The 72,089-nt window shown below is 45.5% G+C and overlaps 2 long non-coding RNA genes across 3 annotated transcripts; both read right to left on the bottom strand.

Annotated features, from left to right (window-relative positions):
- Positions 1 to 14,422: 14,422 nt before the first annotated feature.
- Positions 14,423 to 55,847, bottom strand: LOC144375909 (uncharacterized). Its single transcript, XR_013435759.1, has 4 exons — positions 55,684 to 55,847; positions 52,184 to 52,280; positions 51,370 to 51,536; positions 14,423 to 16,117 (listed from the first exon to the last, which is right to left on the bottom strand). It is a non-coding gene; the product is annotated as an uncharacterized LOC144375909 (long non-coding RNA).
- Positions 55,848 to 58,025: 2,178 nt separating this feature from the next.
- On the bottom strand, positions 58,026 to 68,909 carry LOC120890378 (uncharacterized). 2 transcript variants are annotated; one of them, XR_013437008.1, is made up of 4 exons: positions 68,758 to 68,909; positions 68,537 to 68,606; positions 65,744 to 67,402; positions 58,026 to 65,488 (listed from the first exon to the last, which is right to left on the bottom strand). It is a non-coding gene; the product is annotated as an uncharacterized LOC120890378 (long non-coding RNA). The 2 variants fall into 2 exon arrangements; XR_013437007.1 differs by having other exon boundaries at positions 65,744 to 68,606.
- Between the last annotated feature and the right edge of the window lie 3,180 nt (positions 68,910 to 72,089).

Here is a 72,089-nt window from a genome sequence, read left to right as displayed (position 1 = left end):
TGGACTTCCCAGATTCCGGAACCATGAACCAAGTATGTTTCTGTTTCTTACAAATCACCCGTCTGTGGTATTCTGCTACAGAAGCATGAAATGAGCTGAGACACCAAGCAACTCCTCTCCACCCTGACCACAGACTCTCCCAGTTTCCCGTCCTACAGGGTTGGGGGGCGTATTCTCTCCTGATCTGGAGCTAATTCTCCCCCCTTGGCTCATGATTTCTATCCTTTCATCTTCTTCAAGATCTAGACCTTGATCCTGAGACGCGCTCAAAGCAGAAAAGGCGCCCCGCTTAGGTCTGCAGAGTGAGGACTGACCGTCGCTTTATTGCTGGTGCCTCCTGCCGCAGCTTGTGGGTGGCCGTGCCCGGGCCTGCCTGCCATCAGACGGCCAGGTCACTAGCACTGAGGGCCTCTGTGTCCAGGGGGAGAAGGACCAACCTCCAGCCCAGGCGGGCCCTGTCGGAGCAGGACTGGAAGCAGAGATGTGGGGGCTCAAGGGGCTGTGAGGGGAGGGAGAGGGGACTTCCCGGAGCCCAGGGAAAACGAATTTTCCTGAACAAAACTGAAACTAAACTGAAAAGAAGGTGACCACGATGGAGCAGGGAGTTAGAAATCCAGAAGATCCAGGGAAAGAGCTCATGACAGAAAACGAGAGGCCAGAAACCAGGAGGAAAGAAGAGGAGCCCGTGAGATGGGAGAGACGCCTGCAAATAATAAGAGTTCCAGAGCCCGGGTGGGGGGAGGCAGAGAGAGAGGGGGAGGGAGAGACGGGGAAGGAGGGAGGGGGAGGGAGGGGGAGGGAGACAGAGACAGACACAGACAAAGGGAGAACAGATGGAAGCAAGTGATATTCAAACAAATAACCAAAGGAAATTTCCATGACCTAACACAAATTTGCAAGACTGTGGATTGAAAGTCCCAAGTCCCAGACAGCATTATTTTGTTAATCCCACACACCTAGACATAACTTGGTGAAGTCTCGCAATTGTAAGCATCAAGAAAATTGTTGATAATAGAGGGAGAGAGCAAAAGGACTCTGAGGGAGGTCCGACTTCTTCAGTTACCCCTGCACTTGGTGAAAAGGAGGACTAGTTACTTTTATGCACATGGAGTAAATACTGGAATGGTTTCTCATGATTCTTGTTTGTCTGCGGACCCTCTTCGCCTATCCTCTACGAACACACAGTGCCCCGCGGCCCCTCACGCCCACCCTGACCACCCTGGGCTCCTTCAGACCAGCAAGTGGTTCTTGTGCGTCTTCCTTGGGCTTGGGCCTGTGCCTACGCTGAAATGCAAGATGGACCAGGCAGAGCGCCTCCTTCACGGGAAGAGCCAGGGGGCAGCCTCGGGCCTTTGCTCTTCTGGCTGTGGATTCTCAGAAGGGAGGAGTCGGGAAAAGACCATGCACCTTTCTTCCATCAGCCTCCCTGGAGCCCATAATTCCTTGGGTGGCCTGATACCAAAGACTGATCTCCATGACAACCCCCAGAGGGTATTTCCCATGATTGAGCGGGGGGGTTGCTCAGAGAGGGGTCCCTTGGCTTCCCTGTGCCCACCTGTCCCTGGCTCATCTCCAGACTCTCTTCTAAGTGGAGATTCCCTTATTTTGAGGAGCATGGCCTATATTTGAGTCTTTTTTTTTTTCTAGGGTAGGTACTGGGGATTGAACTCTGGGCACTTGACCATTGAGCCCCATCCCCAGCCCTATTTTGTGTTTTATTGAGAGACAGGGTTTCACTGAGCTGCTAAGCGCCTCGCTTTTGCTGAGGCTGGCTTTGAACTCTCTACCCTCCTGCCTCCGCCTCCCGAGCCGCTGGGATTACAGGCCTGTGCCACTGCATCCATCTATATTTGAATCTTAACTCATCTCTTCATCTTGCTGTGAAAGACCATGGGAAACAGGCCCTAAAGGCAGACCACCTTAGAGCAGAGCCACCCAGGAGGGACAAGGGTGGGTTAAGATGAAGAACCAAAGCGAATTAAAAGCGAAGGCTCCGACTAAGAGTGCTCCCCCTTCTTCTCTGGTGTCCTTCTGGTAAGGGGAGAGATCAGGACAGGGAAAAGTTTAAGACAGTCCAGCTGGAAGAGTGTGGACAGGACAGGAGGCAGCCCCACAGGAAGGGCTGTGGAGGGCTGCCGCCCAGGACATGGCATGCAGTGCTAGAGGCTGAAATTCCACCCTATTGGACAAAGCAGGGTTCTGACCACCACATGTGTCTGAGAGCTGGTGCATGGGCATGTCTGGGGGCACCTGCCTGGGCATGAAGGTGCCTTTCCCAGGTGTCAATAGCTCCCAGCCACAGCAGACACAAGGTAACCAACACACTCCCCGCTGGCTTGCTGTCTCCCCTCTACCTGTCTGATCAGAAACTGGCCTGGGGCTTGGGATTCTTCCCAATCCCAAAGCCTCTTCCCGATTCCAGAGGCAGAGAAATAAGACCACAGGTCACCCCTCCTTCCTGCCCCCTGAGCTATGCAGCTGAGCTGCAGCAAAGACCCCAGAGGCCCAAATGAGGAAATGTCACGGCACCCCAGGCAGCTCAAGGCCACTTTGCCAACTTTTGCCAAGGTCTGAGCCAAGGGACATAAAGAAGCAGGCTTTCTGTGGAGAGTGTCTTCAAGGACTTGCACTCCTGCCCAGTTGACAAAGCCCCAAAGTCCCGGCTTGAGGGTGGGGGGTGCCAGCTTGCTGTTTAGTCTGGCACTGACCTAACAGGCCTGCAGGGATCAGCAAGTGGCCGAGTGTGGATTTCAAGGCCCCTGAGTACTCGTGTTTATCTTTAGGCTCGATTCCAAGAGCTCAGCAATGTGTCCGTTTCAAAATAATAATTACAACAACAGCCCGTCTTTGGTAAGATGCAGACTTTGGAATCCATGTCAAAGTACAGTAGAACAAAACGCCCGGAAAGAAAACAAGTTTGCCTAATGACTGGTGCATGAAGAATGGAATTTATCCTAAGAATTCTCAGAATGCACGAGGGCTTCGAACACCTCAATGAGAACAGGGTTTGAAGACATTATCATTGGAAGAGAGAAATGACCAGAGCCTAATGTTTTGCACAATTGTGTGTTTCAGCTGGTTCTGGTCATCAGACAATGAAAGGGCCAGCATTTGGATATTCAATTAGCTCCTGATGTGAAGGACTACTTGAATTTATTTGGTTCCGGAAATGTCCCAATGAAGCAAGAGGAAAAAAAAAATGGGACAAAAGACTTTGGCAGAAGCCAAGGCATCCTCACAGCTGCAGAGTGGGAGACGGATCCCAGAACTCCCCTGTCCCATGGTGGCCTGAGGAAAGGACCAAAGCAGGACCTAGCGGCCACCTGGCTGGTGAGTGTGACACTGACCCCCCCGGGAAGACTCCCCAGCCCTGAGGCACACCATCTCCGTCTCACTGAGAGGACACTGGGCACCCAGGCACCTAATGACCCGCTTCCCTGCCTGCTCTTAGAAAAATGCCAACTTCCCAACCCCACGCTGACATTCCTGGCAGAAACTGCCTTATTATTCCACCTGAGCCAAGGAGAAACAAAGCCAGGCGAGAAATGTGCCTACTGGGACTGCAGAGCTCCGAGTGCCACCGGTCATGTGGAAAGCGTTGAGCCAGCCTGGCAGAGTCCGCGGAAGCGTCGTGAAAACAACCAAAGGCTGCCCAGAGCATCAAGCCCACGTGAAGGAGGGACTGCTCATCCCCAAGCCAGACGCTGGCCCCCTCTGATGGCCCTAATGCGCACCAGGTGACCATGGATGCATGTGACCGTGCTGTGTCTGTCCAGTCTGAGATTACCGCAAAACCTGGAATGGCTGGTCCACAACCAGGCAGGGCTGACGGCCAGGAGCTGGGCAGACTGGGATGTGGAGAAGGCCCGGGGCAGGTGGCCATCAATTACTTGTGGTTCTCAGACAGCCAATCATTATGCTTGGAAGGCCAACTTCTGAGCATCTGGAGAAGTCTTTGGTCAGCAACCCGAGTCTTCTAGATTAATCAGAGTCGCTCTGACCAGCCAAGCCAGGCCAGATGGAGGGGACACTGCACAGGACGCAAGCTTGTCTTTGGCTGCGCTCTGCTCCCCAGCCTCTTGCCCATCTCCTGGCTGGTTCCCCTCCACCCCCCACACACCAAGAACAGCTTAGGTCTCCTTTTTCCCTCCACCAAAATCTGTCCCTAGGAAATGATCTGACACAACAACCCTTGTCCTGATCATCCTCAACTATGGATGCTCATATTTACAGGTTAATGGAAATAAATACTGCCAGATATTAAGGTTCCAGTTCTCTGTGGAATCTGAGGAGTTAGCTGGGAGCAGGAGGAGGAAAGACTGTATCCTAGGATGCTCTGGAGGAGAAAGACCCTCCCAGCTCTGTCCCAGCTTCCCGGGGGGCCTTGACCTCCCTACCTTGGTCTCCGTTTCTTCATCTGTAGAAGGAGGGGCGTGACTTAGGCGACTCTAATAGTCAGTCTCCACCAGTCCATGGGCAGCAGGTTGGGGGAGCATCTCCCTAACTCCTGAGGAGGACCTGGGCATGTAAGGAGCTGCAGAGACTCCATAGCTAGCCAATTCTTAGGTCCCAAGCAACTGTGGGGACCTGTTGGGCCCTGGACAGGGTGCTGCTCACAGGCTACTGCTCTTACAGTGCCCTTGGGATCATTCTGGAGTCACAGTCATGGCCTGTAGTACACATGCTGGGGACTTTCCCATGTCCCTAAAGAGGCTACTACGGGGTATGTGTGTGGGGGGGGGACCGCCCTGAGGTCACTCATTGAGTCTACCTTCCCGACTCCACAAGAGGCATCCCCAGTCCCCTCTGCCCAGCTGCCTCTTCTTCTAGCCCAGGCCCAAGCCCAGGCGCAAGCCCAGGTCCACTGGGGTGGACATACCATATCATATCCCCTGGGAGGGGATATCATTCACACTGCAGCTGAGATAAATAATGGCTGAGCTTTCTCAGGGTGAAGGATCCGCTAGGATGGTCAACGCAGGCAGGGACCTGGGCTTCTCAAACCTTCTCAAGCCATCACCACGGCAGCAGGAAGCTCCCACTTTGATCTACAACGTCTCTCTCCAAGCCTCCAAGGGTCTCCACACCTAATGGTGTTCCTTAAAACCCGCTGACCAGATTAGAAGTCTGGTCACAAATGACCATTCCTTGTTACTCACAAGTATTATGGATTTGAGGGTTTGTTTTTTTTTTCATGTGAAAGATGTTTGGGAAAGAGTTTTTAAAATAACTTTTTATAGCAAATGAAGAATTTAAAAATATCACTTAAGAACAAAAGGCCTCTTTGAAGCCCAGTCCACAGAACATGGCCACAATGGAAACCCTGTTGACTTGCTACAAATTGTTTACTTTGCTTCAAATTGAATGCAGAGAGAGGGCATTTGGGGCCTAGGATTGCATAGGGCTCAGCCTCCCAAAGAATTTGAGTAACCTCAGCCCCATTCCACATTCTCCACCTCAACTATGCGCTGGGCAATGATGTTGTGTTTGGACCGGTTCCGCACCAACTCCGCTTTGGCCCCTGCGTGGGGTAGGCAGCGCCCGGGTCGCTCATTATGACTATTTGAAATCCTAGGGTAAAGAAATGAAGAGAACAGCACGATACTTTAGACCTATAGAGGAGATTTAGGATTTCACTTGTGGGTGGAAGGGAGGGTGTGTAGGGAGGAAGGAGAGAGAAGTTCCCTCTGCTTATGGCTAATTCCAGATGTCCTCCACCTTTAAACAGCCCCCTCCCACACACCCCCAGGCCCCAGTGAGAATATAGACCTTTCCTGCTCCCAAGGGGGAGTCTACCCAGACTTGAGGCCCAATTTCCCCCCTAATTCATCTACTTGCTGAATTGCAACCCCCCTCCATTTATATACGGTCCATTAGAATGTGACTATAAAGCGGTGAAGAAATTTAAATAAAGCTGTTAAATAATGATACATTTAAATGGGCTCCGATCCAATGTGGCTGGTGTCCTTTTAAAAGCTGGACACACAGAGAGATAGCAGGGATGTACATGCATAGAGAGAGCACGGTGCAGGGACACAAGGAGAAGACGGCCACTTGCAGGCCAAGGAGAGAAGCCTTGGGAAAAGCCAACCCTGCAGACCCTTGATCTCGGGCTCCAGCCTCCAGGGCCCTGAGGTGCCTGTTACGGAAGCCACCAAGTCTGGGAGACTTCAATATGGAGGCCACAACAGACGAAGACACTGTCATGAGGTATGAGATTCTGGAGTGCTCTCAAGCTTCAGGGTCTTTGCCCTTGAAATAGAAGTATTCCCATCTAATTTTCAGGTCTAGTAAGGGTTAGGGTTACCAAACATGAGGCCCTGGCACGGGGTCTGGCCCAGAGCAAACTCTGGCATTTCGTGACTGTTGTAATTGCCCTTAGTGTTATTAGCAAGCAATCAGCGTTTATATGTTGCCTAGGGATTTTTATGTCATTTCAAGAATCTCTTTCCGTGATTTAATGCAGTACCAAAGAAGGCAGTGTTTTGGGCCACCCCAGAGATTTTCTCTACCCCTGCCACCATGTTGCACGACTTTAGGGGCATATTCCCAGGACTGCAGTCCCTGGATCAATGCCTTCCTTCTGTGTGACTTTATGACCTCCTTGTTATAGTTAGATGTAAGGCGCCCCCCAAAAGCTCGTGGGTGAGACAAAGCAAAACGGTTTAGAGGCGAATGAGTGGGTTATGACAGCCTTAACCTAATCAGCACAGTAATCCACTGAGATGAGGAACTGGGTGGCGACTGGAGGCAGGCAGGGTGTGGCTGGAGGAGGGGGTTATTGGGGGTGTGCTTTGGGGGTATATATTTTGTCCCTGGTGAGTGGAGCGCTCTCTCTCTCTCTCTCTCTCTCTCTCTCTCTCTCTCTCTCTCTCTCTCTCTCTCTGCCGTGTCTTGAGCTGCTTTCCTCCATCAAGCCCTTTTACCATGATGTCTGCCTCACCTTGGGCACAGAGCAAGGGAGCCTGGCATCTATGGACTGAGACTTCTATAATCGTGAGCACCAAATAAACTTTTCCTCCTCTAGAATTGTTCTTGTCGTGTCTATTGGTCACAACAACAACAACAAACAACTGGAACACCGTATTTATAGAAAGTCAGGGTCTCATAGCGGCCATTGACAAGATGAAGCTTCGTTGGAAGCCCATAAATCACATCCACGAGGCTCTTCACCTTCATGCAAGCCCTAATAAATTGCTCAGGCATGTTCCTGACCTTGTATAATCTTTTTCCTTTCCCCCAGAGAAATCATTTCTATTTAAGAATCGGCGATCATGTCCTCTCTCCTGCCCCGCCCTGGAATGGGCTGTGGAAGTGAGGCTCACACACTAAGCTTCTCTTGGGCAGAAAGGCTTCCAGGGACAGTGTGACCACATGTTAATGACGGGTTACACCCTCCTCTAACAGTCCTGGCCATTGATCTACATTTAGTGTCAGAAAATACTGGACACTGACCACCTTTGAGTTTGAACCTCCAATCTGATAAATTAGAATCTCCCTGAACGTTCTCCTAGCCTGCGACGGCACTGGTCCTGCCAAATTCCCTTTCTCTACCTGAATATCACTAGGCAGAAGGATCCCTCTTAGCCCTCTGTCTTTGATGGCCACAGATGCTCTGCCTGGGTTTCTTGTTTTGGACGGAACTTTCTGTAAACTCTTAGGCCTGGCCTTGACGGCTCCTGCTTCAGATTTCCTCTCCCTGTTTAAATGACATGGGCTCAACAAACACTCAGGAAAAGCTGATGTCGCCATACCTGCATGGTATCATGCATCTGACATCACAGGGTCGCCTCCCCTGAGCCCACAGCCATGCATCCAGCGCCCGCCAAGCAAAACTCTCAACCCGAAGGCCAAAGCGCGGGGAGCCCCCTCCAAGAAGGGGAGCAAAAGAAGCACAGGGTTGAGCACAGCATCAGAAGCCAGGCCTGGCTGACACACTCAGCCTTAGGGGAAATGATGAAGCCACACTCAGCAAAGTGCCAGGCAGCCAGATGCACCCAGGAGCCCATCACCAGCAGGCCGCAGGCGTCCCCTCCCTGTGTCTCTGTGACCCATGATTCCTACCACCCGAATCACCTCCCCCAAAGCTGTATCCTGCCCCACTCTTTTCCATCTCCTCCAAGAACTCTTCCCCCGAGCCCCAGGCTGAGGGAGCCCAGGATCCACCTGTCAGAGTCTCCGTCGCCTGCTCTGCTGGTGAGCATCAGCGTGTACTTCAGGCAGGCCAGGCCATCTCCTGTCCCCACAACCACCCTGCAGAACAGGGAGTGTGCCATCCTTGTTCCCATTTCACAGTGGAGGACACTGAGTCCACCGAGATTAGACTACACTTCCCTTTTGAAAATCAACAGAGCCAAATCTCGGTCACATGGAGTCCAGCTCCGCCTTGGGTCCTTATCTGTCCCCTTTTGCTATCTATGTCAGCTGGACTGCAGGGTCCCTGAGCAAGGGAGGCTCCTCCTGCCTGGGCAGCCCTGGCCCACAAGGACATGCCCCAGCGGTTCTGAAGAAGACCTGGCCTTCATCGCTGAGGCCCCATGTCCCCTCCCCTCCCTCTGGATTCTGCGCCTCCCTATGCCCTCCCCCTCCCCCAAGCCAGCTGTGCTGCATGCCACTGCCCCTGTTGAAAGGAAGCCACTTTGTCTCCAGGCCGTAGAAAAAGGAGCAATCGAGTCATGAACTCCAAAGTGTACTGCCCGGGTTCAATCCTAGTCCACCCCTCTCTTCACTGTGGCTTTGGGCAAGTTACTGAGCCTCTCTGTGCCTCAGACTTGGCTTCTATAAAACGGACCTGCAGAGTGGGGTCTCCTGAGCACCAAAGCAGCACTTCTCTGTTTATTTGTGCTGGTGTGGCCCTCAGAAAATATTCCTCTCCCAGAGGGAGCGCTTTAATATGAGGCTCTCAAAGGCAGAAAACACTTGAAAAGCCAAAGAAATAGATCTACAGTAGACCTCCAGGCCTCGTGGAAGGCCAAGGTCCCTTCCTTGCACCCTCCACGTCACGTGGTGAAGGCAGCCGAGCCAAGTCCTGCCATGCTGCAGAGCCGGCCGAACAGCCCTACAAGCTTTGCTGTTCATGAAGCAGCCGATCACCTCTCAGCAGCACAGAGTCCAGGTTTTAATTGGTCGGATGGGTGCAGTGGTGGTTCAATGCTGTTTAAATTAGCCTGGTGGAAGCGTCACAGTGATGCCACTACCTAGGAAGACAGCGGGGGAGGGGCAGCGTGCCAGCCCAGGCCACGAGGTCCAGGGACAGCTCCGGGGTTTCTACCACGCTCATGGGAACCGTTGCTGCCAGATCGCGATGCCCTGTTTATGGATTTCCCAGGCCCGCGGACCAGAACATGATGGATATCACTTCTCCATCGGAGTGAAAGTCCCACGGCCAAAGAGTGAGGCAAACATCCAGAAAACAAAGTTGTTTTTGTCTGAAGATGCCCTTGAAGACGTCTGAGAAACAGTCTCCTCCGGGAATCACAGAAAAAGCACAGCCGGGCCCCTGCGTGGGTCATCTTCACGCTTGTCTTAGTCCTCCGTTGGCCCACCAAGGTGTGACCTCGGCAAGTCACCTACTCACCTGATGAACACGTTTAAAATCAAGAGGGTCAGCAATGTTGGTGTCGATTTAAAGAAGAGCGAGGCTTTGTTGAGCATGAGGCTGTGGCAACTGGCATCCAAGGGCTTCTTTGGACAAGAAGTCTGATGCACAGTTGCTTGTGTCCCTGGGTGTCCACAACAGTCCTGGAAGGTGTTAGTCCCATGTTGAGGACCATGCTGGTCTCTGAATCAAGCCCTGTGTCTTGGACGTCTTTCCCCATCCTGGGAGGACCCCTGTATCCTCACTTGTGGGAGCTCTGTTCCTGAGTTCAGCCCTCTGGATTGTAATCGACCCAACTGGACACTGTTGCAAAGCCAGTGTGCTTGTCCTGAGACATCCTTCCTGTCCCTGCCCCTTTCTGGCCAGGCAGTTGATCCCCTTGGGCATCCAGAGCACCCAAGTTCATCCCTGACTCTACCAAAGCCCTTGCCAGCTGGATCCCCAAAGGAAGCAGGGGCATGGTAGAAAAGGATCACTCTAGAGGGGAATGACTGCAAAGACGGGACTAGGTCCAGCAGACCCATAAAGGTGGGACTGGACCCCAGGGATAGCAACGCTGGTGCTGCCATAGATACTCCATCCTGACAAGATGAAGGGCAGGAGAGTCCCCGAACATGGACTGTGAGGGTCGCTGGGAGTGGACTGCCTTTAGAGACACACCCCTTCACAGGGAGTGCCCAGGGGAGTCAGACCATGGTGCTACTCGCTGCCTGTCTCCGATCTAGGACGGGGATCCACTAACTGCCACCAATAGGTAGGCAGAGACCTCAGACTCCCAGGACAGGGAACAAACAGACACGGTACAGAGTGGACATAAGGGGAGGGAAAGGCACTAGCAACAAGTGTAGAAAAGAATATTAAAAAAAAAAAAAGCAAGCATTTAAAGCTCCTCCAGGTCTTTTGTTGCTTGATAGTTGATAGCTGGGTCTTTTTTCATCACTGAATAGCACTGTATCCCAGTGTATGGATGTATCCCAGTTTGTTTATCCACTCACCAACTAAGTCATTTTGATTGCTTCCATTATTTGCAATTGTGAATAAAGCTGCTATAAATACTAAAATCATCATCATAGTCGTCATCATCATCATCATCATCATCATCATCATCATCCAGCTATGAGAAGCAATCCATCTGGGAAGTTCAGAATTGAATTTCCTTGTACGTTGATCCTTGCATCCAAGCAAGAGCCAATTGGTGTAGAACCTAGAGCTCTCTGCCTTGATTAGGCTGAGATGCTACTTTTACTGTAGGTCTGATACATTATCTTTGGCCCTGGAAATGTATAGAAATTACTATCTTATATAGTCATCATGACCTCAGGAACAAACAAGAACAAAAATTAATAAAAGGATGCTAAAGAAAAATCAGGTCCCCAATTCTCAGACTTTTTAAATCGATTCAAGCTTAATCGCAATAAAGTTTCATTACCACTGTGATCCTAGTTAAGTGGTTTGGAGCATGTAAAAGAATCCAATATGTTAGATTTGTGAGTTTAATTACATTAAGAAAATTTGATTAAAGAAGTTTGTTAACAATGTTTAAATATTGGAAGTTTTAACTTGTAAATTTGTAAGTTTTATTTCATTAGTTGGGTAAGTGGCATTTGAAATTTTAAAAGAGCCGTATTTAATAAGATTATGAAATTAATAAGTTGTGCAATAAATTAAGTCTACCTAGCACTGAGCTCAGCTCTCTGCGCTCAAAGCCCTCCGGCATTCCCAACGGCATGCTCGTGTTCCCAGGAACCAATGCCACCTCATTTTGTCTCGGAAGATTTCCCTGATCCTTCCAGGGATTTCTCCTCTCTAAATTCCTCAGTTGCTAGACGCTTTTCCTGGGGTTCTCTACTGCAGAGCCTAATTTTCTTCTATTGTTATTTGGAATATATGTGACTAGGCTGTAAAACCTTTGGGGAAACAGCTCTTCTCCTTAAATAGTCTTCATTTCCTTTCCATTTTCCATTTCTTTGCCAAGCCCAGTGCTAGACATAGACTCAGCACATGCTCATTACTTGGTTGTTTGAATTTAGCCATGTATTATGCTACTGATCTCCGAATACATTAACTCAGAATTCTGTCAAGAGGCGTTAATATGGAGAACCCAGGTAGGTCCCACTGAGAATTTAGGAATGAGCATGTTTTATTGGGATTTCCATGGTTTCATGCTCCCTCAACCCAGGGTGACCCCTTTCTTCTCCTCTCACTCCCTTGTCACCATTAGGCACAAAGGGACTTTTTAACACCAGGGAGTTTCTAGGCTCTGGAGTTCTCCAAAGTGTAAGATACAATCTTCTTTGGGGCGGCCCTCAAATTGGTTAACAGGATTCGTCCATGAAAAAAACTGTCTGGTGAGTTTCTAGTATGTTCCGTGGCAGACCCTGGGGACAGAGCAGTGGAGGTGGAGTCCCTGCCCCTCAGGAGGTCACGATCCAGGCAGTACGTCACAAAAGAATACCAAGCAGCACGTGCTTAGTGATGTGCCACCACACCTGGGAAGCCACCGGTTGCCAAGGGACAAAGTGGCCAGAGAAAGCTCCATGAATGAAGGGTCCGGTAGAACTCTGGGGGCTGGGATCTGCAGTCGTATTCCAGAGGGGGAACAACAGAAGAGAGATAGGAAGTGGTTTCTGTCCTGGCCATGTTACCTAGGCCCTCACACTACTGAAGATGCGGTGGAGAGAACATAAGGAGAACAGTCCAGAAAGAATTTCAGAGTGTCCGGGTTCAGGATAGTTCCCTGAGTCGCACTAAGAGGGTGACGTATCTAAAGTACTGTTTTTAGGGGCTGGGGATATGCCCAGTGGTAGAGCCCTTGCCCTCCGTGAGGGAGGTCCTAGGTTCCATCTCAGCACCATGGAAAACAAGAGCAGCAAAACTGGTGTTTTCCGTTCTAAATGTAGCTTTCTATTTCCCAGCCGCTTCTCCCATGCTCTTCGTTGCTTTCCCAAAGTTAGGATTTTTAGGTTTGATACAGCCAAGATGGCAGTGATCTGGAACAGGGATAGGAAAGACAGAAACACCCAAGGGGCATGAAGAATCCAAGAATAAGGTACTGCTCTTCCTTAGGAAGAACTAGTCATCCCTTAGTATCTAAGTGGAGGGGGGCCCTAGCACCCACTATGGGTGCCAAACTCAGAGGATGCTCAAGTCACTCTCATGAGATCTCTGCATGTTATCTATGCACATCCTCCTGTCCTCACTTTGAATACTTAACGCAATGATGAGCAAAACGTCTGTACGTGCTCAGTATAGATGCGATTTTTTTTTCTCCAAATATTTTCGGTGCATGATTGGTGGAATCCCTGGGTGCAGAGCTTGAGGCTACGATGAACCAACCCTACCTCTCCCAAGGATTCCTAAAAGGGGGCCAGTCTTGGTGGATGCCACCATGTCTGGCATGAGTACTGGAGAAGCAAAAGCCAAGAGGCATGTCCAGGCAGATGTCACAACTTCTCTGTGCCCCAATCAGGGCTGAGAGCAGCCAGATGTTCCCCAGGTTCCCTAGAGCTATACAGAAGCAATAGCGAGGCCAGTTCTGACAGGAGCTCAGGGGCTCAGGAGGACACTGCCGTGACATACATTGCTGAGGACAGGGATCTGACAGGAGTGACAGAGGCCTGGGGGTGTGCCAGTGTGCGTGGAAGATGGATGGTCACCAGATGCACGTCTCCTTCCCCCCTGAGAAGGTCCGGGCATCCCAGGGGAGGCGGGGGACAGGGCAGTGGGGAAGGATTGGAGTCCACTGCCATTTTAGTTCCCACCACCTGGAAAACTAAGGACTTGAAACCGAATCTAAAATCGGTTATTTTAAAAATTAAAATAATGAACACATCTGAGTTCATGATCTGAGATTTTTGCTCGTACTGAAGACTAAAAGGAAAAACTGCAGACACTGAAATAGACACGAGAAGGTAGGAGAAAAACCAGGAGAGAGAGAGGATGTCAGAGAAGCCGGGGAGCAAAGAAATCCATGGCGGTGGTGTGGGGCCAGCCACCTCTAGAAAAGTCCGTTGTGGTGGACGAGGCACGACCTTGAAGGGTCAGAGGCCACGCACACTGACAGCCCATGCTCCTCCCCACTTGGCCCTGCCCGGTGTCTGCAGGCCTCCTGCATCTTGAACCCGGGAGATGCTGAAGGCGCTCTCCTCTTCCTCGGCAGGGCTGCCCCTCTCGCTCTCAGACCATGGACCACTGTCTGCAAGTTTGAGCAGACTCAGAAAATGTGTTTAAAAGCAAAGAGCATTTTGCTTTTCTGATCCTAAAGAACTTCTAGACTTTGGGATCTACCAAGACCAGTCTGAGAAGTTGCCTATTTTGGGGAAGTCTAAGTCTGGGAAGTTGTCCATTTTTAAGATAATTAAAAAGCAGTATTTCTACATTTCATGTAGTGGGACTAGTTCTCCTCTGCAGTTTATGCTCTAAGATGCTTTAAGAGGGGAAGACAAAGCGGCGGTCAGGTAAGCTGAGGGCAACTGAGGATGATTGATCCGACACTGAGACCAGATGTGGTTGTCGCGTTGCCCGGCCAATGACGACACCCAGGCCCAACGTGAGACACCCACGGGAAAGCCCTTATTTCCCTGGGCACCCTCTACCTTATCAGATATTTCCTCTGCTCTCTCAGCCACCTTCAGGGCTGTGGAGTTTCCCACTGGTGTGTGGTGAGTGTTGAATCCAAGGTCTGCCAAACCACACGGAAGGGTTTTCCACTTGGTGTGGGTCTGGGGAAACATGCATTCCTATTCGCCACTGGTGGGAATGGGATTCTGGGGCACAATTTGGCCCAATAAGTATCAAAAACCTTGAAAAGATCACACCTTTGATTCAGCATCTCCAGTTCTATGAGTTTATCCAGGAAATAATCATAGACATGTAAAAAAGATGAGCAAGGATGGATGTGGGTTGCTGTGTTATGGACAGGAAGGGAAAACTGGAGAGCAGTCTAAGTGTCAGACAATGGGAGATGATTACATGAATTATGTTACATTCACACAGCAGAACACAATGCATAAAATTATGCTGCAGATGAATATTTCATGACGTGAGGAAATTTGTGCAATATGATGATGCGGGACAGGAGGTTACAATGAGATCTGATCCTTGGGACATCATTTGTTTTACTTATATGAATAAAAATAAAGAAGGATGTGGCCTAAGTGTTAACAATGCTATTCTCTAGGAATTGAGGGTAGAGGGCATTTAAATTTTCTTCTCTGTGCTTCTTTATGTTTTTTTTTTCCTGCAATGAATGTGAACTATGTTTAGAATCAGGGTTTTAAATATATATATTTTTATAGAGGGTGTTTTGTACACAGTCCTTCTTCATATTCTGTTGCCAATTAAACTCTGGAAATATCTCAGTAAACATTTCCATCAACAAAGGTTCTTTTTCCTGCCTGGCTCTGGATCTTTCAGAGCATGGCTTTGATGGATGTTGGAGAACTTTCAGTGGGTTTTATCCAGATGGTTGGCATGTCTTGGGTGGGAAAGGGGTGAGAATTGCTGGAGGTAGTTGTCCTTGATTGAAGGGCAGAGGAAACAGAGGGCAGTGGTAGCTCCTTCTCCCCTCTCCACCTGCAAGGCAAACAGCTTCCCAAGTCTAGCACATAAATTTCCAGCTGTTCAAATAAGGACCAGAGCGGGTATCTGTGCATGAGTGATATGTGGTTGGCAATGTCTTCGCAAACAAACAAAATTTTAAAAATTAATTAAAAAGCAGTATTTCTAGGGGCTGGGTTGTGGCTCAGGGGTAGAGTACTTGCCTCGAATGTGTGAGGCACTGGGTTCAATTCTCAGCACTGCATATGAATAAAAGGTTCATCAACAACTAAAATTAATAAAAGAAAGGATTTTTTTAAAAAAAAGTATTTCAGGGCTGGGGCTGGGGCTCAGCGGTAGAGCGCTCGCCTTGTAAGTGCAAGGCTCTGGGTTCGATCCTCAGCACCATATAAAAATAAATAAATAAAGTCATTTTTTTTAAAGTAGTATTTCTACATTCCAACTATGGGAATAGTTCTCCTCTGTAGTGGATTGTCAGTTTTTCACATTCCTGGAGGTTAAAATGTGATTGTTTAATAATAATAATGATAATAAAAGAGGTGAACACTTTAAGTGACTTCTCTACTCACTAAGATCCAATAAATTAAAAATAATGAGTAACCACTCTGCTGACAACCCCATGCTAAATATTAGGAGACCATGAAAGTCCAGTTCTATCTATACAACAACCCCCATCCTCCAGCAAAATTCAATGGTTAACAACAATAATTTCATTATACTCTGGATTCTGAGCATAAGAAATTCCAGACAGGGCTCAGCAGTGGTGGTTTGCCTGATCCATGATGGTCTTGAGGTTCAGCCGGGAGAGGGGAGGCTGGAATCCACTGCAGGCATCTTGAACCTGCACTGGACTGACTCAAGGGCTGAGCTCAGCTGGACTGGCGACAAGAGCACCCACATGTCCTTTCTCCGTGGCTTGGGCTTCCTCACATCATGGTGGTCGAGTCCCAGAGGGAGCGCCTAAGAGAGATCATCCAAAAAATGAGTGCTCCAGGGGCATGAGAGGAAAGTGCAAGGTGTTCCCTTTCCTAGCTTCAGAGGTCACCCCCTCCCTCATCTACTGCCTTCTATGGGTTACGAGGAAATCACCAAGGCTAGCCCAGATTCAAGCATGGAGAGATCAGACCCTGTCTCTTGGTGCAGAGTGACAGTCCCATTGCAGAAGAGTGGCAGGATGTGAGAGGCGTCACGTGTGTCTTCCACGCGAGGCCTTATTGAGAGGAGAGCCCGAGCCGCTTGTGGCTGTTGACAATGTCCGTCTGACATCACCAGACCTCCTGATTTTCAGAAGCCTGCAAAAGTCTTAATATTTTTTCTGAAAACTTTTTTATTGTCAGAGACACTAAATCCAAACATTCTAGGAACACTTCCAAGCCATTGCACCATCTTCCCTCGTGTGCCCTACTTCCGTACTGGGGTGCCTGTCCCTACCTGAAGGGATAGAACTTTATCCTGACAAAGACAAGTGCCAGCTTTGGGCAGGACAAGGGGGAAGCCGGTGAGATAGGACCTGTGTCTTTGAGACAATACTGAGGGCAACAGGAAGACGATGTTGACAGTTCTGGAAGGAGAACAGGGAAGGACCAGGGTTCTAGAGGAAAAAGAGTGATGGGGCAGGTGGCGTGATCACTGGGAGGGAGGCCCTGTCTTCTTTTCTGGAAGGAAGGACAGGGGGAGCCAGAGACAGAGCAGAGGGCTTGTCTGATTGGAACAACACTCGGTGCAGCCTATGTCTGGGAGCTGGGGACGTGAGTAAGCCCATCGTGATCCCCATGATGTTACCTTCTAGTAGACTGCCCTGTCTTCTAGGAAGCCCTTGTACCTGCTGAGAGTCAGGTGCAAGGTGGTCAGAACCTGGAGGGCGCAAGAAAGCCCAAAGTAGGAGTAGCTGCCATGGGCATCGCGGGCTGGGAGCTTGACCCTCAGTCCTGCCGAAATTCCAGAACACGCCCTTGCAAACAGACACCTCTATGCAGGGCCTTTCTGAGGCTTGGGAGCAAGAACCTGGTTAACAGTTAGGATGACCCCATGTATGAGTACCAGGGCCAAGGAAGGCCACTGGAGTGAGGTGTGTGGCCTTCGAATAGTGGAGCCTATGGAGAGGACAGACCCTCACAAGAAGCCCGGGGAAACATCTGTGACATAGCCCAGACGCCAGACTCATCTGCCACTTGTACCACAAGCCAACACTGTGCTCTTACCCCTGGCTGGCCGAGGGACAAGTCTACCTCATCATACGGGGGGCTCTGAGAAAAATCTCAACTCCACAAATAGTCAAATCACACTCAGAACGTGGTGGAAAACTGAAGATGTCATCCAACTCTTCATTTAAAAGGAGAAATAAAATATTCATGTGACTTTTATTATTTGGTCCACTTATTAAGGACCTGAAGAAAAATTAACAGCAGCAGCTGGACTGGGCCAAATGTGCACATCTAATATTCAGCAGCCACATAACAAGCCAATTTTTTTTCCCCTCATGGGCACAATTGAAAACGCTAGTTTTTGAAAGAGATGAGCAATGAGGGAAGCAGACCGTCAGAAGCCATGCAAAGATTCACAGGGAAGAACGTTACACCACATTGATAAATGAACAAAAACTAAAACTCAAAATCGAGTAAAAAAATTTTTTTTTTCTGAGCCCACAGATCCTGGGTAATCAAATCAAATTGATTTCTGTTGGATGCCTTATATAAGAAGATCCAGAAACTTATTTAGTTCCTGTGCAATGAGGCATACCTTCCCAAATTTCATTTCCAAACTTAAATTTGAACCTGGAATAAAATTCAATTCCTCACTCACCACGCTATGCATCTGCTGGAAGCAAATACGAAACAAATTTTCTATTGTACAGCAAAATCAATGCCAATTCATCCTGATGTTTCTAATCAACATGACTTATTTTTTTTCCCTCTGTTCCCATAACTTGTAATTATTTGTGTTGCTCTCCAAACAAACCCTTCTGTTCTTCCCCTTAGTGTGTCCTCTGGCTTGTGATTTATATGTGGGAGTCATTTCAGGCTGGAAGTCATTGATCAATTACTCAGTAATTCTTTTGAGTCTTCAAGACCCCTTCCATTTTAAAACATAACTCTGTCTCTGGGACCCCCACAATTCGGGCAGATTCTTTTAAAGAAAAGGTGCATTTCCTGATTAGAAGGTAGACATCAAGCCACACACTTTCTTAATTTGGACTTTGAGAAAACAAGTCATTGTCTTAGTGCCACACAACTCCCCGCTAAAATGATTTCCACAAATGCTGGAGGCCTGAAATATTTGATTCTGGCTCAGAAATCCCATCCAATAACTTGACATTGGCACACTCTCCCCTGGCCCCCTGGCCTTCAGCTCCGGCTGCCTCTTGTCCAACCTGGCCATTCCTCATTCTTGATCCCTTTGGGGTTGTTTAAAATATATGGGCATATTTTCGGTTTCCAAAGTATTGAAAATACTTCCAATACGTTTTTATAATGACTGAGGTTTGCGTTCTGGAGAACCAACCTCCCCAAGTAGGCACCAGGCCGGGGAAAGAAGCCGTCCTCGCACACCTGAAGTGCCAGGGCAGAGTCGGGCCTGGCTCTCAAGGCTGTGTCCTCAGAAACCCCAGCGAACCCTTCGGCTGGCTTCATTTCTCCCTTGAGTAAAACAATGGCAGTTCAAGGGCCAGCAGCCCAAGAACCGAGGAGACGGGTAATCTCCACGGCTCATCAGGCAATGATGCAGTCGCATCCAGAGACAGCATTTGCAGCAAACCACCCACGAGAAGTTAATCCATCACTTCTTAGCGATGCAACCTGGCTGGGGTGGAGCCAGGTGATGGGAGTGGATGACGCTTTCCAGTTACCATTTTTCACGGTGCTAAAGTGGTGAAGTGCAATTCTGTGGTCTCTCAAGCCATCCCTCGCCACTGCTCTTTGGCAAACAGAAGGAAAAAAAAAAAATGCTTCCCTGTAGCCCTCTCTCCCGTCTGGATCCCACTGGACCAGTTTGCACAACTAAGCGGAAAAGCCCCCAGACACGTGCGATGCTGCAGGCCCCTGGCTCCCTGCGGCCTTCCGTTTCTCTCCCTCGGATCTCCAAAAATGTCCGGCAGTGTTGTGAAATCCTCCAAACGAAACTGACTCTAAGTCACAAACACCGCACAGCACTCGGTGGGGCGCAGGGGGGGAAGGTGGGGAAGGGATGGCTCTCCTCACAGGGGGCCCCCACATCCAAATCCAGGTGCGCTGCCTGGAACCCGCCTCTGGAGTGCAAGTCACCATCCCCTGGGGAGATGCCTGGGTGAGGAAGTGAGTCCACAGCTAGAAGGAGGGGCGGAGGGAACCTGGTCAGAGAGGAAGGCCGGGCAGCAGAAGCCAGAGTCGACGTTGTTTGGGGGCAAAACGGTAACAGGTGCGGAATGGGGCGGGACATCCAGGGAGCCAGGGGCAGCACGGAGTGTGGCCACGGAGGCTTTCCTCATCTGGATACCCCTGGACTCCTGAGAAAGAACAGGATTTTTCTGTCACCCCAAAACATAGAAAAATTAAGCCATCCCTTCCCCGCATCCTTTCTTTCTTACTTTCTTCTACATTCAAAGTCCCGTGGAAGTGATCTCCAGCAAAACACTTTAAAAAGCAGTGGCTCTGCTGGGCTTGGTGGTGCATGTGTGTGTAATCCCAGTGACTCAGGAGGCTGAGGCTGGAGGATCACAAGTTCAAAGCCAGCCTCAGCAACTTAGCGAGAGCCTGTCTCAAAATAAAAAATTAAAAGCAGCTGCAGATGTAGCTTGGTGGTAAAACACCCCTGGGTTTAATCCCCAGGACCAAAATAAACAGATAAATAGCGGTGACTTAATGCATAGATCAAAACTGGAGGGAGATTGCTGTGTGGGATATGGTTTGAGTGTGTGCCCCAAGGGTTCATGTGTTGGGAACTTGATCCCAGGGTGGGAGTGTTGGGAAATGGTGAGCAACAGTTAAGGGGTGGGGCCTGATGGGAGGTGCTCATGTCATTGGGGACACTGTCCTCAGAAGGATTGAAGTAGTTCTTGTGGGATCCTGAGTTTCCTCTCAAGAGAGCAAGTTGCCTCCTGCACTCTGGCTTCTGTTCCGTCATGTGATCTCCCTCTCCCAGGTATTCCCACGTGAGGGGCCCACCCAGAGCTGGTGCTGTGCTGTTCGGATTTTCAGCTTCTGAAACTGTGAACCAAATAAACTTCATTTCTTCAAAGGTCCTCAGCCTCAGGCATTTCATCCTAGCAATGGAAAACTGACTAATGCAGAGATCTAAAGAGAAACAAAGCCATTTTATCAAAGAAGACAAGCCATGCAACTAGCTTTACTTTGGCAACACTCTCTCTACTTCACCTTTAAAAGCATCTCTCAGAACCTGGCTGGTTATAGCTGTGGGCAGGACAGGTATCCCACCAAGGTGTACACCCAAACCGCCAGAGTCCATTTTGATCAGTCGACACTATTCATTAAATGCTTAATGACTTTTTAGTATTGCTATTGATGTCTTCGCAATCCCTTTGAGAACTGTGAGGTTTAAAAGGGTCGTTTGCATCCTGGGCAGCTGAGTTTGAATCCCCGTTCTACTACTGGCAGTGGGAATGTGAGCTTCCGTTTCCTCTCCTCCCCTTCCCTTTTACCCACAGTGATTCCTAACATGTCTGGTAACTTGGACCACAGGACCCAATCAACCCACAACTTCTCTAGAACTCGGTGCCAGCAGCCTCTCCTGTCTATGGGCCACTTCCCAGTGGGGGATAAGTCAACTGTAAGTCATACTTAAGGCATTCGGATCCCCTGGTGGGCCCTCCTTGGCATGGGTATTGGCAAGGTATCACTAGTCCCTTATAAAATATACAACATCATCGAGAAGGGGATCGAGTAGCTCCCTCTTAAGTCTGTCCAGGTATCCGATTTTAGCAGGGCATCCGGTTCCCCTTTGGATCTCTGTGTCTTCCAGCCCGATAAGCATTGCTCATCAATTATGGAATCCTCCCTCCCAGGGAAGCCTCCTTCACCTCCAAGCCCAGAGGAAAACGCACCGCCTGGCCCTCTGTGTTCTCAGGTTAGCGCCCTGTATTTTCAAAGAGAAACTTTCCAGGTTGAAATTTACAGCCGTTTGGACATTTCCTGGAGACATCCCCATGTGATCGTCACCTGATAGCCGTTGGGTAAAAAGCCCTCTCTATTTTTAAGTGGAAAATTTTAGAAATACAGGATAGCCGTCTCCAAGTTCTGAAGGACCTTCCTGTTCAAAGAGCACTGGATCGAATCCCTGCTGCTCCAGAAAAACAAACCAACCAACAAACAGAACCAAGGGGTGGAATCTAGGGAATAGATTCCCTCTCCAAAAGAAGGGAGAACTTTTTCCTTAATTGTTTGAGCTGCTGAAAAAATGGAGCCATTTGTTTGAGGACAGTGGGGGCCACTCATGGGAACTGAAAAGAGGTCCAACAGGGTTCTTGAAGAGACCGGGGCCACTCCAAGGAAGTAGCTGGGTGACCGACGCGGGTCCTCCTGTCGCCAACACCCAGGAGCCCCCACTGCGGGTGGCCAGTGGGAGCCCAGCTCTCACAGAACACTCCTGGCCTTCATTTCTTCACGTCTTCCTCTGCCTCCTTTAGAAGGGTTTTAGAGTTTATGGTTTTATTTGTCTGAATATTAGGTTTTTATGTTTGGTTTGGTTTCTGCTTCCTGAAAATTAAAAGTTACAGTGAAATACCAGGAATAACTTGGACATCCGTATTCCCACAATCTGGAATTAATAGGCGTCAACTCTTTGTCATATCTGCTTCTTGTTCATTTTTAGGAAGAAGGAAGGAAAGAAAAGAGGGAGGGAAGACAGGAGAGAGGAGGAGAGGGAAGGCTGGCGGAGGGAGAGTCAAGTTAGGCCAGTGGAGACATTAACTAGTTCTCTGAACCACCAGCCCCCACCTCTTCCTCTCAACTATCCCTAGCAAATACGTGTGCTCTAGAGGGATATGCATCCATTCAAACACTCATGGGGGAGGGGGCAGGAGATGGGGAGGTGCTGACCAATGGGTCTAAGTTACACTTAGACAGGAGCAAGAAGCTCTGAGGTGCTATTGCACAGTAGGGTGATTACAGATAACAAAGTGTACTGCCCATTTCAAAAGCTACAAGAAAGGATTTTGAAAGTTTTTGATAAGTGTTGGAGGGGATAGTTTAATCTCATCAAAACATTATGCAATGTGTACATGTATTGAACATTACCTGGCACAATTAAACTGTACAACTTTTATGTTCTTATATATCAGTAAAATTTTTTATATATTTTAAACACACACACACACACAAATGTATATGCATTGGATGCTTTTGTTTTTAAAACTTGCAAGTACATTATCTGTATAAACGTCATCAATTTGCATCTTGATTTTTATATTTTATCTTGTTTTTAAGATGTACTAATGCTGATATATATCAACTTTAAGTTTTTAAATTGCTATATGATATTTCACCATCGGGAAAACCACATTTTATTTATTCCTATATAAAGGTTTGTTTCTACAAGTGCTGGCGAGGATGTGGGGAAAAGGGTACACTTGTACATTGCTGGTGGGACTGCAAATTGGTGCGGCCAATCTGGAAAGCAGATGGAGATTCCTGGGAAAGCTGGGAATGAAACCACCATTTGACCCAGCTATTGCCCTTCTGGGACTATTCCCTGAAGACCTTAAAAGAGCATACTATAGAGATACTGCTACATCGATGTTCATAGCAGAACAATTCACAATAGCTAGACTGTGGAACCAACCCAGATGCCTTCAATAGATGAATGGATTAAAAAAATGTGGCATTTATACACAATGGAGTATTATGAGGCACTAAAAAATGACAAAATCATGGAATTTGCAGGGAAATGGATGGCATTAGAGCAGATTATGCTAAGTGAAGCTAGCCAGTCCCTAAAAAACAAATGCCAAATGTCTTCTTTGATATAAGGAGAGCAACTAAAAACAGAGCAGGGAGGAAGAGCATGAGAAAAAGATTAACATTAAACAGGGATGAGAGGTGGGAGGGAAAGGGAGAGAGAAGGGAAATTGCATGGAAATGGAAGGAGACCTTCACTGTTATACAAAATTACATATAAGAGGAAGTGAAGGGAAAGGGAAAAAAATCAAGGGAGAGAAATTAATTACAATAGATGGGGTAGAGAGAGAAGATGGGAGGGGAGGGGAGGGGAGGGGGATAGTTGAGGATAGGAAAGGTAGCAGAATACAACAGTCACTAATATGGCATTATGTAAAAATGTGGATGTGTAACCGATGTGATTCTGCAATCTGTATTTGGGGTAAAAATGGGAGTTCATAACCCACTTGAATCAAATGTATGCAATCCGATATGTCAAGAGCTTTGTAATGTTTTGAACAACCAATAAAAAATAATAAAATATATATATATAAAAGGTTTGTTTCTGTTATTCTCTCCTTTTTCCCCCTGTTATTACACATAGTGCTGTAATAGACAGTATTTTGTAGACAATTCTTTTGGAAATAAGCAGGCTTCCAGTGTAGGTCCAAGAACGCATGGTAGGCCCACTTTCCATCTTCCCAAATACAACCAAACGTATCTTCAAGATGTCTTAACCAAGTTCTAGAAACCATCTGTGAGAGTACCATTTCCCTGCAACCTTGAGATCGCTTCACTACTTAATTTTACCAATACAGTTAATAGGAAATGGTTTCTCCTCCCTTCGCCTCACATTTGCTTTTCCTAAACTTATACATCTTTTTTGTTTTTTCTTAGCCACTCATTATTTTCTCTTCTAGAAAATTACTTATTCTTTTCTTCTTCTATTTTTCTTACACATCTTGAACACCAATTCCTATTCTGTTTAATGTGTCTCCCCACTTCAGTTTTTGATCTTTTGCCAAAAAAGTTTTTACATTTTCTGAACAAAATTTTAAAACTTAAAATAGTTCTATATATCTACATTTTTATTATTCTTTGGACCTTATAAGCTCTTCCTTAAAAAATTCTCTAAGATCATGTTGCTAAACTTTTTTTAAAAGTTTTCTCTACTCCAAGATCATGTTGATATCATCCTTTATTTTCTTTAATAGGTTTTGAAGTCAAGTCTAATGGTGTGTGTGTGTGTGTGTGTGTGAGATATGTGGTGTGAGGTAGGGATCTGGTTGCATTTATGGTCCCTTTCCTCCAACTCTCCCTCCACCCTTACCTGTAAAGTATCTTGGAGACTGTTTCTGCCATCACAGAGCTATCCTGTCTTTATCCTAGTTTATATGAAATACATTTTATTTGGCCCAGAATGTAACCAAATGACATCATTCTGATTGATTCACACTGTAGTTCCCCTGAATGTAAACATAAAGTTACAGAAAATAGTCCTGATGTGGCCGTGTAAGTAGCACAGACCTGCCCGCTTGTCTGGCCCATGCTTTTTTTTTTTACTTGAAAAAAAAATGGGCCCCAATAACAATGGGCTCCATTTGTTTCCAATTGTCCCTGTAACTCTCTCCCACATGCACTCCACGTGGGTGAGATGGACTGAAGTGTGTCCCCCCAAATTCATCGGCTGAAACCCTACTCTCCCTGTCTCGGAATGTGGCTGGAGATGGGGCATTTAAGAAGGTAATTAAATTAAAAGATGGTGTTAGGGTGTGTCTTAATCTGATCTAACTGGTGTCTTTATAAGAGGGAATTTTTACATACACAGAGGCCAAAGGAGCTGGGGATGTGTCAGTGGTAGAATGCTTACCTAGGATGCTAAGATCCTAGGTTTAATTCCCATTGAGAGAGACAGACAGACAGACACCAGAGACGTAGGCACAGAAAAAAGACCCTGTGAGGCTCAGCAAGAAGGTGGCCACCTGCCAGCCAAAGAGAGAAAGAAACCCAGCTGACAATTTGACTGATTTCCAGCCTCAGAACTGAGACAATATCTTTCTGTTGCTTCAGCCACCTGCGGACAGAGTTATGGTGACCCTAATGAACTAGTACAGTAGGACTGTCCCCAACAAAGATGGACGAAATGCTTGTAATCAGATACAGTTGGATCTGAACCTCTCGGAGGGGACTTTTCACTTAGCACAGGTAGCAGTAGGTGAGCAATTCACACACAGAAGAGGGCAGCCAAAGAAACCTACAAAGGTGCCCAGGGGGCACTATTTGTCAGAAAATCAGACCTTTTTTTTAGGTAAGACCTTTTTTTTCTTACTTGAACAAAACAATGGGCCCCAATAACAATGGGCTCTCTTTGTTTCCAATCCTCCCTGTAACAGATGACCACAAACTTCCGAGGCTTGAATCAACACAATGTTCTTGCAGTTCTGAAGGTCAGAGATCCTAAAATCAAGGTGTGGTTCGGCTGTTCCTTCTGGAGACTCTAGAAGAGGATCTGGCTTCCTGCCTTCTCCGGGTTCTAGAAGATTACCTCCACTCCTTGGCTTGTGGCCCCTCCTGTCTTCTCAGGGCATCCTTCTGACCTCTCTTCCATGGTATCATGTCCCTCTGGTCCTGCCGCCTCCCTTTTCCATTTTTAATGGCCCTGGTGACGACCCATCACAGGTAACATTCACAGGTTCCAAGGATCCGGTCGTGAACTTCTTTGGATAACCATTATTCTGGGCACCACAGTTGCAAAATAGTTCAGTGAAATAATTTTTAAAGAAAATTATTTTATTATGTTCAAAAGCAGAGCATTTGAAAAGAGGGGAAGTATTGAAAGACTTCCTGCTTTTAAACTCAACAGAAGGGCTTTTAAATTAATTTTTTAAAAGCTGTCTATTAGAACCAGAAGTTTTGCAAAATAGTCTTTAAGTCCTTGTTAAACTTAAAAGGTGTTGTTCTGGTTCATTTTCTGTTTGGTCTGAGCCCGCTGCTGAGCTTTTTTTCCACATTCAGTTGGGTTCCATCTGCCTGTTCCAGCCTCCCCTCTGTGCAGCCTCCAGGCAGAAGTGTCCCAAACTGCTGAAAACCACTTCCTATCCCCATATCCCCAGCGGCTTACGCAACCCTGAGAGACAGGCTCCGAGTCAGAAGGGCAAAGCTGTTGGGGACACAGGGACACCCCTGCTCCTAAGGTCCTGCATGGTTCAGTCCCTTCCCTGCTTCTGTGGAAGACCCTCTCAGGTGGCCGTGGGCAGCACCAAACGTCTCCTAAGTCATGCAGGGGAAGTGTCGTAAACTGACAGCACTAAATTATAACCTGCCTTGGGCAATGAAGATGGCGGGAGGGAAAGGCACCTGCAGGCAGGCCGGGAAGAACACATGGGAACGTTTGCCAAAAACCGTATTGGAATTTCACATAGAGAAGGCGCTCCACCAAGTGCTACTGAGAGATGGAGGAGGGAGGGCTGGCTGTTCTGGAAGGCGCTGCACTCCCAGGGGGCCGTGTTAGAACAATTAACTCCCCAGGCTAGGAGCATGTTTATTGGTAGCTACTGCTTGTGCTTCCAAAATGGCAAGATGCCTCGCTCATCTGCATGTGTATCTATAACAGATATGAATTACAAATTTGCACACACATAATTGTGCGTGTGTGTGTGGTGGGCATGGGTGCACCAATACAGGCCTGTCAACTCTATGTCTATGGGTTTGCTCACATATATGCTACTGTGTCTGCAAAGAAGAAGTCCCTGGGGTGGGGTACTCCAGTTGCCCTTCCAGCCTCTTCCAGCTGTCTTTGAGATTCCCAGAGTTCCGTGTTTCTGGCCAACACCAGCCTTTCCACCAGGCCCATGAATGCTTCTAAAGGCAGGAAATGCCCAACAGTTTGAATTCCTTTCTCACTCCTCAGCAGTGAGGATGCTCCAGGCATGAGGGAGAAGGTCCTCACTTTATACCATGCTCCAAAATTCAAGAGGATATCTCTCCTATCTCCATCCCAGGACCTAGGAGCATGTCCCTGGACGGGCAGGGACACGCAGAAGCAGGCACTTGGCCTAGGCCCTGTGTGTGATTTGAAGCAAGTTGTTTTTCTCAGTGAGTAATAGCTACTCCTAAGAAACAGCTGAAGTACAACCTCATTGCATTCTGTAAACTCTTTAAAACAACAAACAAACAACAACAACAACAAAAAAAACTAATGAACTTGACCTTTTGGAGCAACTTAGTTTCACAGCAAAATTGAGTGACAGATACAAAGAATTCCCATATGCCCTCAGCCCTGCACGTGTGCCAGCACTGTCCTCTAGAGTGGTACATGTGTGACGATCAGTGATCCTACAGTATCTTCTCACTTAAAATCCATGGCTTACATTGGGGCCATTCTGGCTGTTGGACATTCTATGTTGGGACAAATGCGTAATGGCAAGTACGCACCATTACAGTGCCACACAGACACAATGCTGTGCCTGACAAGTCCACCCTCTACCTTGCTTCCATTCCTTCCTCCCGCCTCCCACCCTTTGCCATCTACTGACCTTCTCCCTTTCTCCCTGTCCTGCCTTTTCCAGAATGTCACACAGTGGGAATCATATATGATGTGGCCTTTTCAGGAACAGGCATTAATGATTCCTCTATGACTTTTCACAGCTTAAGATCTCATTTTTTAATCCCTGAATAAAATTCAGGACCAGCCATGCTTTATTTATCCACCCACCTGCTGAAGGACGTCTTGTTGTCTTCAAGTTTTGGCAGTTGTGAATAAAGCTGCTATAAACATCTGGGTGCAGGTTTTTGTGTGGATTTAAATTCTATGCTCCTCCCGGTAAATACTAAGAAGCACAATTTCTGGGCTGTATGATAAGAGTATGTTTAGCTTTGTAACAAAATGCCAAGCTGTGCAGACTTGTTTTAAATTTAGCATTTCTGCCTAACTTTATTTTTCACAAAGCTATTTATTAATGTGCAGTAATACACAGTGGGCACTTGAAGTCCTCATGGGATGACATTCTTGATTCTTCCAGAATTCCCCAACTCAAGAATGTGGGAAATGTGCTCAGGATCCTGGCGACTTCCCGAATCCCATTTCCACTGGGAGTTAAATGTTTCCTGTGTATCTCACACACCACAATCTAACTGTCCTTTCCACTTTCACAAAACTTGTTGTTTTTAGTTGAAAACCATTTTCCACATGCATGAAAATGACTTGCTTTATAATTTCTAAAGACTTGCTTTGCAGTGGTCAAGGAGAGGAGCTCCACAGACTGCAATGAGGTGGGGATGCCGGGTTGCAGGTAAGGCATGCTAATAAAGCCAGCGATTTGTTCCCAGTACAAGTCACAGGATCTATTTGTTCATATAAGTCCTTCAGCAAAATGAGGGCCTCCTCAATCACACAGGGGAAAGTCAAAACTTTAGATCCTTGCATTCCACTTAGAACCTTTTCTAAAAGATCTATGAAAAGGATTCAGCTTATTAGCCTGTCTCTCAATTGCACAATACTGTAATGACGGGATCACAATAAGGATGCTGAGATGATATAAAAATATAACAGATCCATTCATTTTTTAAAACAAAAATATGGAACCCTGGTTCTGTGGGCTTTACTATTTAGAGTCAAAGAAGCAGAAAGAAGTGGCTGATTACAGCTGTTCCTGGCAATCTGGTGATATTGCTCCCAAATCGGCCCTTTTAAGATGCTAAGGATGATATTTAATAAAAACTAATTTTTAAAAGCACAGCTGAACTGGCATCAGAACAAGGGGTTGCTAGGAAATTAGAAACTCTGAGAAAATCTTGATCCAGACAGTAGAGTCACGTGAGAGCCAGGGACTAAAAGGGGGCATGGCCACATCTTGGTGGCCTGGCCCAGGTTTTATTGAGTTACTCAGGCACCAGAGACAGGTTGAGTGAGGAATGAAGGGGAGCCCCATCATATAAAACAAGACCACTGAAGGACAACACCTAGAGAAATGGTCCAGAGAAAGGGGACCTGCCCTTCAGAGGGAACCAGGAAACTTATGAGTCTCCGTCTTTACTCTGAGCAGAGCAAGAAAAAAAAAAATCCTTTGAGAAGTTCTAATAGCAAGCAAAAATCCATATTTGGGTAGCTCTAAAACCAAACATTTATCTAAGTACCTCCAAGCATCTGAAAAACAACAACAACAACAAAGCAGCACCTTATTTGAACTTAGACCTCAAAACCTTACCACAGATAGAGCTCTCAGAATTGAAGTTCACCAAACTCAGGAAGAAATAAGCCCCACAAGTGCAAATCAAGAGAAATCACCATCTGCAGAATCAGACCCACAGAGATCACAGGTATTGGAAGAATCAACACAGAATACATAAAATACTTCAAGAGAAAATGAGGTGATTAGATAGATGGTGAAGACATAATAGAAAGTACATCAAGCAGATTTGATAAGGAGCCCAAAAGCACTTCTAGAAATGAAAAACAGATGTGAATGCAGCAAAAAAAGGAGGTAGGAAATATAAAAATGGTTCAGAGGCATGCAGGACACAGTGAGTCGGTTAAACATATTATCAAACAGAGTTTCATGAATAGATAATAGAAACAGCATGGAAAAAACAAAGAGCTAATAACCATGAGTTTCAGAACTGATGAAGGCTATTCAATCTCAGACTCAGAAAACCCAAAGAAAATCAAATTACATAATAAACAGAAGACTTTAGATACATCTGAAATCATAGAATAGGAATCAGCAAATTATGGCCAATGAGCCCAATCCTGCCTGTACCCTAAATGAAGTTTTATGAGGACAGTCACACCATTTACTTATGGGTGGTCTATGGCTTCTTTCATGCTAGGCAGCAGAGTTAGGAAGTTGAAACAGAGACCTTATGACCTTCCAAGCTGAACATATTTATTATATGGGCCCGTATAAAACATGTGTGTCTCCCCTATTCTAGAAGATCAAAGAGAATTTTCAAATTTATGGCGATTCGCACTGCTAGAATTTTATCTCAGATTTCATGACCAGTGGTTTTCAGGGTTGGGCCCAGAATTAGAACCAGAAGCTTTAGCTTTAGCAGGAACTTGTTAAAAAGGCAACTTCTCTAGTGCTACCCGCTTTCTGAAGGGCTCTAACATTTGAGATATTGGGAAAATCAAGAATTTCTGATCTTGACTAATTTACAACCAGAGGTTGCCAACCATCGGTTGGTTTAAACAGTTTCCCATGACACTCTCCTGAGGAGCTTTTAAAAAAACATGATTGCCTGGTCTCACTCCCAAAGATTCCCACCTGGTAGGTGCAGAGTCGGGTCTGGGCATCGGCATTTTGAAAAAAGCTCCCCATATGAGTCCCGTCTTCACTCGGGTGAGACCCACCACATTACACATGGCTGCCTCCCTGGTTTTATTTTTAGTGAAATGGACATGGAGACAATCTGACAAATTCCTAAAACTTTGTCCATGTCGTGTGTAGTATTGTTGATTACGAAGACTAAATAAGAACAGTCTGGGCAGGACTGTGCTGCCAATTTATTTGCAACACCTAAAAAGCCAAAGTTAAGACATAACCTTCCCTTCCTGGTATGGTTTGAATCTGGATCATCCTTCTAAAAGTTCATGAGTTAAGTCATCAGCAATGTTCTGCTGTGAAAAGATTAGATTATGAGGACTCTGACCTCGTTGGTGGATTAATCCATCTGATGAATCAACCCACCTGATGGATTAATAATTTGAAAGGACGCACTGGGTGGTAACTGTAAGCAGGTGGGGCATGGCTGGAGGAAGTAGGTTACTGGGGGTGTGCCGTTGGGGGCTATATCTTGTCCCCGGCTCTTCATACTCTCTCTCTCTCCCTTCCTCCCTCTCTGCTTCTTGGCTGCCATGATCTGAGAAGTTTTACTCCTTCCCTACCATGTTCTGTCTCACCTCAGGCCCGGAGTGATGGAGTCGGGCAACCATGGACTGAATCTCTGAAACCATGAGCCCCCAATAAATTTTCCCTTCTCTAACTTGTTCTGCTCAGTGAAACCTGACTAACATACTTCCTTTCATATCCTTCCTGGAAGATGGACAATTATTGGTGAACTAACCAAATATCAAGTCATTGGAAGGGGTAGAGAAATGAGTTTTGTGAACAATCTGTGTCTTTTTAAACAATCCTGAGACAATGAAGGGTTTTGGTAATGCCTAACTACACCAACAAGGGATGATGGGACTGAGAAGGAGTTGAGATTTGATAGGGTAAGAAACCTCAGCCCCAAGAGTCTTCAACAGTGTAGGTGCAGGAGATGGAGGCGAGTGGGAGAGAATGTTCACACTAAAGTTCCTGCAGATGAGGAGGGCCAGAGGAGGAAGGCAGCCAGCCTCTTCTCGTTCATTCCTCATGACAATGACTTCTGGTAAAGGACATGCCTCTTCGTGATGTCAGTCTCATCTACAAGCACCCAAGCAGGAGTAATCCTCCTGGCAGAGAAGGTTACAACCCGAGAACCAGGTGACACCAAGTCATCGTTATCTTTCTGGCATTTAGGTGAAAGATGCTTCGGACCAAGCACTTCTCTGATAGATAATAGCAAAATCCAAGGAGAAAGGAAGAAGGGACCAAAAAAAAAGATCATGGTCAAGAGCAGTGGTTCTCAGACATCAGCATGCATTCGGTCCTTTCAGAAGACAAGAAGTTGCCATTTTTAACAAGTTCCCGAGTGATGCCAATGCAGCTGGTCCTTCTCAAACTGCAAACTAGCTCAGAAGTCACCTGGGGATCCTTTAATTCACTGATGCTGGTTCAGTTGATTTGGGTGGAATCTGAGATTTCTCAGTTCTAACAAGTTCCCAAGTGAAGTTGATGATGCTGATCCTCCAATAATAAAGAATGTAAAGCACGGCCCAAGATTCAGGAGCTAACAGAGGGTCTTCTCACGACATCCTACCACACTACATCCCACCGTGGTAGGATGGTACATCCAACCATCTCTAGTGGCCGGCAACAAAAGCATGCCACCGTGGACAAGAGGACATGCTCAAGGGGGATTCTCTACAGTTTCCTCAAGTGGATGGATTGGTTGCCATTCCCCAAGCTTGGAAAATTCCACTGACATCAAAAGGAATGCTGGAAGTTCATCAAGTTCTTCACCTAAAGTTTCAAAATAGCATAATGTTGAACCACCATGAAAACAAGTGGTTTTTATAATAGGAAAGCCCACAAAATGGCCACAGCAATTTGCATCTTCATGGTTTATAAGGCAAGAAGTCTTCAACTTGAGTTGAGAGAGAAGCAAAATAAACAGTTGGGGTTCTTTTACCACTCACCAAGATACTTATGCACTTAAAAGACTTATGCTAGAAACCACATTCTCATCTCCTCTGAGTTTTCACCCATTCCCTTGGGGCTTTATCTGGTGGACATTATTGTAATACCACTCTGAGTATTTGTTTAAAGCTCACCACACGTTTATGCAGACCAGACTTGGTTCCCCGTGGAAACCTTGAGTGAGGCAATTGAGAAAAATGATTGTCATGAGCAAATCTTGGGCAGCAGGAGGAATGAGAAGGTTGGAGAAAACTGGAACCAGAAGGCAGGCAGTGTCCAGGGTCAGGGAAGCCATAGGTCTCTACTTAGGGACTCCAGACCAGAAGACCAGGAACCCCAGTCCAGAACAGTGACCTGAGACAGGCGTTTAGTCTAAGGAAGAGTTAGGGACAGCTGTGGGGAGTTCAGGGTTTATGCAGTGACTACTCACTGGGTCAGGGTGGGGGAAATGGCCAGTGTGGGGGGCAGGGTAAGGAGAGAGCTGAAGGTGGGTAAGGAGCTGCCCTCTACCAGGCCTGGCCAGGAAGCAGCTGCATACTGGTTCTGCATGATACCAGGGAGGTCAGCTGTCAAGTGACCTGTCCCTGGGAGACTACTAAGTTCTGCCCTTGGCAGCTGCTCCAGGATTCTGTTCCCTGGGGCTGAAACCCAGACCATCGTGTTCATAAACCTGAGTTCCCCCAGACTTTCTCTCAAGCACTGTTACATCCTCAGGGCCATTGATGAAGAAGTTATGGGGAAGAAGACAGGAGCAGACTGGGGGTCTGCCACTGGGTAAGGTCAGGCAATAGACATCCTAGAGGTGTGACCACCGGGGACTGGGAATTCAGCCGTTGAGTTCATCTTGGGAAATGGAACACAAACTGACCAGCTTCAGTGTCTCAGCCTGGCTGAGCATGAGCATAATTCAGGAGAGCTTAAAAATAATTGCCCTGCTCTGGCCCCATGCCCAGAGGTTCTGACCTAATTGCTCTGCCGAGGGTCTCTGGCACTGATTCTTTGTAAACAATCTCCCGGTGATTCCAAGGCCCAGCCTAGGCCAGGTTCAGGAACCAGAGGAGGTAAAACACGCAGCCATTCCTGCATTTGTGTGCTTCTCTATCCCTTCCTGTTTTATGGAAAGGCCATCCTACGTCTAGAGTCTTTGAATTCTTATTCATACTATCTCTTAAAAAAATAATATCCCTTGGGATTTGTTATTACTTTTCCACTACATTGCTTTCAAACACTAATTTCTTTAAAGTCTTTTACTTCTTTAAGAACAACTCAGAGCAAATTATGCTAAGTGAAGCCAGCCAATCCCTAAAAAACAAATGCCAAATGACTTCTTTGATATAAGGAGAGTAACTAAGAACAGAGTAGGGACGAAGAGCATGAGAAGAAGATTAACATTAAACAGGGATGAGAGGTGGAAGGGAAAGGGAGAGAGAAGAGAAATTGCATGGAAATGGAAGGAGACCCTCAGGGTTATACAAAATTACATACAAGAGGAAGTGAGGGGAAAGGGGAAAAAATACAAGGGGGAGAACTGAATTACAGTAGATGGGGTAGAGAGAGAAGAGGGGAGGGGAGGGGAGAGGAGGGGACATAGTAGAGGATAGGAAAGGCAGCAGAATACAACAGACACAAGTATGGCAATATGTACATCAATGGAAGTGTAACTGATGTGATTCTGCAATCTGTATACGGGGTAAAAATGGGAGTTCATAACCCACTTGAATCAAAGTGTGAAATATGATATATCAAGAACTATGTAATGTTTTGAATAACCAACAATAAAAAAAATCACACACAAAAAAGAACAACTCAGCATTTGCTATATATGAAGCATTTTTCTCCAGTGGGGAGGCACAAGATTACAGGAGCAAGAGGAAGAAATGTTCACAATCCACTCAGAGATGCAAGTTGTCACCTTCCCATGGCAGTAGGGAACACGCAGCAGTGTCCCATTCCCATCCAAGACATCTCTCCTCTGTTGAAGGTGCATGTTTCCCAAGGAGACTGAGCTGTTTGGAAAAACCATGGGAAATGGGAAGGGTCTGAAACGTCTGCTTGGGGACCCAGGATTCAGAGTACCAAACCCCCTTCCCCACTTTTGTGGATAGCAGAATAATGGCCAAAGATGTCCACATCCTAACCCTGGGAAATTATGAACACGTTACAGGTAAATGGGACTTTGCATATTTGATTACATCAAGGATCTTGAACTAGGGAAAATTTCCAGGATAATCATGGTGAGTCCAACATAATTCCCAGGGTTTTTTTTTATAAGAAGGAGGCAGAGGGATCCTTGAGAGAGAAGACGGAAGGATGGTAGTAGTAGTTGGAGTGAAGCTCTTTAAAGGAGGAGGAAGAGGCCACAAGCAAAGGCATGAAGCGACCCTCTAGAAATCAGAAAAGGCAAAGAAACGCATTTTTCCCTAGAACCTACCAACACCTTACTTCTATCCAGATGAAACTGATCACAGTCTTCTGACTCCCAGAACTGTGAGTTAATATATTTGTGTTGTTTTCAGTGCAGAGTCTGTGATGACTTGTTACAGCAGCACTCAGAGTCTAATACACTCCCCCCCACACACACCAAGTCCACTGTGAACAAATGCCAAGAAGATGTGTGGTCATGTGCTTGGAAGGGTTTTATAAACTGAATAAGCGTCCTCACCCACTTCTCCTAGATTCTTCCCTGATAAACCAAGAATAATTTTAAAAGTCTTTAATCGGGGAGAGGTCATTGAATACATTTCATTATTTTTGCAAGTCTTAGTTTTATTCTTTGTAAAACAACAAAAGTCAGAGATGGGGTTTTACTGGATGCTATGGCTAAAAAATTGACTGTGACAAAAATAAGAGACCCAAAGGGAAGATGTGTATCTATGTGTCCTGATTGAATCAGAATGTTCATTACTTAATCCCTTATCCACAATGAATTTTTCTTGAAAATTGGATTGTGAATTTCTCTTTCCTTGATTCAATAAAATTTTCTTGAAAATTGAGTCAAAGGTTATCAACTTTCAGAATTTTTTAGTGTGTAGATTTAAAAATCTCCATAATACTTCCTCTGAAAGCTTTTTGAATGGTTAAAAATTGTTTCCAATTCCAATTTCCAAATTTTATAATGTGCAGATGATGAATTTTCATGAGTGACACATAATTTTCACCAACAATGGTTGGAAATACTCCCAACCATTTACTTTCAAAATGTTTTCTCCACAGCATGATTTACTCTTGAAAATAAGTAACTTTCTTACTCAATGTTAAAATCTCACCTTTACTTTTATAAATTATGAGAGTATTTTATTATATCAAAAATACAGACAAGCTGGTAAACTCCTGATAGCCTCACACCACAGTTAGTGTCTGTGAATTTGCAACACTAGTCCTGTCGTTGTAATAGAAATTGGATACCTGGTCTTTGAGTTGGACAAATCCATTTAAGTATTTTGCAACAGATAATCAGCAAACCTCTGTGGAGTACAAAATACCTTCAGGATGCCTTCCCCTTCCAGCATTCAGAATGCTGGAAATATTCTTGCACACATTAAAGTTTTTTGTGTTTGTTTTATTGTTTTATTTTATCTTGAAAGTTAACCTCATCACCCTCATCCTCTAAAAGTCTGTACCCTGTGGGGGCAACTTCTTCTTAATAATGGCTTAACTGTGAAAGGAGCAGTACTTTCAATTCACCTCTGGATCCTGAGATTCCATTTGTATTCTGGTCAAATTGTCTGCAATATCAGGGTTATACTAGAATCGCTTTTTCATGAAAGGTTGTTCTTATTTCAGAAGCCACTTGGCATTGGAAACATCTTCTCCAGGATCTTTCCTTTAGAGGTTTACAAGGAAAGTGGTCCTGGAGGTATTCCATAACTGAGCAGAATTAGCAGATTCCATAAGCTGAGACATGTGAGAAACATCTGTCCTTCAATCCAACTATATAGTGAACCTCCCACTGTCTGATTTCTCCTTATTTCTTCAAGTCTTCAGTGATGTTTTCAAGGCACTGTCTGACAGTATTTCCTGACAAAGGAATACATCTTATTTTAGTTACCAATTTGTATTCCATGCATTATTTTCCAATTGTTGTCACCACAATATGAACAACAAAGATTTCCTCCATAATTTGTAGCTTTTCCCATTTACTTTTTGGGGGGATTGAGTAGTACCTACATCCCTACTCCTTTTTATTTTTAATTTTGAGATAGGGTCTCATTAAGTTACCCAAGTTGGCCTCGAATTTGTGATCCTCCTGCCTAAGCCTCCCCCCAGGAGCTGGGATCACAGAAGTGTGCCACCACATACAGCTCCCATTCACCATTAAGGAAGAAATCTCAAGAGAGTCTTTCAAATGTTTCTTGTCAAATTCATTATGATTTCTGTAAAGCACTGGATTGAGTAATAGATGGTTCCAAACATTCAAATATTGTATATATTCCAAATGTTTTGCAAATAATGTTGGCTTTGCACAAGCCTTAGTTGATAACACAAGCTGCAATATGTATTCAACTTGAGATTCATTGTTATAATGTAAATTAATATTTCAAGCAGTTTTTTTTTTTTTGGTCATTTGAATTTGAGGGAGCACCTTGCTGCCAGACAGATTAGATCATCACTGTTTTGCCTCATAGTGTGGCCAAGAAAAAGCTTGCATCAGGAGAAGGTCAGCCCTGACATCTTCCTAAGGATTCACTGCTGCTTTCATTATTGGTATCATCTGAAACCAGCCCTCTCCTTACAGGTTCACTGAAAACCACATGTCCACTCCCCAGAGGTTGTTTTCATTCAACCAAGACACTACAAGCCACTTATCTAAATTCACCTGATCTGAAATTTTTCATAACTTTCTAAATGCAAATGAGTGGCTGCAGGGGCCACCATCAACCCCTGCATACTGGGGGTGGCCACTCTTCCTGGAATAACTCATGTGTTGGATGAGCCAGGAGACCATCTGACATGAGGACCAAATGCGGATACCAGTGTCATTCCATAGGTGGCTGTCAGCAACACTGAAGTTCTTCTTTTTCCTTGTAAAACAAGATATTCTAATGTAACTTTTCTGCTATCAGTGGATCACTTTGTATACCATTAAGTCTGGCTTTAGGAGACCACTATTTCTTACTCTGCCCACCTCTCTGATAAATAAATAGAAAAGTCCTAGTTATTCATTCCTCAAATGCAGACCAATCAGCTCTTCACCTAACCCATTTCTTCTCCTTCCTACCCCACAGTGACTAGATTTCTTAGTCTTTCTTGTGGCTTTGTAGGGCCATAAACTGAGTTCCAGTCAATGGAATGTGTCCCTCCCAGACCCAATCATGAAATCTTCCTTTGCCTTCTCCTTTTAACCACATCTGTTATGTGCATGTCAACGCCAAAAGCAAAACTGGAAGCCACATGTTGAAGGTGACGGAGCCACCATTTATTTAGGCCCCTGAATGTCCATGTGGAGCAGAACCCCGTTCTCACCCCTCTATCACTAATTGAACTGAGAAATAAATTCACATTGTGTGAAGCCACTAATATTTGGGGAGTCCATTTGTTAAAGCAGTTAACGTTACCCTTAACTAACAGACTTTCTTTATGAAAGACATTTTCACAGATATTTTGAGGACTGAAAAAATAAACAGACATATTCCTTATCTCAATAATGTAACTGATGGGTATGTGAATGATCACATTATCAATCAGTCCAGAGATTCAAGCACCATGAGGGCAGCTCAAATTAAGCACAATGGCAGTTTAAGCAAAGAGAACAATTGTTCTACATTGGCAATGAACTTTGGAGGAGAGAAGTCAGTAGACAGAAGTAAGCAGGAGACTTCTCCAAGCAAAGAGATATGAGCCCGCTGTTGGAACTAGAACCTTGAGTAGCAAGCTAAGGCACTAGAACTTCATCCTGTAGGCAGTCAAGAGCCAATGAGAAAACTTGCATGGGAAGATACAGTCCCAGTGGTACTTCATAGAGATCCTTGGCCAGAGGGAAGAAGGTGGACTGAGCACAATTTGACCTGTGTTGATGAGATTGATTTGGGAGAAGCCATAGTATTACATCTCATGTTGAAGGTCTAAAGCTCAAGCTACGGGGTTGGCTGATCTGCCTATTAAACCCAGCTCTTCTGTTTGTCAACAGTACTAATCTTGGATGAGCTTCTTAACTCAGTTCCTCCTTGTGCAAAAGGTGGATAATGTTAGAAGGTCCTTCGCATGATTGATGTGGGCAGTGAGATAATGCGTGTAAAGCACATGGCAGAGCGCCTGGTGAATAAACCCCACTGTGTTTACAACCATTATTGTCATTTATATTCCCAGTGTAAGACAATAAGGACCCCTGCTGGGTTTGTGGCTGTGATAACAAAAAGAGGGCTGAATGCAGGAGATAGGCAAGAAAGACAGATAAATTAAAAATAACTCCCAAGTTTGGTCTCAGTCGTTTCAAACATTCTTTTCCTGGGAAGATGGATTATGGTTTTGTGAAGGAAAACATATTAGCATTTTTAGATAAGCCAAGCTTGAGGTATGAGGGGGAAGCCAGAGACATTTGCAGACAAAGCTGAGGAAGGCAGGAGAGAGAGAGAGAGAGAGAGAGAGAGAGAGAGAGAGAGAGAGAGAGAGAGAGAGAGAGAGAGAGAGAATTTTAAGAAGTGGGATAAATCATGGCAAAAACAAACAAAAACATATATATCTATAAGATATATATGGGATATACACAAACACACGTATATATCAATCAATCTCGTGTGTGTGTGTGTGTGTGTGTGTGTGTGTGTGTGTGTGTCTCAAAGCAAGAAGAGCCCAGATGACACCAAGACCCAAGTACATATGAGATAAGACCCTCTCCCCTTCTTCTGAGATAAAAGAGAATATGAAGAAAAACAGAAAAAAAGATCTAGGGAAAAAAAAAAACTATGATGCATCAGATAAGAAGCTGAGGTTGCCTCCGTGGCTTGGCTTTTTCTGGAAAGATGTGGTGTGGGCATCTGGTGGAGATGGAGGTGGAGGCAGATGCTTCCTTTAATCTAATTTCATCTCCATACAATGTGGTTGAGGAGAGACAGAGAGACCTGTGGGAGGGCTACCCAAAGAGATGGCCCTGCCAGGGTGCTAGAACAAAGTTTCAGACTAATTTGAGCTTGAGCAACTCAACTTGGAAGCTCACGAGGCTGAGGACCTCCAGCCGGGATGGGTACCTCACCAGAAGGCACCAGCCACATGAGAATCTTCCTAATGAAGCGGAGCCTTGTTTATTTTTCCCTAGTGGAGGTAATTGCATGTGACATTTCTCTGAATCATTTATTTATGTTTTTTTTTTCTCCTTTTTCAGCATAAGAAATTAAACAGATGGGAAAAGCATACTTAAAGAGTTTTCTTATTACTCCTGGCAGTCTTTGGCTCCAGACAAGTGCCCAGTCTCTTTGCTTGGCTTGAATGATGCCTGGAAGTGTTTATGCTGCCTCCACAGAGGGTAAGCAAGGACCACATTTTCCCCATTTGTTCCCTTCATCAAAGTCTTCTTCCAAGCCTTAGAACAAAGATGTTTCTTGGAGCTCTGGACCCCACTCAGAAGCTTTTTGGTTGAATTTGATTCTTCTTGTTGACAACAGGAGTGCATAGAACATGCCTCCGTCCTCATATTCTGGCCAGAATCCAGAGCTCCTTGTTAGAATGTTGGACATAGATGAAAATGTCCATGATGGGGAGCCTGGCTGGAAACACGTGCATCCGGGAAAGCACTTATGGGAGGCAGAGGGAAGCCCAAGGGGGACGCCAGGGACACAGTACATGAGACCAGCATCTTCATGCATGAGGGACCCAGGGAGAGGGACCTGGGGGAAGGTCTAGGAAATCAGTAATCCATGCGATACCCAAGAGTATTCACCTTCTCCAAGGCCTAAGTCAGATGAAGCCCCCAAGATCGGTGACCCTTGAATATTGAACATTTGCTCTTCACTGGTTAAGGTGGAGTTTGTACCCAGAAGACAGAGTTAGGGAGGCAACAATAGAAGAAGGTAAATGGGAATGTATCTTGGGCAAGGAGACTTGGGGAAATCTGGGTCTGGCTAGGAGTTCAAGTGATATAAAGAATGGGGTACCAGTGGGTACTTCCCTATACCCCATCCTGCCATCTAACCGTGGAACTAGGGTTCCCCTTGCATTCTCCCAGTTTTATATCATCTTCTATCCGCTTTGAGAAGAGCAATAGAACATCAACCCCTGTTACCCCTCCACATTTGACCATTCCCTTTTCACACCCATATCTCAGCTCAGTGGAGTGCTCCTCATCCACATTTCCCACCGCTTAACCCACACAATATTAGGATCCCCCCTGCTTGTGTCTCTTGCTCTATCACTAACCTGCATACTCTTTGAAATCAAGGATTGTCTCTTGCTGGTGGGCTTTTCAAGAGGTTAGCCCAACCTTCAACTCCTGGTTCCATAACTCTTCATCATCCAGATGAGTAGGTGTATGAAGAAACGAAGGAACCTCCTTCCCCCCTTCACTCCCTCAGCCTCACTTGGAGGCTGCCATTCAACAGCACCCAACAGCATCCACTTGTTGGAGGCCTACTGTGCACCAGCCTGTATGCTTTGTCCTAGAGAGAGGAGAGTCGGGGCTTCCACATTGTGGGACAGACAGGAGAGCTCTAGTGGCTGTGTCCTGGTCTGCTGGTCTTGACCCGGGAGGCGCCAAGTGTTTGGCTGAAGGGTGGACATGGTCTCTTCAGCATGATGGTTCCCACTAGGGTCGTATCTTTGCAGTTGCTCCTTGGAGTTATTTGAAGCCCTCTCTTTCCCCACAGTTCTCAATGGGCCAGACCATTTTAGAAATTTGTGTGGCATTTCTGCCACAGCGATCCGGAGTGTGAAGAAGTTTGGCATCCCACAATCCCTGGGATGGTCCCCTGCAAAGACTCGTCATCCCACATCGTGTCTATTTTTCCAATATTCAACCAGAGCTTCACATAGGTAAAAATGCTGGTCTGTTACATATAAACACAAAGTATTTCTTGGAAGTTGTTTTTTTTAATGTTGAAATTTCCAGGAAATTTCATTAAAAGGATTTCCATTAAATTGAGGGAAGATTATTGTGTTTACCAAGAGCTGATCAACATTTGGGACACCAGCTACCGACAGCAGTGCCCCACAGTGTTTGAGTCACCAACACAACTGCCTTTGTATGTGTTCCTTTCCCAGAGAGGCTGCATAGTGGCCCAAATATCCAACTTGGTCGTGCTGTTTTCTACCACACTTCTACCTAGGCATTCCATGGAAGCGCATTGTTCTTAATTATACATTAATTTCTACTTATTTTTACGTCACAGAATTATGTTGACCTTTAAAATAATAATGTATATAGGGAGATTACATGATTAGTTTTTGTGAAGGGCTGAATGTGTACACTAAAAAGGAGATGTTGAAGTTTCTACTCACCCACCACTCCCTCAGAACTTAATTATTTGAACCTAAGGTCTTTACAGAGGTAACCAAAATAAAATGAAGTCATTATGGTGGCCCCAAATGCAAATGCAAATGGTCCTTTGGCAATCCAAGGGCAGGGGCCTGACACAAAATTCTCCCCACAGCACTCAGAAAAAAATCAACCCTGCCCACACCTTGAATTTGGACATCTGGCCTCCAGGACTGTGGGCCCATACATTTGTGTTGTACAGGACACCTAGTCTGGGGTACTTTCTTATGACACCCCTAGCAAACTAATATGATTTTATTCCAGAAAAGTAAGGGGTTGTGCAATCTGTTGCAAAAGAGGACTTTGGGTATGATGTGATTGAGAACAACTGCTCAATTCATACACTCCACAGAGCTGTTGAAAAAGGCCTTGACAGCAATAATAATGCAAAAATTAGTCTTGGTTTGGCAAAGGCAACACCGTAATGCGTAATTTCGGTGTCAGAAATAATCAGAGTATTAAATATCTAGCAAAAAAATAAAAAGAAAAGGAAAGTAAACCTCTAACTCTGGAGGCTTCCTGAACTTGAGAGGGATTGACCACAAGTAATTAAAGTAACAAAGAAAGAAAGAAAACCTATTTCAGACTTGGAGAAAACTCTCAGAACTTGTCTTGCTATAGATAAATTGCTCCACTTTGTATGGATTTTTTGCTGTTTTTGAAGCACTCCATGTGCTTTATCCTGTTTAACTCTTGCAATCATCCCAAGGGGTAGGCAGGGTAAAGAAAATGATCCTCACTTTATAAAAGAGAACTCTGTGGCTGTTAGAGTGATTTGCCCAAGGTCAAGCAATTAACTTATTATTTATTAACCTAAAATTTATTTGGGTTGCAAGAAATAACCACGAATGTAAACTAAAACAATTTGGTAGTACATATTCCCCAAGAAGGCAGCCACTGGCCTTAGGAGGCCCAGAGCCATAGCTCCTCTAAGTCTCTCCCCTTCAGGGAATATAGGATCTTCATCCATCTGGCTGCTGTGAAGAGGACTCCGCAGCCAACCTCCAACATCTGATTTCCCCATCCAATTTCAAACCCCAAGATGAGAGAATCTGATTGGTCGATCAGGTGTCCAACCCTCTGCCAACCCAGCACGGCCAGGGCAGGTCATATAATATCAGGAAGACCTGTGGGGTCTTGATCTTATGGATTTGTGGGTAGTTTCTAGAGAAGGGAAACCATCATGCAGCTGAACAAGTCCCCAGAAGACCCACTCTCAGCCTCCCCGACACTCTAACCTTGGGTGCACCCAGATATGCCTCTGAGGAACACAGTAGAGAGAACAGGCACAAGTGGATTCACCTGCTGCCCAGGAGAAATGGCTAACGGCATGTCCGGCTGACAGTCCACAGACAGCCTAGCAGTCCACCTAATGGACTCCTTTCCTTCCTGGGCTCACAAAAGAACTCCACATCGTTTCCTCCTTTAGATCTGACTTGGCATGTGAGCACAAGTTTTGAGAATCACTTCCAGGTCTGATGCCCTTTGTTCTTCCCCCTTCACAGACTTCATGCAGATCGTGCACATGATGTGGCACTTTCTGTTATTGAATACAGAAAGAAAAAAAAAATAGCCTGGAAGGAGGCTGGATCCCTGAATCACTTCTTGGAGGAGAGAACAGGAATACAGGGATTCAGGAGGAAAAGCTGATTCATCCTTGGTTTGGTTTTTTGTGGGTTTATTTTGTAGCTTGTGTCACCTTAACTAGTGCAGAGGATAATGCTAAAGGCAGACTTTCAGAATGCTCCCAAGCTCCAAGAGGTGATTGTTCCTCCTTTCAGGCTAACAGTCACCTCTTCCCTGCTGGTCACTTGGGGACTCCACCATTCTATATTCTGTAAAGGAGTCGGGGAGAAGGGAAGAAGAAAGCATTTTAGATGGGAGTCAAGAGACGGAGCTGCACACCTCACTTGGTGACTCTGCATCTTTTGCTGGTGGTGATTCCCTTCTCTCTGTGAACCACAAGAAGGAGCTCCGGGCAGCCAGGTCCCCACTGCATGAAGCTGCCCCTCCACCCCCAGGGCTGCCTGGAGCTGGGGAAAATCCCTGACCTAAAGAGCTTCTCTCTTCTGGAAAGTTGGAATTTGAATGAGAGCAACACCGACCACCAAGGAGAACTAGCTACGTTAATAGCACATTTCCACAGGGAATCTTTATTGACTCCTGAGGTTGATTTCACTAAGGCAGCCCAGTTATTTATCTCTGTTGAGTTGTTCAAACTCTTCTCTGAAATACATGATTTACCAAGTCATCTTCAATTAAATTCCCTTATTCTTAAACTTAAGATTTTTAATGCAACCAAAAGAACTCTATTTAATGAAGACAATAGTTCCAAAAGAGAGGATTTCTTATCTCCTGAAAGGAGGGTTGTTTTCAACCATTCATTCATTCATCGAGAGAATACTTACTGAATTCCTACCATGTGCTGTCCATGTATCCTGCGCTGGATATTGAGGATTTGATGATGACTCTAGGATTTGTCCTTCATGCTTACAGCCTCATGGAGAGAGGGGCATTAGTCAGATCATCTTACTCATTAACATGAAATTTTGTTTTGTTTTGGCACCTGGGATTGATCCCAGAAGGGCTCAACCATTGATCCACAACCCCAGCCCTTTTTACTTATCTTGCTAAGTTCCTTAGGGACTTGCTAAATTGTTTAGGCTGGCTTTAAACTTGTGATCCTCCTGCTTCAGCCTCCCAAGCCGGTGGGATTACAGGTGTGCACCACACGCATGGCATTAACTTGCAATTTCAAGTGACATGAGAGCTCTGAAGGAAAGGTTTAGTTCTATGAAAAAGCATCGCAAAGGCTAGAACTGAGACTTGGAGAGTTGAAGAAATGGTGCTTGTGCTAAGTCCTGAATGCTGAAGAGGCCTTAACTTGTAGGGAGCCACGTGTCTATAGATATTTACAGAACTTTGTGATGTGCTTAAGTAAAAGCACCCAGGAGATACCATGGGAGCCAAAAGGAAATATTTTAATTTCTCGGAAGGGAAAGGAAAAGCCATTTAAAAGAAGGTGGGATTTCAGCTGAATTCTAAAGGATAAAAGGAAGTTTGCAAAGAAGGAGGAAGGACATGCCAGAGGGGGAAAGCATGTGCAGAATCATGAAGGCATCAAAGGATCAGAACAAATAGCTGTGTGTGGCTGTGGCTTAGGAGAAGGACATTTGTGAGAGAAATGGCCAGGGTGGGAGCTGGAGGGCCGGGTCATAAAGGGCTCATACAGGTCCAGCTAACAGGGCAGGATGTGATCCTGGGGGCAACCCGCTGCCCCAGGAAGGGGACCACAGGAAAGCCTGGCCGTAAGATTTGTGCTCCAGATGTTCCCTTTAGGGTTTGTGAAGAACAGACTCCACCTGGAGGAGAGAATCGGAGTCAAGGGGGCAATCAGGAGACATGATTAACAGCTGCATTAACAGCTGTGACCTACTAAGTGACCTGCCATCATTTGAGCATTCTCAGGAGGAAGAATGGTTTAAATCATCTCTCCAAAGCCCTCCTCTCTTACCTGGCTCATTGCCATCATCTTGGTTGGCCTCAGGGGTCTCGAGGGTGGCCCCATGTGTCTCCTAACTGGTCTCTTGCTGTAGCCTGTCCCTTTAAAACCTTTCCCACATTGCCAGTTGGTTCTGTACCAGAGACTGGCAGCTGATCACCCCTCTCTGACGGACCACTAGCCTCCCTCTCTAGACTCATTAAGTGACCCTGAGGATCAGGGAAGCTGATGGAAACCCCAGGCCAAGGGTCAGAGGAGGTGAGAAGAGTTGTCGCAGCTCAAGCAGGTAGGCAGCATCAAAAAGGGTCCATTTCCCCATTCTTCTGCCATTTGTTCTGCCTCAGAGGATTTGGGAGAATGATCTAAAGTCATGGATTCAAATGGTAAGCTCATCCCTCGCAGACACTCTCAGAAATATTGTTGACTCTGGGCACTTATCACAACCCCATAGCCACAGTCAATTAGACCACGTGCCCCAAACCAGGCAACTCCCGAAACCCGGTATCTCAAGAACTGGACCAAAGTTTAGTCACATAATATTGAAAAATGTCAGTACTACTCTTTTCTGAACCACAGTAAATAACTGACCTCTCTTAATTTTACATATGTACCCTATACAATTAAAAAAAAAAAAACAACTTTGGCCTCTGGAACCATTTATCTAAACTAGAATTTAGTGTAAGACCCTGTATGAATGATACGGTTATTTCAATTGACCCTATCTCCTGAGTTTGAAAGGCACTGTAGAAATAGGGCGACGTGATTAGCAGGAAGGACAGGAAATGAAGTTAGAAATGTTTCTTGGGCTTGACACACACAAGACACCAGAACTTGGCCCAGCTGGTGTACTCCATGCACCAAGAAGCCCTAGAAGGGGCCCAGGGAAAATCGCCCTCCAGTCCCTCAGGGTCCAGAGGAGCAAACTCTCATGGGTTAAATGGGACAAAAGGCATACATATTTATTAACATGCAAAAGGGGAAAATGTCATAGCACTGGGAGCAGAGTAGGGGATCACAGGAGGCAGAGTACCCACCTTCTTAACAATATCAGAAACTAATATGCCCCCCCTTATATAGGGGAGAATGGGGACATTTCAGAGGGCTTGTAAATGACCCTTAGGAGAATAAACGGCCATAGTTGTAGAGGCAGACTCTTTGGGATTTGAATGAGCCAAGGGGCAGGCATTGTCTTGGGAGTCTGTCCTGGGGTGGCTGTGTTCCTGTCTTCTCAAGATGGAGCATGGATGTCAGGGTGGGAATGGAGCATGTGTGGTCCCTTCTGCAGTCTGGGAAGATAAGGGAACTCCGGAGTCTCTCTTTACACTAAAGTGGACAAAAGCAGTCTAAGCATTTGTTAGGGCCAAATGCTGGGCACGCCAAAACATGTCGTATTTGGGGGTACCCTTCTTTAAGCCCAATGGTAACTTTCAAACAGAAGAGAGACTCAACTACTTTTATGCCATGGGAAGGCTTCTTTGGCCACAGGGGTCAGGAAAGATGACAGCAAAACTCCTCCAAAGGGTGATCAGTCTCCTGACGACTGGGCCGGATACCCCAGGAGTGTTAAAATACAGGTTCCCAGGCCATTCCCCGGCTCCAAAGTCAGGAATTCTGGGAAAGGGGCATCTACAGTTTTAACCACTTTCCAGATTTAATGTACACTGACATTAGGCCAAAACTCTTGTAACCAAATTTTATCTACTTGAGCTGTTTCAGATGGTAGATAGTAAAAGGACTAAGTCTTGGGACAAGTTTCTGCAAATTACCAACATCGAGGCTGGGTAGCAGTTGGGGACACATCTGCCAGACCTGGAGCTAAGAACATTTTTTATAAACTCTGGGGAAGGAAAACCTAAGTTGTTTACATTGAACCTACATTAGCTATAGATAAGAGGGGCAGGAACACCCCAAGCAGGGGAAGCTTTGGGACCAGTGGGAAGTCCCTAGGAGAAGTAACTTGTGGCTTCTGAATTGGTTGAGGGCAGCAGTCTGAAAAGCTTATATGGAATCTGGTACCATGTCCCTAGTGGTTTGCCGTGATGGGTTTAAGATCAGCGTCGACATCTATCTGGGAACGTGAAGCAGTGTTGTGTTTCATTTTGTTTTACCCGGAAGCTGTTAACATATTAACTTCCCGATGTCTTCCTCCTTCCATCCGCCAATGCTTGCAACTAAATTTAGGAATCTCAGATTTTTTTTTTAATTGCTGAAATTCAAGACCCAGCAGATTAGCAGGAAGAGAAACTAAAAATATGGAAATTGGTTATTTGCAGAGATCTTCTCCAAATAGAGACAGAGTGCACTAGAATGGTAGGGAAGGAAATTTGAGGGCTGAACGAGTGGGAGGGAGTGGATCTAGACTGGAGTGAGTGATTTCACGAGAAGGGAGGCACAGAGACGGCAGAGGGTGGCGGCCGACGGCACCACTGACAGGAAAGAGGAGGGCAGGAGTAAAGGCAATGTTCAGGGAGAGAATATATGTTTGGATTTGGCCACTTTGAAGCTGAGGTGTGACAGGACAGCCTAGTGGGCATGTGGAATGATATGTCATTACAAATCTCTATGTGGCAGTGCACATCTATGACAGACCTGCTTATTTGAAAACCTCAAGACGCTAATGAGGCTCAGGCCAGGGGCCAGGTCCTCTGGGAGTCTATTAGCTTTCTCTGCTCCTGGCCAGAGACGACGCCCATCACCCAACAACCAACTACAGATTAGGCCATTAGTCACACAAAGGAAGGAAGCTCTGGGGAGGGTACTAATGGATCCAGACTCACTACCTAAGAATCAATTCCAGGTCCTGTTCCACCGCAGCTACCCCAAAACAGCATTTTCCAGAGCCACCCCATTATTATCACTCTTGTACTCTGGTGGGTGTCTCCATGCCTGTCCTTGTTGGGATCACTCACCAGTAGTTGACTTTCAAAGGCAGTTTCAAAATCCTCACAGCTGCATTCTAAACCCAGCCAATTAGATCTGCCTGCAAAGCCAGTTGGGGCCAAAACCTGGGAATAATTTCAAGGACACCTTTTAAGACCAAAAGGCAGCCTTTTAGCATTGACAGTTTCTGTAGATCCAAGTCTCCCAGAGCCTTTCATCTGCACATGAGCAGATGCAGGACTGGGGAGGGGCCGGAGGGCTGAGGGGAGCTCAGGTTTTCTAAAACACACACATTTTCTTGTTTAGCTTCTAGTCTGCCCGGGAGGGTCATCTGGGGAACATCACTGCCGGAAACGCATCTAGAGGTTTTCAATTAAAATAAATTGCCTCAATCTTTGCAAATTGTACAAGAACTGCCAGTGTCATGCTAGGGCCACAAACTGTTCACTCTTGAGCGAGCTCCAGGCTGGAATCGTTCAGAGGGAACAGATGGGGAGAGAAATCCCTTCAAGGCTCACAGCTGCCCCCTTTGACCTTCTGAAGGAAGCCACAATGCCTGGTCTTCCCAAGCCCCAGGAAACTCAGCAGAAGCTGGAGGAAAACAATCCTGGGAACAGTCCCCAGACCTGCAGGAGGCCTTCCCTCTGCCTTAGGGGAGCCAGCTCCTGAGACTGAGGTCTTTACATACACACCCCCTCCCCTCCCATCCACCAAGTTCCACTCCTCTGGAGGACAGCACCCCCCAGGGCCAAGCCCACCCCCCCCCCCAGGCCTCCATTTCTGCTAAGGGTTCTTAGGCACACAGGAAGAGGTTGTGTTGACCTTGTTTCCCCATGCTGGATCATAAATCATGGACAGTGTGCTTCTTTTTAGAATTCTTCTAGCTCTAGACCCCCCCAAGAGAATGAGAAGAAAGTGCAAGGTTTAGTGAGAAGCACTTGTGTCATTTACAGAGTTTTGAGGACGTGATTACTTAAGGCAACTCAGGATGATTCATATTGACATACGCGTCTGCCTCTAGGGCCACCATAACCCACTACCACAGGGCAGCTTAAATGACCAAACACTATTATTTCACAATTCTACAGACTGGGAAGTCCAAGATCAAGGGTCAGCAGGTGGGTTTCATCCTGAGACCGCTCTCCGTGGCTAATAGAGGGCACCTTCTGGTAATTATACGCCATCATCCTTTTATGTTTATATCCTAAGCTCTTCCTAGAGGGACGCCAGTCAGACTGGATTCGAGCACACTTTAACTGCCTTGTTTCACCCGAGTCATCTCTTTAAAGATGCTGCTTCTGAGTGCTGTCCCATTCTGAGGCACAATGGGTTAATACTTTGACGTATGAATTTGGAGGGAAACACAATGCAGCCCTTACAGTCGTACAGCATGTCCCCAACCAAAGTCCAACCCCTCCTACTCCTGGCCTGCTTATCAGTCTGCCCCTTATCGCATTTCTCACAAGCTGCAGTGGGTTGGAGACCAGAGAAAGTCTAATAAAGGCAGTTGCTTCTGATTCACAGTTTGGGTAGAAAGCTCCTTGGAGGGCAGCACTGGAAGTGAGCAGCTGGTGATCTCACCTATTTGGAGTCCCGTCTCCCTTGTTCACAGGGGTCCCAAACACACCTTTCCCTCCAAGTGCACCCTGGCTACTCTGGTTTGTAGCTATGGCCTCCAGACTTTAAAGGAGGATCTTTCACAGAGGATTCACACATATGCCAGGCAACAGATGTCACTTAGTGCCTGCGGTGTCCGGTTACTGGAGGGCCACCACATACTCCTTCCAGGTTGGCTCTGAACACTTGTGATTTCTTCTGATAGAGGAGGCCACCTGGAAGGCCCTGTGGACAAAGGCCGAGGCACCAACCAGCACCTGTTAGAGGCTTCATGCAGGTTTTTGAAGAGAATGATCTCAGTCTTTACAATGGATAAGAAAAATAATTCACAAAATCTACTCTAAAAAGAAAAAAAAAAACAACTACATCTATCTGGAACAGAGGAACAGAAGCACTGCAGTTGGTGGCAAGTACTGCAAGCTGGGCAATGTGTGGTACAGGCTATGAAACAGAACCAAAGGGTTCACTTCTTTTCGAGAGAGTGCAAAGCCAATGAGCCCACAGAAGATAAAAGAATGGAGATTTGTTTACCTGAGATGGGTAAGAAGACCACTGCACTTACCTGCAAGGTGATGCTCTCCCTGAATAAAGCCAGCATGGGTGTTTTATTCTGGGAGCCTAAACATTCACTTTAAGACCATGAACCCCTCCTGAGCATGCTGTTTAGAATGTATATTTCTGAGCATGCTCAGTTCAGGATTACATTTCAAGAATGAAAGACGTCAGACACATTCCTGGGCATGCAGAGCTGAAGATCACACAGCACATAATAAGTGGTAAAATAGCAAACAGGCAGGCCTGACCACTCTGGGCATGCTCAGTTCAAGGTCATGAAGATGACAGACATAAATGTTTCTGAGCATGCTCAGTTCAATGATATAATAAGCCAAGCTTTCTCTAGGAACCTAAAAGGAAAACTTAAAGAGTAGCTTTGTGATCTTAGAGATTATGGCTGATTTTTCATAAGTTTCTCCAAAAAGTTTTAGCTAAAACAAATGAAAGGACATTTTGAAGGTGGAATAATGTAAGAATTTGCCCCTAAAGGTGTCTGTCTCGTTGATCAACAGTTAGAGGATGGTGAGGCCAGAGGCTTGGATGAGGAAGATTTGGGAAGGTGGTGATTGAGCTGAGCCTGAGTGCAGGTGGATCTCAGGAGTAGAGGACTCAGCCCGTTCAAGGACCAGAGTCAGGTTTGAGCCAGGTGTGCTCAGGGCTCAGAGAGTGAGGCCCAAACCCTGTGCTGACCCAAGCAAAGGCAAGTTTTCTAGACACAGATGTGGGGATGCTCAAGGCAATTAGTTCCTGTGGCCGAAAAGCCCCACAGACAGACAGCGCGAGAGGCCAGCCTGTTCTCAGACTCAGCACCTCTTCTGCATCTGAACCAAAGCCCTGCTCTGCATCTTGGCAGGCCCCAAACTCACTCTCCACTGTCAGCATTATTGCTTTCCAGGAATCTCCTGTTTTTCAAAGTATTTTTGCCAAGATGTGATGTTTTGCAAGCCCCAAGGCCCATCTCCCTCCTCCTCTGTCAAACTGATGAAACCATTCATCTTCCAGCCCCAAGCAGTCTCGCCCCACCCCACCCTCACTCCCCAACTCACCCCAGGCTCTGGCTGAGACCCAGGAGTCTCAGAGGCAGAAGACAGGCCCGTCTGTCTGTACCAGAACTGGCGACACGGAGGGGCTGCGGTATTCGCACTGCCCGGCAGAGACGACGGCACGCGTTGGCAGACACTCCCAAGGGGCATAAATATTTTCACAGCAGCTCCTGCATTTTGGCAAGAGACAGGGCAGGATCATTTCTGAATATATTTTGACATGAATTAAGGGCAAGGGGCCCTTTCTAAAATATTTGCTTGAGGGCCATAATTTAAAGCTGTTCCTCAACTCAGTGACTCCTGCCTCACATAAATTAATCTATACAGTAAATATTTACTCAAATTCCCACTTATTCATCCAAAGGGAATATAGGTTGATCATAAAGAAAGTGCTTCAAGCCTGTGGTCGCCAGTACCTGGGAATCATTTTAACTTGGCCTTACAAGTAAATAGTGATGCTTTACCAATCCACTACCATACTACATCAACCCAAGCAAAAACCTTTTAAGGCTGAAAGATATGTTACTAAGATATATAAAGTTATGGGAAAGTCATGCTCTAAAAGTTTTTTATGCATTAATACACAAAATCTGAAAGACACTTCCATTTTGCCAGAGGCAAAAAAAAAAAAAAATTCAAAATCGAACATTAAAACTCCATGTCACTCTGGATGCTCAACTTGTGGGACCCCATGGAAATATCACTCCACCCTGAACACTGTGGTGACAATCCCAGGTCTAAGGACTAAAGCCTGTCCAACCCCAGGCTTTCTTGCAGCGTGTAGCTGTCTGCTGGTTCAGGACTTCGTTTCCCTCACCTTTGCATCACAGAGCATTGCCGGCCACCACTGGAGCTCATGGTGAGTAACCATGCCAAGACATTACCCTGGATCTCCCTGGAAGTATAGTCAGGGCCTAGGAAAGAGAGAGGGTAGACAGGTTGCTCTGCCTTTGCTCTAGTTTAGCCAGCCCTGGGCTTACAGCCTCCCCCACAGCTGGCATGCAGCATTGGGGAAATAGAAAAGTCATTCAGTAAGAAAACTCTTAGGAGCTCAGAGGGCAGCATCACTGCCACAAGACCTAGATGGCACCGTAATGGTTTTCAGAAAATCTGTCCCTTGCGGCTGATGCGTGGAATTGTGTGAGGACTGTAGAGCCATTCCATGTCAAAGACAGGAAGGAATGTTAAAGGTGATATGAATCTGGAGCTTTAGAAAGTCAGTTCTGTTTTATTCTAGAAACCATCTTCAAACAGAATCTTCCATGTAAATTTGACACCTAGAGCACACAAGCAGGAGACCTGTTTGCCTCTCCCCACCCCCAGACACCTCCTGGCATCATAAGGCAAGTTAGACTGACACCTCTCACCTGTCCCCATGGCCTGCTTCCCAGCTGTCACTGAAGTGCCAGTCACTTCACAGGGCGAAGTCACACAGCCTTCTAACCTGGGGCTCCATGGATGCCACAGTGGCTTCTGATGAAGTCTCATGGTGATACCAGACGAGGACTCAAAACACACACCTGCCTCAGATTCAAAGGATCTGGGTGATCCCATCTTCACGTTGCCCCTGCCACACCCCCATCAGCCCTCTTGCCAGAAATCTCTTGGCAAAGTAACCTCCCACTATTGGTGGGAGGCACCAATAGTGCAATAAAAGCCACACCTGATTTCTTCTTTTCCGGTAGCTTATGACGAAGTCCCTGGGTGTGGAGAGCACAGCAGCTGGGATGCAGGAGTAGGAGGAGCTCCGTGAGACCATGAGTGCTCTCAGTCTGTGCCCCGGCAGGTGAATGGAAACTATTATGTGCCCTCTTCCACCCCACCTCCTGGTACCCTCGGTCAGACTGCTTGTTCCTCAATATATCAGTTCAACAATCTATACTGAGTACCAACTGTGGTACTATCACTGTGTGAGGCACTAGGGACAGAGTAAGAAATAGATGACAAAGTCCCTCACACCTAGAGTTCACATGGGAAATAACTAAACAAGTAAGCAAATAATAAAATCACATCTCACGAAGATCACAGTGAGGGAAAACAACAGTTTCTTGATGGGGAAAAACTGACTTCCTTCGTATGATTTCAGGCTCATACCTACCCTCCCTTAAATCCAGAGATTGCCAAACTTCTGATACGCTCCTGAAAACTGGGCCGTTCAGCCTAGTCACTTCCACTGCCAATACCAGAGAGCTGTAGTCCATGACCAAGAGGGGCCCCTGGTCAAACCTACCCAGCTGTAGGGATGGGACATAAGAGAATGGCAGACCTTCCCAGAGGAAGTGCTTCCCTAGGAAACAGGAAGTACCTAGGGAAACAGGAAGTAAAGAAACCATAGACCTTACAGAACCATGGCTCCCCCAGGCAAAGGAATGTCCTCAGCTGGTAAAAGGTTGACTCTCCAATCTCCTGAGTCCTAACCAAACAAATCAGGGAAGAGATGATAAAAGGGATGAGCAGAAGGGCTTGCTCATGGCAGTCTCCACTGAATGGATTGAGGGGAAACCATGGTGAAGGGGGTTTTGAGATCAAGACAAAGGAAAATGGAAACCTTAGATAGAGCCCAGTAACTAACAAATAGCCTCATCCCGGTACAACACCGACCATAAAAACAACACGGGTCACTTTTCGCCTTTCAGAGAAGTTTGCAGGAGGGTAGGGTCCCTATCTGAAATGTTTGCTGAAGGAGAAGGGACACAAATGCAAATATTTGAGGCCTCAAATTGATTCACACTACTACTCAAAGATGCCAAGAACTATTCTTTATTTTCTTCATAAGTTCATCTGATATTCACATGAGACCCCCAGGCTGCTGGGCAATAGGAGCAAGTAAGACCGGTCAATGAACAATAGTTCAGACTTTGCCAATTTAAACCGTCTCCTTTTAATTTAAACATTCAGTTGATTTATTCAAAGCTCATTTATTCCCTTTAGGGTAGCTCAGATCCTAATAGTCTCTTTAGAACAGCTCAAATTTCTGGTCCTTTGCTGCCTTGCTACTTTTCAATATGGCAGCCAAGTACTTGAAGGAAAGGTAAGAAATTCATGATTTTTAAAGAGCCAGTGGAATAGGGGTGTAGCTCCATGTTAGAGCACTTGCCTAGCACGCATGAGGTGCTGGGTTCAATCTCCAGTACTGCAAAAAAAGAAAGGGCAGGAAAAGGCACTCCCGAGCCCCCTACTGGAAAGCTCCCTGGGCATATTTTTCCTTAACTGTACTTTCTGCCCCCTCCTGGGCATCTAATGGCTGAACTGATGTTGAAGACAGCTGAGAAGGGCTGACCCACTGAGTTTCTGTGTCGTACCCAAGCTGGTGCTGGGACAGCCTGGTGGAACAGTCTCCTCTCGAGTCCCCAACTGTGTTCCCTCAGTTTTCCCAACAGTTTCCCACCACCACCACCATCAGCTTTGGGATCATGACCCTAAGAAGGGATATTGGTCCTGAAGTTGGGTCTCTTGCCTCCCACATTCCTGTCCACACACTGCCAATCTTCCCACGCCATTTTGGAAGTATCCAAGAACACAGTTTCTTCCAGGGGTCTGAGGCCCTCCTTTACTAATTCTGGGGAAGTATGACCCTAGCTTTGATGTCTTGAGTTTCCCTGCTGACTTGAGTGTTTCTGTTGGCACCCTGGGACAGACATGTCTGATCCAGATCCCTGATCCCACCTGGATATTTTTCCTTATCTGCACCCACAGTTCCAGGTCCAGTTCTGGTATCTTGCCTTTGCCCCAGAGTAACGAGCCTCAAGGATACTTGTCATTAGTTGAAGTCCATTTCTTCCATAATTAAGAACAAATTTAGGAATTCAACCCTCTAGCCTTGGATTTTATTATGTTCAAGAATTTTTAAAGCCCTCTTCTTCTCCTCCAAGTCTGGATTTCAAGGCTTGGAGCAAAGTTCTGTTCTATTCCATTCTATGCTAGTCTATGATCCTTGCTGCAAAATTCTATTTTGGTTATGAGAAATTTCCTTTCCCTTTGCATCCTGACATAACAACTGCAATTCTTTCCCAGCCTTCCCCTGAAGAGCAACAGATGGCTCCAATTGCAGAAGAGGAACTGGGAGGAAGTTCTGCCCACAAAAATGCCAAGGCAAAGGGACATTAGTAGCTTGCGTAAGAAAACAAACAAACAAAAATTTAACTATCCCCAATTCATAAACCCATTACTGAGAATCAGTCAAATTGATTGAGAATCATCCTCCGCCTATGTACTTCTTGTTCTCAGAAGAGTCACAAAAATACTTGAGTGGGTAAGAATGATGGGTCCGCTTGAGGCCCCAAACCTTTCTGTCTCTTGTCTTTGCTGGATACTCACTAATCCTTTTTCTCTGGCTCCTCTGACTCTCGGTAAGACACTGCAGCAGACATATTGCCATCAACAGGCTCCCACAACAAAGAAAACCAGGCACTTCTGCTGTGACCTGCTCTCAGGGACAAGTTGATCTCTTTGCAAGGTCAGAGATGGACAGATGAGGTTGACGTCATGTTTCTGCAACATTACCAACTTAGGGCTGGTCTCTTTTTCCACTTAACAAGGACAGAACTATTGTTATTTTCAGTGATGTCCTGCGTTTATGTGGCAACTTAATTTTCAAAGGACCATCTCATCTACTCTGTCCTTTTATCCTCTCAAAGGCCCGTGAGCTAGGTGCAGTGAGTGCAGTCATCTCCTTTGACAGATGCGGCAGCCTCCAGGCACCAAGCCGTTGTTTGAGAAGCTCAAGGTTATTTGCGTCAAATAAATCCTGATGTCTCCCCAAGCAGGTTCTCTCCACTTACCAAAATAGGTAGTTGTACATAAGCTTCATCAGAAGGTGGCAAGCGGAATGGTTCTGCGGAATGGTTTAGAAAGAGGCGATGGATCCTACTGATGTGTGCTGGACTGAGAGACAAAGAGCCTGGGTTCTGTCCTGCTCTGCCACTGAGTGGCCACATGAGTTGGAGGATGTTGGAGGATGCCTCTCAACCTTAGTTTCCCTGTCCATAAAATAGGAGTAGTAATCCTATCTGCCCTCGTGAAATTGCTGGATAGTAGAAGACATCAAATGTAAGCATCTCTGTGTGCTGTATTTATGGAAGAATTTTGTGGACACCAACAGCCCTAGAGAGGCAGCACTGTCACTACTCAATCCGATAAGTGCAAAGTGGCCAGGTTCCTGCTTTTCCTCCTCTCAATCCAGGCCTCTCTGCTTCCTTATCTCAGGAAAGAAAGTGGGTGGGGATTGTGTACAATCCGAAAGATCGAAATTGGTCCTTTCATTCTTGCTTACAGATGACGAGAGGAAGGAAGGTGGTATAAACCTGGTGGAGGGTGGTACTTTGGGGTTCTTGCTCTGTTAGTTAGAAAGGCACTTTGCCAAACACTTGATATCCTTTTCTCTCTTGATCTCCATATTTACCAAGTTGTGGGATAATGGCATCCCACACATATGTAGACTGCAGAAAGGAACTGGTGAATGGTGTGCCCTGGCCATGTGGGATTGGACTCAAATCTCCTGCGCATTTCCTAGTTTCTTCCTCTCCCTGGTACCAGATTTGGCATTGAAATTTCCAGTACATGAAACAACATTTCATGCACCTCCAATAAAGGCATTTTTTCTGAAATTCAGCACTAGTCACCATCTCCGTTCCCTGAGCACTCAGTGCTTATGGGTGTTGTATCAATTTACCAATATGTTGGTCCCCAGTTAGAGACTCGGCATTGTGCTAGGGCCCAAAGAGATGTCAAAGTAAAGTGATGTATGGCTGCCACTGTCTATGAGTCTATTGGCAAAACCAGACAAATATATGGAAAAGCAATGGAATTTGGGCCAGAATTGGGCAGAGGGCATGGCATCCACTAGACACTGAAGGAACATGCTGAAATAATGAGAGACTGAATTAACTGACTAAAACTAATTAATGGAAACTTTCTATTATGGTTCAGAAAATAAAAAACATAGGAGTAGGAAAAAAAATCAATGAAAGTGAATATTGTTAGGGGATATATCCTGGAGAAGGAGAGATTAACTGGCTGTTAATAGATCAGCAAAGATTTTATATTTAGGGAAAAGATGAAGATACGCTTAGTAGTAGGGGAAAAAGAACAAAGAATCAGGGTGAGAAATACGCGGAGAGTCCCCAACTTACGATGGTTTTACTTACGGTTTCTGAGTTTTGAACTTTAACATGGTGCTGTTTTTCATTTTCAATAATTTAGTATTCAATAATTTAGATGATATATTTGACTCTTTGTTATTTAAAAAACTTTGGTTAGATGATTTTGCCCAACCGTAGGTTAACAATGTAAGCTCATTTAAGTTAGGTGAGGCTAAGTTGGGATGTCTGGGAGTTAAATGTATGATACATCTCACTTAAGATATTTTCAACTTATGATGGTTTTTTTTTTTTAACTTTTTCATAAAGTGAGGAGCTTGTATGGTACAATGTACACTGGTAAATGTTCATCAGCCTTCTCCTGGGGGACAGGGAAGCCCCTAGATGTAGCATTTGCTAATTCCCATGATATAAATAGTCCTAATGTGATGGGTTCAAGTTAATAGAATGACATCACTGAATGGGATGTTGGGCATCAAATGCCACCCTGATATATTCCCACCAGGGACACAGACAAGTGATCTCAGAAACACAGATAAGAGTCAAATAAGTAGGAAGTCATGAATTTTAAGTATTTATTAACTTTTTCAATATGACTTTTAAGTTGTAAGTTGATATAATTTATTTTTAAATAATGACTGTGTTTCACAGCACCTCACCATCTTACGGAAGATTTAGCATGGGCCCTTTCCAGCACATACAAGAGCATTCCAGCACACTGTTACTGCATGTACCTAAAACAGGGAGACCAAGCCCATGGGGATTGTTCATGATGGAGAACAGAGGGAAGTCAATTCACCTCATGGAAGCAGATTATAAACACCAGGAAAGACAAGGGACATGGTCCAGATGGAAGGCAGTGGACATGAGAAGAGCTGACTTGAGCCAGCTGCTGTGAGGGGGCAGGAAGTCTGAGGGGGGTTACTGGACGGCACGACACAGGAGACCACTGTGTTAGGTTCACTCTAAGACTGGGAGGTAGGGGAGAGGGAAGCAGAGGACTGTGGGAGGCATTTTGAAATAAATCCATCACAACTTGGTGCTCAAATTTGCATATCAGGAGAAGGACCAAAGATGCACAAGGTCCATCCGGGTGACTGAGAAGAGAGTTGAAGCTGAGAGAATGAGTGGACCTAAATTCACAGGGAAGGAACATGACCTCTAGAACCTGCAGGATGAGAGCCCACAGCCAGGGAGGGGTGTCAGTGGAAAACTCCTATAGGGAGATGTGGGGCCAGAGCTTGGGAGAGAGAAACGGGATAGAACATGCCAATTCAGGGCTGGAGTTGTGGCTCAATGGTAGAGTGCTCGCCTAGCACGTGCAAGGCCCTGAGTTCCATCCTCAGCACCACATAATAATAATAATAATAATAATAAATAAATAAATAAATAAATAAATAAAATAAAGATATTGTGTCCAACTACAGCTAAAAAATAAAAAATATTTTTTAAAAAAATGCCAATTCAAGAGTTTCAGTCCAGAGCTGGAGAAAGAAGTCTTAAGATGAATGAGCCCCCCTGGAGAAATACACAGGAAAGAAGGAAGAGGCTTTGGCACACACCATCACCTGGAAGGTGGGAAGAGGAAAAGAAGACACAGAAGACTCCAGATGAGAAGCCTCAAGCAGAGCTGGGAGAATCAAGGTCACAGAACTAAGATGCAGTTTCCAAAGGAAAAGAAGTAGAGATAATAAGTAGCCTAAAATAGAAAAAAAATAACAAGTTATTTCTTGGAAAGAAGGAGGAATAGTAATGGAATTTAATTCTGCCCCATGAAGAGAAATAAATCCCTCTCCTGGCCTGGGAAGCTGGATGGAACAGGCCTCAACAGGTCAGTATTCCAAGTCACTTTGCTTGTGTAGACCCAGAGAGAGGCCCCTGCGAAGCCAGTGTAAACGTGGGTTAGAAGATCGTCCTGTGACAAGTGAAACCTGAGATATGAGAAACCAGAGATGGCGGACAACCCAGGCAGCCTGGGAGACATGGTTGTACCCCAGGGACAGGAAATGGCACCCTGTGAAATCACCTGGTGGCCATATTGATTCAGTCGTTTCCCTCTGAGAAGACCCTAAAAACACAATAATGTTTGAAATGTCCAAAAATAATACAGTACAAATACAACAGTCTTTTTCAAGGAATGTGCTGTAATGTCCACTGTCTGTCACCGACCCCAGAGATGCCTACAGGCAGCCCTTGGAGACCACTGCATACATAGTGAGCATTCCTAAAAGTGCAAAAGCCAATTCAATCGCGTTTTCATTGCTCTTATTTTGGATCATGTTTATTGAGAGAGAAAACAGTTCCCAAGCCAAGTAGAAAGATAATACCTCACATATTGTGTTTAATTTAACATACTCAACAGAAATAAAAACAAAGCTTACTCTACAGGTTTATTTCCAAATTTTAGTAATTCCAGCAATTCTTTGCTTCATGAAGTGCTGAAAATAATAGTAAGAATACCTATATTCCTGCTTTATTTTCCAATGCATCTCATCATTTTCCTCTGGTGTGGGCTTATGTATTTATTCTTTCTTTTGTCTCTAACTCTTTAAAAGAACAATCCATGTCCCCTCGTTGTTTTTTTTTTTTTTTCATTTTCTTACTTGAATGATAAAATGTTTCGTAGCTCTTTATGATATGTATTAAAACCACCCACCTATTACTGCACTGAGCTTTAATTAGGGGAAGTGTTTTTATTTTTTTCCCCCTGATTTCATCTCCTTAGCTACATGGATTGTTCTGCAATCAGGAAACTACAGGAGAAATATCTAAATAGGACAACACCGTTTGTTGGCAGAGCTTTGGGGAAACAGACACCCTCAATTTTACACCATGAACTGGGAAAAAAAAATACTTTTCAAAGTGGTTTTGCAATATGTGACAACTCAAAAAAATTATCCTGCTCTGTGACCCAGTAAGGCCTCCTGGGGGAAAATGTCCCAAGGAATAATTCCAAGGAAACAAACATATTTGTAAAAAGATGTTTTGAGCCCTGCCACATATTAAAAGGAATAATTGGAAACAGCCCAAGCACCCAACTGGGAGGAAATGAGTTGGACAAACGGTGCTCTATTAATATCATGGCATAAGGAGTGATCACTGTAGGAGTGAAGAGTGATAGAGATGATCACGAAACCAAGTGGGGAGAGTAGGAAACAGGCCAGTGCCCAGAGTGGAAGGTAAAGTCGCATGCTTCCAGAGGAAGGTGTGTGACCAAAGTGCAGGTGTAGCGGTTACTTCCTGAATTTCCTCAGCTTTCATTTTACCTGGCCTTTTAGAGGGGTCTGTTTGTCATCTACCATTCAGTTTACTAAATCCTACAACTGGAGCTGGAAGAAAGGAAAGCACCCATAGTTTTAAAACAATGCTGTGTGTGTGTGTGTGTGTGTGTGTATGTGTGTGTGTGTGTGTGATTATAAAGAATTTAATCTGAAGCTTGATATCATGTTTTAAAAATGTGATGTTTTTGTGTTAATCAAAAGTATAGCTTTAAAAGATTGAGAAATTCAAAATTTCCTCTTTTAAGAGCTTATTAACGAAAGTGAACTAGATAGAGGATCAAAAAGTCTCATTGAGCATAACTGGAAAAGTCTCGTGATGTTGTTATATGGCAGATGGACTTCTGCCATTTCTGTGTCTAATAGACCTTCCCTATGTGATGGATATCATATCCAAAGTACATGTAGGAAGACACGAACTGATGTGAACATACTTTACATACAATCAAAGGTATGAAAAATTATGCTCTATATGTGTAATAAGAATTGTAATGCATTCCACTGTCGTTAATTTTTTTTAAAAATCAATTAAAATTTTTAAGAAAATAGGCCTTCCTATCCTTGGGTGCTGGGACCAAATCTACCACCCGCTCGGTGTGTCCTGCTTGATCAGGGTTCCATCTGTCTTCATTACCCTGCTGCCATCTCCAGTGGCATCTTACCCTCTTGCCCCCACCTTAACCACACACATGCTGGATCTTTCCTTCTTCTTTCAAGTGGTGTTGTGCCAGGTAAGGTTAAACAAGCAGCTCCCTGGGGAGAAGAGCCCTGATGCATTGCCTTTTCCAATTGCCCTGGTGTAAATTCTCTTGCTGTGGCCAGAAGTATTCACTGAATAAACAAGGAGAAAAGAGATGCCTGACAGGACACCATTAGGTAGTATTTATACAAGGCAGGTACGATAGGGAAAGGTTAGAGTATAGTATGATAAAAAAATTAGCAAGTGAAGTTTTGATCATTCTCTTTGTTTTAAACAAATATATTTACTTGTAATTTTTATGAAATTTAAATTGTAAATTGTAACAATAGCTCATGAAATTCTTGAAAAGATCACCATCGGATCTTGCAAGCCAGCTCCGTTCACCACTCTAGCACACTGACCCATCTGTCCACTAAAATCTGGACTACAAAATGGTCATCAAAGGTTTCATCTTTGTTGGACACACTGGGTTGGCTTTGACGAGGGCCCAATGGTGAAGAGGTTGTATCTGGAAGCAGGAGGCCAGAAGATGATTCAGGTGTTGAGATGACTTTATTACCAAGTCGATCTCGTGACAGCTTAAGGGTCACATGAATGATACCTTGATCACTTCTGACTGCAGCTGCCCCAATGACCTAAGTGATCCAGGCCCCCTTCTTAAAGTGCACCCCATTTCTGCACCCACCACTAAGGGACCAAGCACCCAACACAGGGACACTGGGTGACACTCAAACCATATCCAAACAAACAACAGTGGAAGCCGTCCTCCCTCTCCAATTTGGTCAAGAGCACCCACAGCTTCCACAGTCTCTGACTTGACCTCCCAGGAAGGTCTTTACTGGTCCTTCTACATTTTCTCTGGCGCTTTCCCCTTGTTAAGTACCTCCTGGGTAATTCAGTAAAAGTAAGATAAGTTCCTTAGTTACTGTACAAGGAAACTAATTTCGCTCGTTATTTACCATGTGTGAAATGCTCGGTGAACATACAGATGTGTGTTTGCACATGTGCGTGCTCACGCACACGCGCGCGCACACACACGTTTATGTACTTCTACATCCCATATGGTTACAAAAAAAGATTTAATTATCCTTCCAACATCTTGGTGTATTTGCATCGTTTTTCGATTTCTGCAGGAACTAGATAGACCCTTTTGCAATCTGGCCCAGCTTTCTCAAGTCTCCCCTCCTGCTTCTTAAAGTTGTTTTCACACACCTGAGTCTTTGTTCTCGCTGTCCCTTCTTCCAGGGATGCATTTGCTTCCCTCCCTCTGTCTCCTAAGACAGCTCAGATGCCTCTTCCTAGGGCAGCCTTCCTCCCTTCAGCCTTCTCCACATTCCCTCCACCCAGCAGCCCCTGCGGTGTGAGTGCAGGGATCTTGCCTCACTTCACTTATCTCAGTCAGTATTTATTGAATAAATAAACAATGAGCCTTTGTAGACAATTTTGGGAGGCCCAGAATCTTCTAATCGATTGTCGATGTTTCCAATTCCAAAGAACTCTTCTGACAGCTTAGTAGAAAATCCTGGCGACACAGTTGTGCACCTCGTCTGGGAGCGATTCACATCAAGCCACCTGAGTGGCGCACACTTTTCCATTAATTTTTCCAGTGAGCTTTGTACCACATCCAGCCATCTGACAAGAACAGTAAAATTGCTTCAGACTTCCCTATTTTGCAAGCTCGAGGATTATTTCTGGCTTGGAAGCAGTTCAGTCCCAAGAATATCAATGCCAGCATCTGTACTAAAGTTAATTTATTTCTCCATCTGTGCCATTCATAAATCTACCCATTCCAACGCTCAAGAAAGGGAGGTAGCTGTTTGAACCCTGCAGTTAGAGAAGACTATAAGCAGGTGGCCTCCTTTGAGGCAAATGCATACAGCAACACCAAAGGGGAAAACATAGGAATCAAATGCCTTCTTCCCACACAGCAGATGGAGGGGGCAAGGCCCTGGGAATTCACACCCTTCCATCTTGAATGAGCTATGTCTCCAGCAGATCACAGGTGCAATCACATTTGCGTTATTTGTGGCTCCTTAACTAAAAATTTTGGGGGAGAGGGTGGGAAAATGGTACATACTCTTTTTTCACTAGTACAAGAAGTACAAGAGGAAATATTATTTCAGGGCCTAATTTTGTGGTCTTAATTCCAGTACTTTATCTTTCATATGTTTGCTCTCAATGAATTCAGATCTCTGTGTGTATGTGCATATATATTTTGCTATTTATACATGCTTCCGAGTTGCTGAAAGGATTGGAGGCAATTTATAAAATTGCTTAAAATATAGCAAGACTATATGAGTTAAAAATGGGATGAAATAGTTGCATATGGCCTTTGCTTAAAATGGGACCTACTTTTGGTACTAGATCTTTCTCATTGAGAGTTGCTAAAACATAATTAAATCATTCTGTATAAGTACTTTGTGCTCCAAAAAGAAAATAATGATGCTAACAAAAGCCCAGGGCAGTATCTCAAGGAACAGGAAAGATGGTGTTCCACATTTCAGACACACTCTTGTACAACAAATGAAAGGGAATCATCTTCTGTGTGGTGAGTAGTTGTGAAGGTCTAAATGCTTTAGTTTCTCAACTTTGGTCTCAAAACCACCCAACTCATGCCCATGTACAGCCCAGAAAGGCTCAGAATTCTGTGATGGGCAGGGGAGGCAGGGTAGAGGACCAAGAGGTCCAACATTCTCCAAAAGGTCAGCTACTCCAGTGTCTTTTCATACTGGACAGTTAGGGGGATGTGGGATGTGGGAGTAGTTGGAGAAACCATGGGGGATTCACAACAATGAGACCACAACACAGACGTTGGGAATGAGGCGCATGTAGAAGGTGGATTGGCAGCGGGATCTGATGTTCCAGTGGAGATCGTGGGTCTGGCTTTAGAATGGACTGTTTATGAGCTGTGCCTCCTCAACCCCTTGGGATATAACTGTTCAGGTGTTTATGATCTCAGCTCCATTTTGAAGTCAGAGAGTCACACTAGAAGTCTTGAGAAAATCCCCTTCCCATTTCCACAGCATAAAGTAACAAAGATGTGCTTAGGAAACTGGAGAATCCTGCTAGAGGCCAAGGCCAGGAAAGTTCACTCTGTTATCCTGGTGGAATCCCTCTGGGGGATTTAAGCTCAGGACTCAGTCTCCTGAGGCCTATCTAGATTCTCCATGACTTGTCAAGTTTTTGCTCTGAATAGCTCATTACTAGAGAGGTTAATGAAGAAGACTTTGTGCCTCCTTTTGGAAAACCTGCTTTCTCTCCTTGGTGGTTTATAGACTGTCTTTGTCCTTTTGAGTTACTGTAACAAAGCACTGTAGACTGGGTGGCTTATGAACAACAGACGTGTATTTCTCACAGCTCTGCTGGTTGGAAGTCTGAGATTGCTGTGCCAACTGGGTCTAGTTCTAGTGAGGGGTCTCTTCCAGCTTAAAGCCTACCGACTCCTCATTGTATCTTGACATGGAGGAAGGTACAAGGGAACTGTCCAGAGTCTCTTTTAAAAGGGCACTAATTCTATTTAGGAGGGGTGCATCCTCATGAAATAATCACCTCCCAAAGATGCCCATCTCCAAGTACCTTCACACTGGGGATTAGGCCTTCAACATACAAATTGGCAGGGGACCAACACTCAGTCTAGGGCAAAAACTCACCGTTTTAAATTAATGGCATTATATATGTTCTTGTTAAAACAGAATTTTGGACAGAAAATGTGACCCATTTGACTCTTTAGTATAAACCAGTAGCAATGGAACAAAGAACCCTCTCCACTCTTTATCTTTTTTTTTCCCTTTACTAATTTTCTATAAATTATTATTTTCGAACTTATTGCTAAAGGCTTTCTTCACGTATGAGCTGCCTAAGACCACATGTGCTTTGATCAGCTTTGCATCACTGTGACCAGAAGTCCCAACAAGAGCAACGCAGAGGAGAAAATGTTGACTGTGGTTCACAGTTTCAGAGGTTCAGTCCGCAGTTAGCTGACTCCATAGCGCTGGGCCCCAGGTGAGGCAGAACATCATGACAGAAGAGCTCACCTCATGGTGACCCTGAAACAGAGAGAGAGGAAAGGGCCGCAGGGAAGATGAGCCTTCTGGGGCACACCCCCAGTGACCCACCTCCTCCAGCCATGCTCCACCTGCCTACAGGCACCACCCACTGAGTCCATGCAAACTAGGATGGACTGATTAAGTCACAACTCTCGTAATCTGATCATTTTACCTCCTGCATTGAGGCATGAGCTTTGGGTGGAGGGTTGGGGTGGGGGTGGTACACCTCATATCCAAACCATAATAATGACCCACCTGTTTCTGTTCCAAAAGTTCTTTGGATGTTTCCAAAACTTGAATTTTCAACCTTATTTTACAAAGCTGCAAGCAGGTCTTGTTTTTTCAGGGATTTATTTTTCTCCCTGTACGAGTGGACACCATAATGGCTCAATAGGGGTTTTCAGGTGAAAATAATAATTCCTTGAAGGCAGGAACCACGCCGATTTTTTATATATGGATCCGACCACTATATATTGTACATGTGTCAGGCACAGGTTGCTGGATTTCTACCTCTGAGCCAAGCAGACATGGCCCAAACCTCATGGAACTTAGAGTCTGGTGGGAGGGACAGATGTTAAATTCAGTCACTGCAATAAATACAAAAGTACAAACTGTGTTACCAGCCTCCTACAAGAGACTGACAGGACCTCAGCTGGGCAGAGTAGAGGGTTATGTCTGGAGGTTAGGCCATAGAGGTCAGAAAAGAAGCACACAGTTCTATGAAAGTGTAATATGGGTTTCATTAGATCAGGACGCGGTCAGGAAAGGCCCCGTTGAGGAAGTGGTCTGGAAGGTGAGGGGCACTGGCCAGGTAGAGTCTGCCTTGGGGCAAAGACTATGGGGGCTGGATGAGCCATGGGGATAGGAGGATGAGAGGAGGCCGGGAGTCAACAGGGCTGGTCACACAGGGTCTTCGGGGAGTATGAAGCATTTCAGTTCTAACCCGAGTGGGGAGCCAATGAAGGTTTGGGGCACGTTTTTGAGCTGATTTGGTTCTACATAGAGGAGGCCCCTCTGCTATAGAAGAGGAGGCTACAGATGGACAGTCACAAATAGGTGGGGGAGACAGGCAAAAATTAGTGGCTCTCAGAGCTATTGGTACTGGACTGGGGTGGGTCAGTCAAGGTGGAGTGGACAGACTACAGCCCACTCTGCAGGGCTCAAGGAGGGAGCATTGCAGGATCAATGGGGTGAACAGAGGCTTCATTTGCAGAAGGGGGTGCACTGGAGGAGTAGGATTGAGGGGAGGCCCACTTTGGAAGTGCTGTGGCACCGTGAGAGCTGTGGGTGGAGCTGGCATGGAGGTGGTGAGACAGGAGTTCCACCGCGTTCGGAGGAAACCCTGAGCTGCTTCCGCACGATGCCCAGCAGGGCCCCACGCCCACCAGGTGGGCCACACACGGCCATTGACCTCAGACAATCACGGGGCTTGAGCTCTGAACTGAGTCTACCATCTGCCCAGAGGCCCAGACTAGCCCTCACCCTAGGAAAGCTACAGTCACTGTCACGACAGTTTGAAAACATTAAGATCCAGCCCCAAACACTGCAGTCAACTGTCAAGAGGGAACCAAAAGAGTTAAATGCATAGTAAGTATCAACATCACCCTATTTATCCCCAAGCTTCCTCTCATATTAAAGTTCGTACACACAAGTCCCAGTATAATAAAATCTGGATTAAGCTGTTGTAGAGCCTAATGGAGCCAAGTCCCTAAGCCAAGTTTCAGTTAATACATTTTAAATGAAAACACACCAGCAAGATTTAGAACAAGGGTCAGGAATCATAAAATAAATACCACAAAAATAATTCTCCATTGTGAAATGACGGGTGTTATGCCCCTGGGAGTCTAAAAGTCTTCTGAATCAGTCTTTTCACTTGGAGACAATTAGCCAACCATTGGCAGGCTCTGCTCATACCTTAAGAGAGGGAAAGAGAAAAAAAAAATCAGGAAATGAAGCCAGAACTTTGCTTACCTTCATTCCTAAACTTGGTTTTAAGCAAAATATGATTTCCCTGCTTCAAGGGAAGAGACTAACGGACCTACAACTGGACAGGAGTAGAGGGTTAATGCCTGAGAAAGAAGGACATTGAAAAAAAAAAAAAAAAGAAGGACATTGCTCTGAAAACATTTAGAACCTTCTAGAAGCTGAATGAACTCATGTCTCTGGGGATGCCTTTGGTCTCTGAGAGCTATAGGTGGTGGATAGACAGTAACCCCCCGTCCCTTTAAATCCAATCTCATTTTGACTCCTCTTGGAGAACTTGCTGTTCTTGGGGAAGACAACTTCACTACAAAGATTCTTTGTGGTGGTGATAGAAAGCGTGGGTCGCCTTGTCAATTGTGGGGTTTGTGCCCACACTCTTCAAACCTTCACAGGCACTCGGTGTTCCTAGATAACACTGGAACAGTACTGGTCAGCACCTGAAAGGCCAATTGCTAAAACTTCTCTTCAGCAGCAGAGAACTCTGTGCTCCGAAGAGCAGTGCCCTTCTACCCGGCAAAGACCGGGGCTGGGCACCATGTTTAAATTCCTGCAGAAGACCTGCCTCAGAGTGTGTCCAGACCTCCTCAGGGTGGAAACCTCCCTGGGAGGCCTCGCATTCTTCATGTTTCTCAAAGGGAGAGACCCCAGGAGGAGAGTGCCACTGTCTTGGGACAGGCTGAGTGTCAGCCTCCCTGCCAGTGCCCACCGCACGATGACTAACTGAAATGCCCCTTCACATTCCCAAACTTTCCCTTAGACGGTCGACACCTGGTAAAAACCACTTCCAGGGGAAATTCCAGGGAAGAAGGGATTAGGGGCCCAGGACAGTGCCTCTTTTCTAGCTCTGAAACACCCAAGCCAAAGTAACGGAGATCAAGGAATAACCGTTCCCAACCCTGCGACCTGGAGGCCATCTGCAGCCTCTGCCCTCCAGGACCGTCCGTGGTGCATCTCGATCCCTGAGTGATGTCCAGAGCTTTCCACTGCATGTCTCCCCATGACATTTTATCTCTGGGATTGACCACCATTCCCCAGTAGCCTAAGGGTGGTCAGCTGTGTTGTCACCTTTCCCACTTCCCATGGGCCTCCGTGACAGTACTTGCCACCCCTCTTCCTTCCATGATGGTGGAGACACCTAGAAAACAGCCAGAAAGAGCCGTCATCAGCAAATGCTCCAGTGGGATTCTCTGTATTATCTTATGTGTCTTGAGTATGAGGAACGTATACAGTGTGACTCTCTAAGCAGAGCAGCTGGGGGTAGTGGCTAATGTGACTGATGGCCTAACCTTTTGGAACAGAAACTCCAGCCACCAGTCCAGTCCTCGAATGAACATGGCCCCATCCGAACTGCATTCTGACAAGATCCAGTTTCCACATTCTTCTGTGTCAAAGTGGCCATAATGAATGCAAAATGGAGGACTTCATGTTGATGAGCATGAGGCTGTTAGAGAGAGAGGTGACAGCTTGTGAGCTGTGTTTACAGTGGTACACATGCTCTGGTCTCAAGACCACAGGTGATCCCAGGTGGGCAAGATCCACCAAGAAAGAGGACGCTCTCCTGCGGGCTTGCACAATGAAGCATTTGTGAAATTCAAGATTCATTGGCAAGGGCAAAAGAGCAGGATCACGGCCCAACGTGGGTGATTCTCAGTCTCATAGTTAGGCAAATGGACCATAGCAAGCCATCTCCAGGCCAAAACATTAGTACCATTTATCCTAATTAAATCATCTCTGAAGGGGGTCTGGGGCATGGCCCTGAGATTTGGGAAAACCTCTGGACAGCCAAGCAGTTTATAGCCACCAGGTCTGGCTCAGATAAAATAAACAGCAATCGACATCTTGGCCTTGAATATAAACCTAAACTTTTAGGGAAGTTATTTTCCAAAGTTGGATCTTTGTTTTTCTTCATATATATATAATCTTTTTTTTTTTTTTTCATTTTACGAACATTGCTACTATTGGCCTCTAGCCAGGTCAACTCTGCCAAGAGCAGGAAAGCTATGAGAAAATCTAATTTTTTAACATTTCCAAACTGACTTGAAACAGAAGGTACAAAGAATATAGACAGAGGGAAAGAAAAAGGGGGGATGTATGAGTTGGGGGCCTTGTAAAGAGATGTTGCAGAATGAATCACAGAGTGTTGCAGGTGAGGAAAGGAAAGGAACCGTTAAAGGAAAGTCCACATTTCATGGCTGAAATACAGAAGAATGCTGGAAGCTTCAATGCATGTGGGGGGTCTGTACCACTTGCTTCTTTTAATACCATCCTCAAAGCTCATGTTCAAGTTCAAAACACCACAGAAAGGGTTTGTGTCCAGCATTTCACCAGCTCAAGACTTTTCTCCTAGTCCTGCTTTCTACCCTCCAAACCCTAAGAACTTGATTTTGCTGTTTATCTACCTAGAATCACCTACTTTCTCCCTTCTGTGAATCGGGGACACTCTAGGATAGCCTGACTTTGGTCATCTCAACACCCATGTCCATGACCCACTCTCCACCCCCACATCACACCATCAGCCCATCCTATGATCTGCAGCCTTGGATAGAGATGCCCAACTTGTCATTTGACCTAAGACTAGAACCCGCAGTGCACCAGGCTGAGTCAGTGTTCCTGAACTAAGAGGGAGCAAAGACAAGACAAGGGAAACAGGAGGGGAGCTTGTTGGGGAGAATACAAGTTTGTTTTCAAAACAGTATGACACCCGAGCAAACATACCCAGGAGACACTTAGAAGTTGAGTCCAGAGCTCAAGAACTCCGGTAGAGTTAAATGCCGTATCATCAATCCATGGTGGTGCTTTGTGTGAACAATTTTCGTCCCCATCTAGAATTTATCTACATTTTCATCCATTATTACATTGTCTTCACCCCTCGTCTCTGTATTCAGGATGTATTACACACCTGTAGTCATGCCTCCAATTCCTTCCCGTCTCCTTAGGAATCTTGTTCCAACAAGTAGCCCCTTTCCTGTATCTTCAATTGTCCTTTACCCCCAGCTTTGAACCTTCACTCTACAAATGTGTCCAAATCTCCCATATCCTCTAAAGCAACAACAAATTAATTAACGAGAAAGAAAAGTGTCCCCTGGTCTGACCCTGGTTCTCCCCACAGCCAAGGCTTTGCTTTCATGTTCTTGGCTTTCCCAAGAAGAAAAGAGATTTGCCGAGAAGAAGAATAGAGAATCGCTGTCTTTACTTCCTCATTTCCCATCAACTGCTCTCTCCCTGGGGTTGCCAATAATCTCTGTGTCTCCAAACCCAAAGGCTTTGTTTCAGTTCTCATCTCGCTGGACACTTCCACATCTAACATGGCTCGTTCTTGGAATTCTCGGTTCCTTTGGCCTCCATGACTCCTATTTTGTGGTTCTCCTTATTATTCTTTGATCTTTCCCCGTTGACCTTCTTTGAAGAGCTCTTCTGCTACAACACTCACTGGTATTTCTCATAGTTTCAGCCTCGAACCACATCTTCACTTCCTCAACCCACTCCCCTGCATGATCTCTGCATAGATTTCTCATTTGATTCTATTACCATCAGTGAACACCTTCCACATAATTTCACTTCTTTTAGATTGTAAAGACTCATTTTATGCCCCAGCATATACCTATGTTACAGAACACTCTATATTCAAATAAAGAATGTTCTGTTGTTGTGAGAAGTTTTCTTTAGATCTCAGTTATACTATCATCTTGCTGGTATGTTGCTCCAGTCTTCCACATGCTTATTGATTTTCTCCTATCAATTTTCAGAAGGTTGTGTTGATATCAACTATAATTGCAAGTCTGTCCATTCTCTTTTTGGTTGTTTTTGCTTCATAGTTTTTAGAGCACTGTCGTTGAGGGATATGCATTTAAAGTTGTTTTACCTTCTTTTTAGGTTGATATTTTTATCATTATGAACACTTTCTCTTTATCTTCTTCTTTATTCCTTGCTCAAAGTCACTTTGTGGGGCTGGGGTTGTGGCTCAGTGGTAGAGCGCTTGCCTAGCGTGTGAGGCCCTGGGTTCCATCCTCAGTACCACATAAAAATAAAACAAATAAAGGCATTGCGTCCATTTACGACTCAAAAAAATATTTTTTTTTTAAAAAGTCACTCTGGGGGCTGGGGATGTGGCTCAAGCAGTAGCACGCTCGCCTGGCATGCGTGCGGCCCGGGTTCGATCCTCAGCACCACATACCAACAAAGATGTTGTGTCCGCCAAAAAACTAAAAAATAAATATTAAAATTCTCTCTCTCGCTTTCTCTCTCTCCCTCTCTCACTCTCTCTTTAAAAAGTCACTCTGTCTTGTTACATATGGATTTCCAATTTTTCCAGCACCATTTGTTTATGTTATCTTTTTTCCAGTAATTGTTTTTGGTGCCTTTGTCTAGTATGAGATAACTATATTTATGTGGGTTTGTCTCTGTGTCTTCTATTCTGTATCATTGGTGTACATTTCTGTTTTGGTGCCCATGGAGCTACACAATATCATGCTTAAGCAAAATAAACCAATCCTCAAAAACCAAAGGCCAAATGTTTTCTCTGGTATGCAAATGTTAATTCACAATAAGGTGGGGGCTAGGGAAGAAAAGAGTTACTTTGGATTAGACAGAAGGGAGAGAAGGGAGGGGAGAGAGTATA

The sequence above is a fragment of the Ictidomys tridecemlineatus genome, chromosome 3 (assembly GCF_052094955.1).
Source record: "Ictidomys tridecemlineatus isolate mIctTri1 chromosome 3, mIctTri1.hap1, whole genome shotgun sequence".
In the NCBI taxonomy this organism is placed as follows: Eukaryota; Metazoa; Chordata; class Mammalia; order Rodentia; family Sciuridae; genus Ictidomys; species Ictidomys tridecemlineatus.
This window is presented reverse-complemented; position numbering and strand designations above follow the sequence as displayed.